At 38.0% G+C, this 61,570-nt stretch overlaps 4 protein-coding genes across 5 annotated transcripts; 1 reads left to right on the plus strand and 3 right to left on the minus strand.

Moving 5' to 3' along the window:
• Nucleotides 1–21,562: 21,562 nt before the first annotated feature.
• On the minus strand, nt 21,563–22,246 carry LOC147493438 (uncharacterized). Its single transcript, XM_086567863.1, has one exon. The coding sequence runs from the start codon at nt 22,244–22,246 to the stop codon at nt 21,563–21,565; it is 684 nt and encodes a 227-aa protein (XP_086423989.1).
• A 2,922-nt stretch (nt 22,247–25,168) lies between these two features.
• Nucleotides 25,169–34,319, plus strand: LOC147493439 (tRNA synthetase class I (I, L, M and V) family protein). Of its 2 annotated transcripts, none has more exons than XR_015197738.1 (13): nt 25,169–25,963; nt 26,133–27,926; nt 28,058–28,161; nt 28,280–28,343; nt 28,805–28,893; nt 28,985–29,126; nt 30,187–30,445; nt 30,524–30,591; nt 31,409–31,531; nt 32,174–32,239; nt 33,656–33,767; nt 33,853–33,944; nt 34,031–34,319. XR_015197738.1 is itself a non-coding variant. In XM_086564542.1 (13 exons), exons 1-13 carry the CDS (start codon nt 25,220–25,222, stop codon nt 34,133–34,135), a joined length of 3,567 nt encoding a protein of 1,188 aa, XP_086420668.1. In that variant the 5' UTR covers nt 25,172–25,219; the 3' UTR covers nt 34,136–34,319. The 2 variants fall into 2 exon arrangements, 1 of the variants encoding a protein (XP_086420668.1); XM_086564542.1 differs by having other exon boundaries at nt 25,172–25,963; nt 30,382–30,445.
• A 13,325-nt stretch (nt 34,320–47,644) lies between these two features.
• LOC147493440 (Leucine-rich repeat protein kinase family protein) lies at nt 47,645–52,177 on the minus strand. The gene is made up of 2 exons (XM_086563736.1): nt 50,181–52,177; nt 47,645–48,625 (listed from the first exon to the last, which is right to left on the minus strand). The coding sequence occupies exons 1-2, from the start codon at nt 51,682–51,684 to the stop codon at nt 47,985–47,987; spliced, it is 2,145 nt and encodes a 714-aa protein (XP_086419862.1). The 5' UTR covers nt 51,685–52,177; the 3' UTR covers nt 47,645–47,984.
• Nucleotides 52,178–52,959: 782 nt separating this feature from the next.
• Nucleotides 52,960–59,936, minus strand: LOC147493441 (proteasome subunit beta type-5). The gene is made up of 7 exons (XM_086563737.1): nt 59,688–59,936; nt 59,463–59,592; nt 54,772–54,878; nt 53,783–53,917; nt 53,598–53,701; nt 53,411–53,511; nt 52,960–53,313 (listed from the first exon to the last, which is right to left on the minus strand). The coding sequence occupies exons 1-7, from the start codon at nt 59,796–59,798 to the stop codon at nt 53,186–53,188; spliced, it is 816 nt and encodes a 271-aa protein (XP_086419863.1). The 5' UTR covers nt 59,799–59,936; the 3' UTR covers nt 52,960–53,185.
• Between the last annotated feature and the right edge of the window lie 1,634 nt (nt 59,937–61,570).

Consider the following 61,570-nt stretch of genomic DNA (forward strand, 5'->3'; position numbering starts at 1 on the left):
GGTATCTAGTTCGATATCTGGTGTAGGGAGTACTGATGGGGTAACTATAGGCGTAGTTACTTTGTTATCAACCACTCTTCCGAATCCGGAGAGTGGTGATGGCATTTAGGCCACCTACGATTGTAGTTTCCGTACTAGAATTACCGTTTACCTCAAAGGCTGTGTTTGCTGTTTTAGGGTTTGGTATCGCTTGACTTGGAAACACACCTTTTGGTTGGGCTTTCTCTTGGGCTAACTGTTGTATGCCCTGATTTATGGATTGTAAAATCTGTTGGTTTGATTGAGTCATTGTCTGGAAAAGTTGTTGGGTAACTTGTATAAAGGCGTCGATACGATCCGGTTGTGTAGGTGTAGTAGTCACGGGTGGTGCGACTGGAACTATCTCTCGTTGATTATTTATGGGTGGGTTGTGATAGTTAGTATTATTAACCGGAACGATACCTCTATTGGTATTATAATTATTATAATTATTCTGACCTTGTGCTTGACCTTGCTTAGGTTGCGCTTGGTTGTTATAATTATTATAATTCCCTTGACTTTGTCCTTGTCCTTGCCTAAGTGGAGCTTGGTTATAATTGTTTGCTTGCCTAACGTTTTGATTATTACCACTGGAGGTGTTACTTGTTGATTATTTCTCAATTTGAAGTTGGGATGTTGTCTCAAGGCGTTAGGAATAGGATAGTTATTAATAGAGTAAACATTATCTTGCTCGGTGGTTGTTGTTCATAAGCTAGAGGACAATAATTGTCGAGGGTGCTCGGACTCAAACAGAAATTACATGGGTTGGAGTTTACATTCATGACGGGGATAGACTTTTGTTGAACAGAAATAGCCTCTACTTTTTTAGTTAGAGATTCGATTAGATTTTTAAGTTCTGGATCGGTTTTATTCTCAAACATACCGGTGGCCTTGACTGTTGAAGAAGAACTATCGAGGCGGGGATATCATCACTACCCCCAATTATTATTCCGTTTAGTTTGGTCTTCTAAAAATTTGTAAGCCTCAGAGGCTCCTTTACTTAGGAAACTACCCCATTTATTATGTCAAGGACTTCTTTATGGTGATGTTGAAGTCCTTTGAAAAAGGCACGAACTAAGCGTGTCTTTTGCTAGGTTATGGTGTGGACACTCTATAAGGAGATCGGTGAAAGCGATTCCATGCCTCGAGAAAATGATTCATCATGAGGGTTACGCCGGAAGAAATGAATCTTGGAAAGCATCTCATCCGTCTTTAGGGGTGGGTAAAAATGTTCCATAAACAGCTGAACAAGTTTAGCCCACGAGTCCACAGAATTAGGCGCTTGGGCAGTTAACCAAGACGCCGCCTTATCGGCTAATGTGAAAGGAAATACCCTTAGTTTAATCTGTTCCGTACCAACCGTAGGGTGGTGGAATGTTGTAAGGACTTGTTCAATCCTACGCCTGTAATGTGCTGATAGGGTTTTTCATGGTCTAACCCATGAAAAGCGGTAAGCAATTAAATATATTTGGGGGGATTCGAAAATCCCCGTTGGTCTGCTAGAACGATGCAAGACTTAGGGCTATCGCTCAAAGCTTTGTAGAAGTCGGAGAGAGGAGTCTCTCTTTCTTCACCCATTATGTCAGGTATGGTGTGTGTGATATTAGCTAGAGGTGTCGTGGGTGGTGTACTAGATAGACTTGTTTGTTGCCGTGTAATTACGTTTGTTGTTTTTGTTCGACCAGACCTTAATCTCATGCAAGACTAAGTTAAGCAACTAAACATGCAACACTCCAAACAATTACGATATACTAGTAGAAAACCTCTAACTGGAAAAATGCGAGGTATGGAAGAAAGGAATACCGATAAGCGTCCTTGCCCCGCTTATGAATAGCGTCTTGTATGCAGCGTGTTGTGTATATAAGAGATTAGAACACTGAAAAGCTTGACAACTCGAAGTTGAATCAAACCGTGGAAATCCACGAAATTTCGGTGAAGGCGTGGTATTTCGGATTGCAGTCTAGGCAAAGTCGACCTCCGAGTAAGATAGCTGGTGGCGCTCTCTTTTCAAGCGTGGCTTCGGTTATGTCGAGAATTCGGAAGATAGCGGGTCGCGCTCTCTTTGGAGTCTTGCTGGCCTTCGGTGTATTTTTCTGCGGAATTTTTCCAAAACTGAAGCGGCAACCACGGTATGAATCAAACAAGGGTGGGTGGGTTTAATGGGACTTAAAAATAACTACTTCTACAAAGAAAACAATGCTAAAGTGCAACTAAGATGGCGCGGGCATTTGATAAATGTAAAATGAATAGTCTACCTACGAAATGAGCGATGAATTCCTGGCGTAAGTAAACTAAAACTAAACTTTTACTAGTCTATTATCAAATCTTCCACTCTCAATGCGAATTGCACTAAATGGATGCGAAGTTCGTTCCACTCCTAGTTCCCTAGCATGGATTGTTTTCTAAGTCTAACTAGTCGCTCTTAAGTCAATGAGCTTTTCTGAAATATTATACTACGATACTTAATTAAGATGATTACTAGAAATTAACTACAAATGCTATGGAAATACTATTGTTTGACTCTAGATAAAGGAATTAGAGGGGAATCGAATCCACCTCGAATCCAACTTAATGACCTAGTACAGATTGTGGTATCTCGATTCTTACGTTTTCCGCGGCAAGAATTCCGAGTCTAATCCCTAGTGTTCATGGCATTTCTACCAAGTACTAACTAGCATGTGAGGTCGCCCACCCATTCTCATGGCGAAACACGACCTTCTAGAGTGGAATAGATGCTACAACGTTTCTATACTAAACAACTAAGTTTTCATCAAGGCTTTCATCAACCCTCTAATGGAGGTTTAGCCTTGAATCATCAATCTAACATTTCCCATTGAATCTAAACTAAACATAATGTAAGAAATTTAGATTTACTTAATTTGAACAATAATGAATCTAACTTAATGGTTTGGAATGAAATAGGAACAAGAATTGAAATTAGATCTAGAATGGAAATGACAAATTGAAATTGACAAACTATCTATTTTATTTATCTAATCAATCAAGAACAATGATTAGGAGATTTAATCTAAAACAAAATTTAAATGGAACTAAAACTTAATTTCATTAATAAAACTAGATCTATAATTCTATATTTTAATTTAGGTCTAACTAGCTACCATTAACAAAGAGCTAAGCTTTTGTTTTATACATCAGATCCAAAATTCGTGCATGGGCTTGGAGCCATGGTTTGGGCGGAAGAATCAGGCCCAAAACCCAAGTCTTTCGATCCCAAAAGGCCTCTTCAGCTGCAGTTGGCTTCCACAGACTTTTCGTCCACTTCTGCTCCTCTGATTGGGTCAAGGCTTGGACCATTGGAAAGCTCTTCCCGAGCCGGTCGTTTTGACATAAGGTAGGCCTCAATCCGATGTCCGAGTCCAAAGATATGGCATTAGGAAGTTCTATCGATTGTTGCTCCTTTATCTCGCTAAAGTGGCACATTTCTGCACATAATGGACTTTGAAGCCTGAAATGCATAGAAACACGTAATCAGTATTAACTCTTACTTATTATTCACATAATTGGTCTAACAGTATGATTATTAAGGGGTTAAAATTACAGTTTTGGGCTCTTATCACATTGCTACAAATGTAGTTGTGGTGGGTGTAAATAGTGTGTGTGTGGTGATTGGTGAATTTCTAGATAGGCGATTATTTCTGCGTCCATGATAAACTAATATGACAGATTTAAACATACCAGATCTTAATCTCATGCAAGTTTTAAGTCTAATATACAATTCCTAACGAGCCTACAAAAATAGCCTGATTATTACTAGAATTAGAATCCTCTGACAGTTAATTCGAGAATGTATAGAGGTGTTACCTGGAGCGTCCTTGCTACGCGTATAAATAACGTCTTCAGCAGCCTTGAAACACGTCTAATGTTACTTGAACAATTATACGAGTATTGGTCCTGGTACACGGTATGGATTGTGAAGTCCTGTAAAAAGATTAACCTTATTAGTCCAAAAGTTTTAAGAATTATGTTAAGGCTTTTTACTATGGCCTTTGTGTTGGGCCTTGATGTTAGGCCTATGAAACGGGGTTTGGTAGTGGATGGCTTACTAACTAATATTAATTAATTATTTTTTTTTGTATTTTTGTATCAAACCAATGGCCAAGCCATTTAAGAATTGAGGGAGGTTGTCCGTGCGTGCACATTCCTTAATTATATAATCCTAATTCTTTGAGTTTTTTAGACACCATTTAGAATGAAAAAAATATTTTTTTAAAAAAATTTTGGAGTCGATAAAATAGGAGTACTGTATTGTACTCGTGAGATAATATTGCAAATAATATTAAAAAATTATTTTAAGCTAATTAACCTAGGGCGCGTGCGCGCTTAGAATTAAGGCAAATTGGGCGCGGGTCACGCTTAAGAGTAGAATGCAGGTCGCGCTCAGTGAAGGCAAAAATGAGGCGCGCGCGCGCTCACAAGTGAATAACTAGGGTTGAATTTTTTTGGTTTAAGTCACGGGAGGGCAGGGAGTTGGTTGAACAACTCGTATGCTCTTGAACAGTAGCAGAAAAATTCGAAGAAATTGCGAACAATGTTTTCAGTGTTGTGTTTGTCAATAGTAGTAAAAGTAGTGTTTTCTAATTTAGATATGCGTAATGTAAACGAACTAGATGGCAGCGGTGCCATTAATAATAATTATTGTTGTTGATGCTATCAAAATAGTAGATAAAGGTGCGTGCACAGTACTTATCAAAATATAAAACTTTCTAAATCATGTGATAGAGGGAAGAGTAGTCGTGTTCGTACAACTCTAGTCGTACATTACTTGAATGCAAGTTTAGATTAGAATAATACTTTACTAGTGAGAGTAAAAATAGTAGATTTAAGGGTAAAAAACTATAGATGATATGATGAGAGAAGATATTAGAAAGGGTTTAATCTGCCACGCGATTCGATTTACTATTAGTTAGTATCGAATCGTTTGTTTTAATCCCTAGTGAACACCAAGTTGTCTCGGATCCAGGTTTCACTAGCTTGAGAGTTTAGCTCCACTACAAATCTCTTTGGTGGTGGTTCTAAACTCTAGTTCTTTGTTATGAGATTTATCTCTAGACACTCACAGCGAAGAATTTGACGTTATTTATGCAAAACAATAATAACTAATGGTTACTCATCCTCACGTGGCTTCATAAACCTCATCTAATGGAGGTTTAGCCACAATTCATTAGAATCATTGTCACACCCCGAATTTCGACAGAATTCAGAAAAACATTATTTGTTCCCGACTCTTCGATCTCCGAGGTGTGACGCACTCTCCACTTCCAAAAACCCATAAACAGTTTAAATATGCGGATAATTAAAAACCAATAAAATTTTTAACTTAAAAAAAAGTCCTCTTCATTACAAAAATTAACAAATGAAAATGCAAATAACCTTATCTCAACTTAAAATCTATATCACCTTAAAGGAAAACAAAGCCTATCTTAAAATGCGACGAAGCTAACGCAAACCTCAAGCAGCAACCAATCTTCTTCAACACTAAACCTATCAAGACTTATCAACTATGTTCATTTAATGAACACACCCGATAAGCAAACATGCAAATCGGGTTAGCATTATAAAAATACTGGTGTGAGTAGCTTTAAAATACAACATATATTTATACATATATATACATAATCCATAAAGCAGTTAGTTCCTCCACCGAGGCGCCTTAACTTTCAACAACTAATACGACATCCTTAAGTCCAATAATGAAGGCAGGTAGTTCCTCCACTGAGGCGCCTTAACTTCCCACTAACCACACAACAAACTATACTCATAACAAATAAGGCATGTAGTTCCTCCATCGAGGCGCCTTAGGTTCGAACTAACCAAATAATCAACCAAGCATATTATATACGTACCGCATTTCATGCTCAATTACAGAGTGGGTCGTCTCTGCACAAGTAAGTAGTTTGACCCACCCTTCTGCAAAACCATATACAATCATCCATCTAAAGATGTATTATTAACCAACATATTACCATAATTATATTAATTAAGGCTTTCTTTGCGTGTCCCTAAAATCACGTCGTATCTATGTCTTACCTAGTTTCCCTAGCTACCACAATCGCTTTCCAATGCTGAACATGTACATCCACATGCCTCCCCTTACATAATGAACCACTCCGTGCGTAACTACCCTGAGCGGGATGCCGCACACTAGGTAACCCTCACACGAAAGCCATTATGTAAGTACTGCCACTATTCGGCATAAAATATCGCGCATCTCGTTCAAATTTTGCGAACAGAATAATCAAGCCACTATTCGGCTACGATTGCCCAACACATGGGTCAATCAACATCTTATATATACACTTTACACAAGGGCCAATCATATCACATACGCCCACACAGGGCAAATCACATGAGTTGTGGTAGTCAGGTTCTAGGATTTTCGTTACGTAATTTATTCAGGTGTCATATATTTATATCTCAGAATAATTCTTATTCTATCTTATGCCAGTATACTTAATTGAACTGAAGCTCAACGTTTCTCGTTATAATACAATTCACATTATCACGTGCCAATACTATTCATTGCACGATATCCAAGTATCTCTATATCAAATCTCGAAACTTATTATTTCACGTGCCAATCATATATTGCACTACGCCAAATATATTTAGAATTATCTCAATACATCTCATAACAACTTTTATTCTTTCACGTGCCAATATATTATTGCACTACGCCACAATCCCGTGGGAAATATCCACAAATACTCTACTAGCATCTCACAGATAAAATAATGGAGTGTCTATATATTTATTTCTCCAAAACTATTGCCTTTAATATATATATATCCCAACATATTATATAATGTCACAATATCAACGTCAAATCTTATTTAGATAATGACAACCAAATTTATACAAGCTTCCACAGCATTTTAGCATTTGAATTGTCCATACAATTTACAACATAAAACGTAGCACAATTAAACAGTCCACAGTCCACAATCAAATCCCCAAAAATCTAAAGTCCATGAATCTAAGTCCGTATATAATGGAATACTCATAAAAACATATATATCTAAGTCTTATTATCATAATTCCCCTCTGGTTACGTGCCAATATATTATAGGTTTTACACACTACTCACGTCAAATCTTAATTAGATAAAGACAAACAAAATTATACCATGTTCGACAATATTTTATTACTACATTTGTCCATATTCTTAAATACGTGAAAATCTAGAAAAAGTCAATATTCCACAGTCAACGGTCAAAGGACAAAGGTCAACGGTCAAAGTCAACACATCATGGTCGAAGTCAAACTGTCATTGTCAAAGTCAAACTGTCATTTCTATGTTCAACAGGTTCATGGCTAAGGTCAAAGGTGCATGGTTCATGGGCTCAGGGCTAAGGTCATGATTCGGACCCAACTAGCCAAGCCTATGACTTAACCAAAGATTTAAATAATGTTAGCCTGATCCAACATCAAAGCCAAACCAGAGACCGACCCAACAATAGATTTAGCCCAACTAGAAATGTCTAAAGGGAACAAATCCACTTAACACCAAAATGACCCAGCCCACAAAATAAAAGAAAACCGGCCCATGTATACCAACAACTAGAACTGGCCCCATCCAAAAATAGAACTGGCCCAACTTAAAAGATTAGGATCAGCCCAAACTCAAAAGATTAATATCGGACCAAAACAGAAAATAGAAATGAATCTGGCCCAACAAAACAACCAAGGCCCAAAAACTGAAACCGGCCCAAGTAGCTAATTGGTTCGGCCCAAGGCCCAACCACAGCTATAGTCGTCTTCTCCATCAGCTCTCTTCCTCCACCGCCACCAAATTTCGACCACCACAATCTCTACTCCTCCTCCCATTTCAACCTAACGGTTTTAATCCTTGTTAAAAACCCTACCACATTAACAACAGCAAAAGCTCCATTCACTAAATCGATAACCCATCATCAAAACTAGATCTGGTTCAATCCGCCATTAACAACTTCTCAAAGCTTCAATTCTTACCTCTTTTACAGCCCTCACACACCCTACCTTACCCCACTACAACCACTCATCCATCCACCAACACAAACAACCATCAAACAGTTCAAACTATTTTACTGGAATGTTTGGGCGAGCCGCCATTAATGGTTTCTCCGAGCTTTGACAGCCCTTTCCAGCACCCATTCGACAGCCTCATACACCCTACACTACCCCACTTCAACCCATTATCAATCAACCAACTAACAATCAAAACATAACACAATTTTATAGTTTCCACCAAACTAGATCAAAACAATAACTGGCGATTTCTTGGTTGTAGCTTTGGCGACCATTGGCGACCTCTTAGAGCTCAACATCACCCGATCTCCGGCCGCCATCACCCCTACCACCAAACCCAAAATCAACCCACACACAACCACGGTATACTATTTTCAAACCATGTACACAACCCTTTGTTTGTTTGGGCTCTTTGCGCCGCCATAAGCGGGCCCAAATCAAACCGGACGGTTCCATCTCGGTTTTACGAGTTTCAACGATCGGACAGTTAACTATCAAATTTTAGAGTTTTAAGTTTTAACAACGCGACAGATTTCAACAGAAAAGAAATCGACAGTAACAGGGATTTTATAAAATAAAAATCCATAAAATATCTACTCACATGTATTAAAACCCGATGAATCCCTCATCGTCCGAACCGTCGCACTCCAACGCTCGAGCAAACCAGCCGCCTCTATTTTTATTATATTTTATTCTCTAAAAACTCTATTTTCTAGAACAATGTGATTATATACTTAAGTTTGAAACCCAAACCCAACACAGACTCGGGCCCATAAACCAGGCCCACATATCCCAAATCCAATCCAATCAAATATTAAATAAATAATTAAATTAATTAATAAATAAATAAATAAATACTTATTTTAAATACGGGCGTTACAATCATACTAACTAATGATTGAATAAAAGACATAATTGAAAAGACAATAATTGAAATTAATACTAAAGTTTTTTATTGATGGAAATTAATGGTGGCTACAAACTAAAATTATTCTAACCCTAAACTAAACTAAAACTAATTATAACTAAGGGATTGAGAGAAAAGAAGGAGTTCAGGAGGAGAGGAGTGTTTAGCCTTAACCCTCTTTATATAGGAGAGGGTTAGTGTTATATTTTCGTGCATGGGCCAAAAAGGGGGACTTTGGGCCTCTAAAGTAAGCCCAAAGTCCATTAGGTTAAATCTAAAGAGGCTACAACTGCTGAAAATTATTTCTGTGCCCTTTTCACCCATTTTTATAGCTCTAATTGGGGCAAGCCTAGGTCCATTGGAAAGCTGGTTCCGAGCTGGTCGTTTTGACATAAAGTAGGCCCAATTCTGAGGCCCGAGTCCAAAGATACGGCCTGTTGAAGTTCTATTGACTTTTCTGTTCTTTTTGTATCCTGATTAACTTCGACTTCCCAACTTTGACTGGGTTTGAAAAAGGTTTTTCTTTATGATTCTTGGGCTTTAAATGTAGAACTTTCTTGGCAATCATTTTGACTCATTTTCCATGCAAAAGTGGTGCTTTTAGTCATCTAATCAACTTCAAGTCTTGAAATGCACAAAAACACGTAAATAGTACTAACCCTTATTTATTATAAACATAATAGCCTAAGTAGAATACTATGGTTTAAAATAAACTTTTGGGTGGTTATCAATATGAAATAGCTAGCTTGTGGATTACTCCATACTTTGCCATAAGATTCCTAAATATACAGTTACAAAAGTGAGAACTGTTATCATTGATGATGGCTCTCGGTGCTCCAAACCTTGGTATAATAAATTTCTTCAAAAAGTCCACAATGACTTTATGATCGGTAGTCTTTGTAGGAACTGCTTCAATCCATTTCAAAACATAGTCTACAACCAGTAGAATATAGGTGTAACCAAAATAAGGTGGAAATGGTCCCATAAAATCTATACCCCATACATCAAAGATTTCTGAGATAAGGATCGGTTGTTGAGGCCATTAGAACCTTTTCGAGGTCTAACCCAAAAATTGGCATCTCGGACATGCTTTGCAATGAACATTTGCATCTTTAAAAATAGTAAGCCAATAGAATCCAGCTTGTTACCTTGTCTGCAGTACGTTGGGGACCAAAATGTCCTCCACAAGGCTGATCATGACAGAATGATAGAATGGATTCCTATTCTGATTCTGGGATGCATCTTCGAATGATCTGATCCGAACACTTCTTGAATAAGTATGGATCATCCCAAAAATAATATCTAGCCTTTGAAAAGAATACATCTTTTTCTTGCTTGTTCCAACGCAATGGTACCTTGTCGGTCACAAAATAGTTTGCGATGTGGTCGTACCATGACACTTCTGATATACTTAATGTCACACTCCGAATTTCGACAAAATCGGAAAAATAATATTTGTTCTCGACTCTTCGATTTTCGAGGTGTGATGCACTCTCAACTTCCAAAAACCCATTATCCGTTTGATTATTCCAATCATTTGAAAACAATAAAAATTGAAAATAAATCAAAGTTCGCTTCTTTAAGAAAATTCATAAATATGATTAAGTTACAAATTTCCTTTCAACAACTCTTTAATTATAATTACAACTGAAAATACAAAAACATTGTCTCAACTGAAAATCTATTGCACTTTAAGGGAAAACAAAATATATTATGTAATGAGACGCTAACGCAAACCACAAGCAGCAATCAACCTTCTTCAACACTAATCCTGTCAAGACTTATCGACTATGTTCATTTTATGAACACACCCGATAAGCAAACATGCAAATCGGGTCAGCATTATAAACAATGCTGGTATGAGTAGCCCTAAAATACAAATCATACTTATACATATATATACAAAATCATTAAGGCTGTTAGTTCCTCCACCAAGGCACCTTAACATCCAACGAATAATACAATATTCTTAAGTACAATAATTAAGGTAGGTAGCTCATCCACTGAGGCATCTTAGCTTCCAATTCAATAATAATAAGGCATTTAGTTCCTCCACCGAGGCGCCTTGGCTTCAAACCGTACTAGATCAACTGCATCTAATAATAAAATAACAAAACTAACACTTTCTCTATACTTACACTGGTGTAGGCCTAATCACAGAGTGGGTCACACCTACATAAATAATCAATTCAACTCACCCTTCTGCAAAACCATTGTGAATGCAAAATAAATTACAATAAAACAACACATCATATACATAATTCTAATCATCTAATTGAACCAACAAGAATAATCTCAATGACCAATTTCATAACCACAATAAATAATTTATTATAGATTTAACGTACACTTTGATATATCATCATAATTATTGTTTAGAATTTATTCAATTGTCTCTAGAATCACGTTGTCTTTATGTTTTACCTAGTTTCCCTGACTACCACAATCGCTCCCCAATGCCGAACATATACATCCACATGCCTCCCCTCACGTAATGAACCACTCCGTGCGTAATTACCCTAAGCGGGATATCGCATACCAGGTAACCCTCACACGAACACCATTAGGTGAGTACTGCCACTATTCGGCATAAAATATCGCGCATCTCGTTCTAAATTTTGTGAACGAGATAATTAAGCCACTATTCGGCTACGATTGCCCTACAGATGGGTTAATCAACATCTTATACACCCTATACAAGGGCCAATCATATTACATACGCTCTATACAAGGGCTAATCATATGAGTTGTGGTAGCTAGGTTCTAGAATTTTTGTTAAGTAATTTATTCAAATATCTTACCATTATATATTGTAATTATTTTACATTCTATTATGTGCCAATAAAATATATTGCACTAAAACACAACGTTTGAAAATATCACCATCCATCTCATAGCCATTTTATTCTTTCACGTGCCAAATAAAATTATTGTACTAAACCACAATCCCTTTCGAAATATCCATAAAGACTATAATACCTCATCTAGGATCTCACAAATATAATAATGGAGCGTTTACATTTATTTATGAAAAATATCGCATTTAATAGATATCATAACATATCATATCATTTAACATAACAACAATTATAACATACAACATTATGTCACCATTGCTCTAAACATACTGCATAATATTTTTATAGCATTTCAGGGATGTCATGTCACACTGGAATCATACGTACACTTTGATTTACATTACAAAGATTTCTAATTAATCCATCCGAACCCCATTTAGCCATCAAACACGTCTAAACAGTAAATAAATTTCCCAATTACAACATTTCCAATTTGTTACGTATATCACATGCTAATAAAATCTATAAATAATTATACTCATACAAAACCAATATTTAATACATATACTGTCATCATCCATTTTTTTTTAATTTATTCTGGTATTAATATACGCTCTATACATACAATATTCATCAAACAATTATGCATGCAACTCTTATTTTAATACATGTAATAGAACTCTTTAGATAAATAAAATAATTACTCCTCCAATCAATACACATTTATTTAAAATATTAATACGATACAAATTGCATGATTATTATATTTTTTCTTGTACAACTAAAACCTACACTAATAAGTTACGTATTTTGTTCTATGCATAAGAAATTGGTTAGGACAGTTTGACCTTTGTCCATTCTAAAAAATTTAGAGAATTCATATAATCAAAGTTTTGAATCAATTATACTATTATGAAAATTAGACAGAAAATCCATTTCAATACAAAAATTCCTAAACACTAATTTGTTTAGTATGTACCCTAAACTATGTGATGGAACAGACCTAACAACTTAAATTTTGCTATTCAATTTTCTGACATACTTTCTTGTAAAATTCACATCAAATAGAATATAAACTGGAATCAGTCAAGGCCAATTGGAAATGAAAGATGACTTAGAGAACTAAAATTGTTTAGTTATGTTGAAAAACTAGTTACATCATCTAATTAGTCGAATTCAAGTCACAAGTCAATACTTGTGTAGAATTCTGCAAACATATCATCGTTCCAAACGACAATTAAAATTTCAAAACAAATAACAAATGTTCATAATTAAATATGGAACTTTTATAAAATGATAATGAAGCATTTATGAAGCAAACAAGATAAAAATCACAGAAAAAACGATATATATATATAAAATATATATCGATATATATATATTCTTTAGTTGTTGCCATCGAAAGAACAATCATAGAAAAGAATCAACGCCATGTAAAATCCATATCACCAAGCAATAGAAATACTTCATTTATTCATTCATTCTTCTTCTTTTCTCTTCTTATTTTTAATCTTCTTTTTTTTTTTTTTTCTCTCTTTTGTTTTCTTCTTCTTTCTTTTAGATCTAAAACAAACTCAAGACATTTCTATATTTACAAATTCTCTACACATTCTTTTTAAATAAAAACTATTCTCTCTCCACAAATTATAGACATTTTCTTTCTCATCAAAGTCTTTCCATATTTTCTCCCATAAATTACGAATTTTTTTCTCTCCATGTTTCCTTATTAATAAAATCTCTACACATTATTTTAAAATTTAAAAACTTTCCTATTAAACCATTTTCAAACTAAACAGACTATTTTCCCTATTTTTTTTTTTCAAAAGTCAAACATACATATTCACTTAAATTTAATAGTCAACTTAAGACATACTCAATAATATATTAAATTTTGTGAAATAATTAATTTTGGATATTAATAAAAATAGAGATGTTACACTTAACAACTATTCATCACGAAAAGTTTCACAGATTTGTAAGTTGTCTTTCACATTCTTCACTAACAATCTTGAAAGATGATCATCAACGACATTCTTTGTTCCTTTTTTTTGTATCACGTATTTCCAAATCAAATTCTTGTAAAAGTAATATCCATCGGATCAGTCTTGGCTTGGCATCCTACTTAGCAAGTATATGGTGCAAGGCAGCATGGTCAGTATAGATATTACTTTTGAACTTATCAGATATTGGCAGGATTTGTCAAGAGAATATACAACGGCCAAAAGCTCCTTCTCTGTGGTGGAATAAATAATATGAGCTCCATTTAAAGTCTTGCTGGCGTATATTAGTAGATTGCGTATGACACTTTCTTATCTTTTTGTCCTAGAACAACTCTTATAGCATAGTCAGATGCATCACACATGATTTCAAACGGTTGGTTTCAATCTGGTGCACGAATGATCGGCGCTGAAATGAGTGCTTCTTTTAACTTCATAAAAGCTAGCTTCAACACATGATTCATCAAAATAAAAAACAACATCTTTTCCTAACAGATATGACAGTGGTCTTGCTATTATGTTGAAATCTTTGATAAATCGACGGTAGAATCCCGCGTGACCTAGGAAGACACGAATATCTTTGACAATTCTTGATTTGGGTAGATCCTTTATAATATCAATCTTCGCTCGATCTACTAAAATACTGATAAGACCCCAAAACTGTAGTTTAAACCCCTTAATAGTATTCCATTTAGGCCAATTATGTTGATAATAATAAGAGTTTAGTATTGTTTAATTGCTTTTGTGTATTTAAGGTATTAGAGTTAAATATGTGCATAAAGACATCACTTTTGCAAGAGAAATTAGTCAAATTGATTGCTAGAGAAATTCTATAGTTAAAGCCCAAGTTTCAAGGAGAAAAAGTTTTTTAACGTCTAGTCAAATCTGGAAAGTCAAAGTCAACTCGAGTAGAAAAAGAACAAAAAAGTCAATAGAACTTCAACATGCCATATCTTTGGACTCAGACCTCAGAATTGGGCCCATTATATGTCAAAACGACCGGCTCGGAAAGAGCTTTCTAATAGTCCAAGCCTTGACCTAATTAGAGTAGCAAAAGTAGCCAAAAATAGTATTTCAATAAATTCTAATAGTGAGAACCCTTTTGGACTTAAGTATTTAGGTTTTGGGCTTGATTTAGTGGCCCAAAACACAACTCCCAAGCTCATGCATGAAATTGTAACCTAAATATTTGCTTTATAAAGAGGTTTAAGGCAAAGCAATAGTTTTTTCTCTCTCTCTCTCTCCCCATTAGTTTAATATAATTTAGTTTTATGTTCTTAACCTAAATCTCCATTAAAACACTTCAAGTTCTTAGTTTAATAAAATTTCTTATTATTACTATGTCTTATTCTCATTCTTATTTATATGATAGTCGAATGAATTATAGTTAAACCTCCATTAGAGGGGTTTTGATTGAAGCTTTGATGAAGACTTGATATATTAGTGTATAGTAGGTGTTAAAAGAGCTTCAAGCCTAGGTTTCTCTACTTAGATATAAGTAGAATTAACCTAGACTAAATGATAGTTAATCCGCCATGAGAATGAGTTTAAACTTACTCTCATGCTAATTATTATATGACTAGAGATACCATAAGTAATTATGGATCAATAAAAGCCTAACTTTTACATTTGAACCTTGTGTGAAAACATAAAAATTAGGATTGAAACAACTCTATGCTAGCATATTAGGAATTCATTAAGGTGTATTCAAACTCTCTCTAATTTCTCCTTCATATTCATAAGTTTATATTTAATTGTTTAGTTTAAGTTAGTATAAATTCACATCTATAAATATTACTCTTATTATTGTTTCCTTGTTTGCCATTAGTTGAATTCGTTTAGGTCTAGAGAATTAAGAGTAGAACGATTCTATACTCGATATATTGCATGAATATATATATATATATATATATTGGTATATGAGAGTAGGAAATAGTAATTGATAGTGTAAGAATAAGTTAGAGAAATCTACTATTTTTATGTTTATCAAATAGCACCGCTGCCATCTTAATTGATTTTAGACGTGAATTCCGCTATTGAATTCAAGCAAAACAACCCATTATTCCCTTCCCACCTTGCTATTTTCATTACTGTTTTTCGTGTTTTCCTCAAATTTCTGCTAGATTCGATACTGAGTTTTCAATTTTTTGTGTTAGAGGATCCATAAGAGTTGTACATTTAACTCCTGACATCTCTCTAACTCTACTGGAGAAAATTTGTTTCACTGTAGATTTTTTACAGAGAGTGCACGCCCTACTTTTATAGTTATAGAATAGGCCCCTCTTCTGTTTTTAGCACCGCAGGGCACACCCCATATTTACTCCTATCACGAGGGCTCACACCCCATATTTACTCCTATCACGAGGTCTCACACCCCCTTACCCATTACATAATACTTCATCTTTTTATAGTAGATCCACGGAGGCCCATATAGTACTACTCAGTATTCGTGTGAGCCCAATCACTTTCTAAAAAAAGAGTACAAAAATTCTAAAACCCACTGTAGCAAGCCTGATCTATCATAGGACTTCCGGCCCGATCCACGGGAACAATCTAAAACCTATTGTAGCAAGCCTGACTTTCAAATCAATAGTCAAGGGGCGCACACCCCCTATTTGGCCTAGATTACAGGGCACACACCCTCTACCTGTTACTGTTTTTTTTTTTTTTAGGTCACTTACAGTTCACTTCAGGGATGGAACAGTGCTGCACGGTGCTCCAGGCTTCTACAAGACATTGCACTTGGGTTTTTAAGGCGCTAGTAAGCATAGCAAGGAGGCATACATGTTCTCCTACTTTGTTCCACTCCTTGTTTCTTCTGTTAGAGGAGTTAAATTATATTATAATCAGGCTTGTTTGACTACTGTGATTATTTCTTTAATCTTAGACTTAGCTTTGCATGAGATTAAGGTCTGGTAAGAAGAAACCATCTAACATATTATATCATAAACGTCAACGCACACGCCTATCTAAAATATCACACACTACACCTGCATCAATGGCTGAAGAAGCGGAGACTCCTCTCTTTGATTTTTACAAAGCCCTGATCGATGAACCTAAGTCGTGCATCATTCTTGCAGACCCAGTGGGGGATTTTCATATTCCCCCAAATATATTTAACTTGTTACCGGTTTTCCATGGTTTAGATCATGAGAAGCCTTATCAACACATGCGTAGGATAGAACAGGTTTTCACTACGTTCCATCATCCTAGCGTAAGTCCAGATCAAGTTAAACTTAGGGTGTTTCCATTCTCCCTAGCCGACAAGGCAGCTTCTTGGTTAACTGCCAAAATGCCAAACTCCGTATACTCATGGGCTAAACTTGTTCAATTGTTCATGGAACAGTTTTACCCACAACTGAAGACAGATGAAATGCTTCAAAAGATTCATTTCTTCCGCCAGAACCCTCATGAATCCTTTTCAGAGGCCTGAAATCGTTTCACTATTCTTCTCATTGAATGCCCGTCACAATCTTGCCAAGGACATGCTTGTCAGCGCTTTCTTCAAGGGGCTTTCACACCATCATAAAGAGGTTCTTGATATAATGAATGGGGGTAGTTTCCTTAGTAAAGAAGCCTCGGAGGCTTATAAATTCTTAGAAGATCAATCTAAGAGAAACAACAATTGGGGAGGCAACGACTCTTCCCACTCCACTCCTTTTTCAACAATTAAGGTTGTTAGTATATTTGAGGTTAAACATGATCCCGAGCTTAGAACTCTTTTCGATGCCCTCACTAAAAAGGTAGATGCCCTTTTTGTTCAACAGAAACCCACTCTAGTCATGAACATAAACTCTACTCGTTATAATGTTTGTTTTAGTCTTGAGCATTCCGATTTCTATTGTCCTTTTGTCTATGAACAACTACCACCACAACCAGAAAATGTCTGCGCTTATAATAACAATCCTAACACATAATGGAGTAAAAACACTAATTATAATCCACAACAACAAGTTACACCTCCAGGTTTTAATAATCAAATGTTAGGCCCACTACAAACTTCAGCTAGTTTATTTTGCATCAAAGACAAGGAAACTTATGTGACTAGAATAGCGGTTTAGTGCTCATGACCCAGCACTATCAAAATTAAAACATGACCACTCAACAAGCCTTAGTTCCAATCACTCCTCCTATGACCACTCCACCAGTCAAACCATCTATAGACGAAGTAGTAGTGACCTTGCTGGAAAAACAAAATCAAATGATGCAATAAACATTTCAAATGATGCAGTCTTTGTGCCAAAAGGTTATTGACATGTCTCCTATCCAAAATAATAACCAAACAGGCATGCTTCTAGGTCAAGTAGTGCTTAATCCTAAGTCAACAAATACCGCCTTCGAAGTGAACAATATTCAGTGTAATGGTAATATAAACCAAGGGGACCTACATGCAGTCACTACCCTTCGTTCGGATAGAGTATTTGATAACAAAGTGACTATGCCTGAAGTTCGCCCGCAATTGAAAGCTGAGAATGAAACCCTACCACATACTATCATAGAAACTGAAGACCCTACAACTGTAGAAGTTCCAGTTAAACCACAGCCAAAATAGACAGCCTTACAAAACATCGTAATAGAAGTTGAAGATCCTAACCTATAGAGATTCCAATATGGAAACCTAAAGGGAAAGTGGCTAAAGATAAAGACAAGGTTAATACTACTATTGACCCATATGCTAAATATATATAGAGATAAACCATAATATCTCCAGCGACTTGTTGTGCCTATATTTTAGAATGGTGGAGTAGGGTTTGGTGAAGATGAATTGCGTGGTTTTTGTGTATTCTTTCATATTCTCCGGTCATCTATTATTTCCATTGGTTTTTTAGTTGATTTCACACTATTTGCATAAAGGAAATCCTTCATGCAGAGTTTTTTTTTTTTAAAATTTTAAGCTGGGGTTAGGCAGACCCCTACCTGCATTAATCAATTAAATCTTACATATATAGTACCCGCTGCATCCTCCTCGACAATCCTATGTAAATCTTTCTCTAGAGGAGGACCAACATGCAAAATATCCCTTACATGGGAACTAGAGAGTCCTGCAAGGTGGTCTGCGACTCGATTGGTCTCCGATATACATGTGTAAAAATACGACTTATAAAGTTGGACGACGGTTCTAGGATATGTGTTAGCACATCGAGGCAGTTCCGCGGAGGCTTAGCCGGTTTTGTTATCATTTGGATTGCTACGAGAGAGTCCGACGATACATCTACATTCTCAAAACCCATCTCTATGCATCCGCCCCAAACAACCTCTATAGCTTTTCGGCTCACGGAGCGGGGACTGATCTCTCACCACCACTACCGAATCTGTTGCGGAACTTCCCCTTGCAATTCGATTGCTCCACCATGCCCTACCTTCTCATCCACGGACCCATCCGTATTCAGCTTTGACGCGATCTTGTTTCGGCGGTGTCCATTGACAATCTTTGTTGTGTCGCTCTTTGGAACTTGACACGGATGCCGATAGCTTTGAGCCAATCTTACGGCTTCATTTGTGTCCTCCATTTCCAAAGTACTTGTACCTGCGTGTAGGTTTTCATATTCCTTAGAATTCTTCTCAAAACCACGATCTTTGGCCTTTTCCTCGATTTTGAAACCTTCACAAGATTTTGGCTCCTTCCAAATTTCATCAACCGCCCAAGAAATGAAGCTCTTATATATTTCAGCCACCAAACTCGAGCCCCTACACAATCTCGGGATAGGCGACCACTCTCTATTGGAATTCCTACTATCCGTAACTATACCCAAAATCTCTTTGATTCCATTGATGATCTCGGCGGAGAAAATGCATTCAAAGTAGAGGTGATTAGAGTACTCCCTACTTTGATGGCACAAGCAACAAGAAGAGTGAGAGAGTATCTTCTTTTGTACTAACCTGTCTTGGGTAGATAGGCTGTTAGAAAACAATTGCCAACAAGTGAAAGAATGCCAAGGGATTACCAGTCGGCCCCATACCAGTCTACGCCACTTTACTTTTCTCTTTGCCTGCTTAACGCTTGATATGCACTGTTTGATGTGAACACTATGATGAGGAAGCCACACCACTCGGTCTCCAGCAAGATGGCGATTAACTGGTGTGTTCAGGATATCCTCTCTGAGTATGTGAGATCGCAACTTCGCATTAATCGTGTTATTCCACTCTCCATTTGTCACGAAGTTCCTTCTTTGTTGCATTGAGAGGAAGTCGAAGTTCTGCTAGCGTGAGGATTGTTCAAGAAAGGGCTACTATCACACCAAATGTCATGCGAGGGCGTGTGTCTTCACCATTTTGCGATCGAAAGTATCTAATTAGCTCTCTTGCTTCTTTTCCACACTTCAAGATATTTCTCCATGACCATGAACAATCAATTTGGAATCGGCATGGTCCACAAGTATTTACTTCTCAACCAGTGATTCTCCCAAATCCATTTGACCGGACATTAATCGCTTTGTCTTTACTTGCTATCTTAAACAAGAGTACACCGAAAGCTTGGCGACCTTTATTCCATATTTTCACATTCATTATGCCTAAGCCACCTTCCTCCTTTTTTTTTGCATATAGTACTCAAGCTTGCTTGATGTGCGATCTCTTTGCTTCTGTCCCACTCTAGAGAAAAGTGGCGCATATCTTCTCCACCTGTTCTAGGACCATTAACGGTAAAATGAACGTACGAGCCTAATAGATGTTTAGAGAACTCAAGACCGATAGAATCAGTTGTAGTCGCCCTGCATGGGATAAAAGTTTTGCTTTCCAATCCCTGATTCTACCAATTATCTTCTCAATCAAAGGTTGGCAGTCTTTGATACCGGTCGATCGTAAAACGATTGGGAGCCCAAGATATCTCAATCTTTGGTGGTTTCACTAATTCCAGCCCGAAAGTCGAGCGAAGCTGTTGCTTCTTGTTGCTCCATGGCACCCGTCATGATTGTGGTCTTTTGAGAATTAATTTTCAGGCCAGACGCTTCACTAAAGATCTGTAAACACTCCCTGAGAGCTTTAATAGAGCCTACTTCCCCTTTACAGAAAATAAGAACATCGTCCGCGAATGCCAAATGCGTCAACAATGATCTCTTGCATTTCGAATGGTAGTGCATGAGATTTGAAGCAATGCTCTCCCTGATTACAATACCCAGAATTTCCATGACAATCACAAATAGGTATGGCGACATGGGGTCACCTGTCTCGATCCTCTCCCTCCAAAAAAACCTTCCGCGACCCATTCACCAAGATAGAATAGAATGGCGCTGAAACACATTTGTATCCATCGACGATATTCAAGGGAAGCCAAATCTCTCCGATTAGATAAAGAATTGATTGCCAACCCGACCGTATCAGGGCTTTCGATATCTAGTTTAATAGAACATCCGGGCGCACCATGTTTTCTATTGTACCCTCTTAACACTTCATGCGCCATGAGGATGTTATCTTGTATAGATCTCCCGGGATAAAAGCGGTGATTCTCATGAACAAGGTCGAAATCACCAATTGCATTCTAGAAGTGATTACTTTGGATATACACTTGTATATCGTGTTGCACAGTGCAATGGGGCGAAAATCTTCCACTATTGTAGGGTTGCTCACCTTTGGAATGAGGCACAAGAAAGTAGCATTTATACCCCACGGCATCTTAAAGTTTCTGAATACATTCTGGACTGCACTTATGACATCGTCTCCCACTGTTTCCCAGCACTGTTTGAAGAAAAATGGATTAAACCCATCAGGTCCCGGCACTTTGTTGTTCTCCATATCAAAAATTGCCTTTCTTATCTCCGTCCCCGTCACCTCGGCATCTAGAACATCACACAGATTCGCTGCTATAGTGTTCCGAACTCTCACTCCATGAAGAACTCTCTTCCCCTGGCGGTCTTCGCTGCGATTAACATCCTGGTGAAGTAGGCAACAATAATCTCTGCCACTTCTGCCTGTCCATGGACTGTCTCCCCATTTTCGTTGACAATAGTCCATATACCTTTCTTAGCTATCTTTTCCTTCAATGAATTGAAGAAATAACTTGTGCATCTATCGCCATCAATCATCCACTTTTCCTCAGCTTTCTGGTCCATATCAATCGCTTCTGCTCTAGCGAGATTGATATATTTCTTCATGGCCTCCCTTTCTGCCTCTCCTAGCACGACATCATCAGACTTGTGTTGGAGCAAAACTTGAGCATCTTGTAGTTTCTGTCTTGCTACAATTACTCGCTCATGGAGATTGGAGAAGTTTCTCCGAGCCCATGGTCGAATCCTTACCTTTAGCAGCTTGAGTTTCTGCATCAACTTGTACATCGGGTTATTAACAATTTCTGTTTCCCAGACTTCCTCTAGCATACTCTTGAACTCTGGCTGAGTAACCCAAAAGTTGCGAAACCTGAAAGGGGTGGGTTTTTTAGAGAAGTCATTCCAAGTTAGGAGCATAGGTGAGTGATCTGAGACCCCTTGCGGCAAAAATTCAGCTAACGCTTGTGGGTAGTGAGTTAGCCACAAATTATTAACCAGGCATCTATCAATCCTCGACATGATTCTGGCTGTTCCAATAGACTAATTCCACCACGTATAAAAGAATCCCGTAGATTTGATGTCCGACAGCCCCGCATTCTGAAGACATATCTTAAAATCAGCCGCTTCATTCGGATGCATTGGTTCTCCCCCTAATCTTTCATCTACAGTCAGAATGTTATTGAAATCTCCTGTTACGCACCATGGTTGATGTATCGATTTTTGTATGTCTATCACCTCATTCCACAACTCTCTCCTTTCTTGTAGTGCGTTACTCGCGATATACCCAAAATGAGTAAGAATTCTTCAGCCTTCGGAAGATAGGTAACTCTACAATGTATGAGCGTTCGGCTGTTAAAAGAGCCACTTTGACAACATTCGGATCCCAGCAAACCCAAATTCTGCCGACCGACTCACCATAATTATTAGTATGCTCCCGTGAAGGGACAAATATTTCTAATGATATCATACTTCGGATACTTAACTTTCGTTTCCAGTAGTCCAAAGATACACAGCTTCTTATCTACCCTCACCTTATTGATTTCCTTTGCTTTTAAAAGATCATTAGCTCCCCTCACATTCCAAATACAAATAGGACCTATCATTTAGAATTTTGGGTGTTTGTTTTTTGACCCCTTAGGTCGCCCCCTGCTCTTCTTTCCTTGTTTTTCCTTTCCACTTGATTCCTTGGTATTCTTTCCTTTGTTCTTTGTCTCAATACCACTCCTTGGAGTAACTGGAGATTGTAATTCAGCCAGTGGAATATTGTTCTTATCCTTAAAGTAAATGGTTTCATCCTCTGATGGCTCCGCATCCTCTAAGTCCCCATTTCTAGTGGCTTCCAGGAGGTTGTTATATTCATTCTGTTCTAAATCATAGTGCATCAGGAGATTCGAGTTTGTCTGGATATCCTCACTCTGTCTATCCTCCACATACGGAACTAGTGCCGTAAACATATTACTCTGACTCATTTCAGTATCACTATCGCTCTCATAACCTTGTGCATTCCCTGTGACAGCTTCTGGTTCTTCTGGGGTTGTGATCACTAGTGCCATCTCTGAGCCCTCAATTCTATCCGAATCATGTTTGTTGCATTGACTACCACCTCGAGCCCTCTACCGGTTTGGGTTGTCTCGTCCAGTAGCCACTAGTCCTTCTCAGATTCTCGGTCACCACCGATGACTCATTAGTGCTCCTTAGAACCCCTTCACTTCCAATTGCTATTACATTCAAGCATAACTCATCCATTGAGACTTCATTAGGATTACCCTCTTGTGTTGTCCACGCCACCAAAGATAGTGCGTTTCCGCTCTCCATTTTATGACTCTGAAGATCACTTTGCCCCCTGTTAATTTCCCCTATCTCATTTATAGTGTTTCCAATGTCCTCCACCTCCACATTAGGGATCACCCCACCTTCCACCCGAGGATCTATCCTTTGATTATTGCCCTCCCGAAGCATCCATCCGTTTTTGTGTCCAAATCTCTTACAATTATCGCAGAGTTTTGGGATCCACCCATATTCTACTTGCTATCTTTCTTACATCCTCTCCTCCCATATTGATATCAAATGTCTCGGGTAACTCGAAGTCAATTTCTACCAAAACACAAACCCTAGCATACAAGAGTCTTTTCCTAGTTGTTTGTAGCTTCATCCATTCTCCGGGGGGTCTCCTATTCGACGACTAAGAATCCCAACCTTTTCCCAAATCCATAACTCCTTCTCAAGACATTGTACGTGATTTGCCCAAATTGGTATTGCTTTCATCGTATTCTTTCTCTTCTCAATATCCCGTGTCCTTTGGGTAACAATGAAGCATTTCCGCAATATAGATAGGAGAATTTTCCAATACTTTCCTCTTATCTTTCTCATTGGAAAACTTAAAGTAAAACAATTCAAAGATCCATGAACCATCTCGTAATCACCCTTTGTTTTCCATTCTTTTTCAAGGCTTCCCTTACAACCGGATATGGCAGTCTTTGTTCCGGAAAAAACCCACCACATAATCTCTCCACACATTCAATCCTTTCCATCGCAGATCAAAAGGTACTTGGGTAACACCTCTATCATATCAAGATCAAATCTTTGGAGAGTCAGATCGGGGACTGACCTTATCTCCTTGAAAAGAGAACTCCATCTCAGATCTGAATTGGTTTGGGGTTTCTTTGAGTGTTTTTCGCGCTCTGTTGTTCACCATCGAAGGATTATTACCTTGCTCTCTAGAGGAATGAATCGCACCATTTGTTACTTGTAGCATCGGAAAAGTCTGTAAATTGTCCAACTGAGTACCCATCTTGGTCTTAACTAACAACTGCTAGCTTAGATTCGACTTCTTCCTCTGAACTCACACTGTGTGCAGTGGAGGATTTTACCAGAAAAAGAAGGAAACTAGAAAAGGGACGGATAAGAGAGGGAAACTTGAAATTTTCTTTCTAAAAGAGGAAGGAAAGGTGTGTACACGATCACGAAACCACTTAAGTTATATTACTACCAAGACCCCAACAAATGGTCCCCATTAAAGACACTTTCAAAGACACCTTCATGCAGAGTTGAGATGAAGAATTTGGTTGCCTACGAAATCATTATGAAAACTTGCAGTAATTGAATTAGTACACAATGACAATTTGTAACTCTTACCCTAATAAGTAAGCTCAATTATAGTGTCAAAAGTTGAATCTCACAGAGATGCTCACCAATTTATGATAACTAGATTTTTTGTTAAGTAGCATATTCTATGGCAGGACGCAGTAAATACGTTTTTATTGGACTAGCATGATGCTTAAACGAAACAGTTCCTTGAATCAGAATAGAGTCGGTTATCGGAAAATAAAAATAAAAAATCAGAATAGAGTCCAAAAGGTCGTGAGCATTAAGTTGTTTTAGCCCATCGGGCTTAAGTCTAAGAAAGCCCGGCCCATTAGATAAACAAAAAGTTGAAAAAACAGACAGCAGCTCATTCACTCCAAAACCCAAACCCTAAAAAAAAACTCAACGATGGAAGAAGTGTGCGAAGGAAAAGACTACTCATTCCCAAGACAAGAAGAACAAATCTTAAAACTATGGGAACAAATCTCCGCCTTCGAAACGCAATTAAAAAAGTCTGAATCCAAGCCCGAATTCATATTCTACGATGGCCCACCTTTCGCAACTGGTTTACCACACTATGGCCATTTACTAGCTGGTACAATTAAAGACATAGTTACACGTTACCAAACAATGATTGGTCATCACGTGACACGTAGATTTGGTTGGGATTGTCATGGTTTACCTGTTGAACATGAGATTGATTTGAAATTAGGAATTAAAAGTAAAGATGACGTTTTGAAAATGGGCATTGGGAATTATAATGAAGAGTGTAGGAGTATCGTGACTAGGTATGTTGGGGAATGGGAAAAGACGGTTAGGAGAATGGGAAGGTGGATTGATTTTGATAATGGGTATAAAACTATGGATTTGAAGTATATGGAGAGTTGTTGGTGGGTTTTTGCTCAGTTGTTTAAGAAGGGTTTGGTTTACAAAGGTTTTAAGGTGATGCCATACAGCACTGGCTGCAAAACACCGCTTTCTAATTTTGAAGCTAGTGAAAACTACAAGGATGTACCTGACCCTGAAATCATGGTTTCCTTCCCAATAATTGATGATCCTGATAATGCGTCCCTTGTGGCGTGGACAACCACACCGTGGACTCTTCCTAGTAATCTCTGTCTCTGCGTCAATGCGAATTTTGTTTATGTGAAGGTCAGTTTTTAATGAGTTTGATGTATTAGTATATTGAGATTCTACTGTATGTGTTAGCTAATGGAATGAGCATCCCTGCAACCTAATCCATCTTCCAATCATCATGGCAATGTTGCAGGACCTCCCTTTATTTATTTATTTTTCTATAATAACTAGTGAGTGTGATCAGGTACGGGACAAGTCCTCTGGGTCAGTCTATGTCGTCGCAGAATGTCGGTTGTCTCAGCTACCTACCAACATCAAGAAGCCAAAGGCTGATGCACCAAATGGACCTGCTCAAGATTCAAAAAAATCAAAGGCCAAGACCAAGACCTCCTCCAATGAGAAAGTTGAAGATAAGGCAGATACTGGATCATACGAGTTGCTGCAAAAAGTTACTGGTGCTTCCCTAGTTGGAACTAAGTATGTACCGCTATTTGATTATTTCACAGAGTTCTCGGATGTAGCATTCAGAGTTGTTGCAGACAACTATGTTACAGATGATAGTGGTACTGGCGTTGTTCACTGTGCTCCTGCATTTGGTGAAGAGGATTACCGAGTTTGCCTTGAAAATCACATAATTAATAAGGGAGAAAATCTAATCGTAGCAGTTAATGATGATGGATGCTTTACAGAGAAAATATCTGACTTTGGTGGGTGTTATGTAAAGGCTGCAGATAAGGATATCATAACTGCTGTTAAGGCTAAAGGCAGGCTTGTAAAATCTCAAACATTTATGCATTCTTACCCCTTTTGTTGGAGGTCTGATACTCCACTTATTTATAGGGCTGTGCCAAGCTGGTTTATTGCGGTTGAAAAGTTGAAAGAACAATTGTTAGAAAATAACAAACAGACATATTGGGTTCCTGATTTTGTCAAGGAAAAGCGTTTTCACAATTGGCTTGAAAATGCTAGAGACTGGGCTGTCAGTAGAAGTAGGTTCTGGGGCACACCTCTTCCTGTTTGGATTAGTGAGGATGGTGAAGAGACAATAGTCATGGATTCAATTGAAAAACTCGAAAAGCTATCTGGTGCTAAGGTGAATGATTTGCACCGTCACAAGATTGATCACATTACTATTCCATCCAGTCGTGGTCCCGAGTTTGGAGTTCTTCAACGAGTCAATGATGTTTTTGACTGTTGGTTCGAGAGTGGATCAATGCCTTATGCGTATATCCACTATCCATTTGAGAATGTTGAACTGTTTGAGAATAATTTTCCTGGTCATTTTGTTGCGGAGGGTCTAGACCAAACCCGTGGATGGTTCTACACTCTTATGGTTTTGTCTACGGCATTATTTGGCAAACCCGCATTTAGGAATCTCATATGCAATGGTCTTGTATTGGCCGCGGATGGCAAAAAGATGAGCAAAAGACTTAGAAACTATCCTCCACCTACAGAAATCTTGGATAGTTATGGAGCTGATGCATTGAGGTTATATGTTATCAATTCTCCTGTTGTGCGTGCTGAACCTTTAAAATTCAAAGAGGATGGAGTGTACAGTGTGGTGAAAAATGTATTTCTTCCTTGGTATAATGCATACAGGTTTCTGGTTCAGAATGCCAAGAGACTTGAGGTTGAGGGGTATGCACCGTTTGTTCCCATTGATTGGGTCTCTCTTCAGATGTCATTAAACGTGCTTGACCAGTGGATCAACTCAGCGACCGAAAGTCTCGTTCACTTTGTCCGCCAAGAAATGGATGCATATCGGCTATACACGGTGGTGCCATATCTGTTGAAATTTATTGAGAGCCTGACGAATATATATGTACGGCTAAACCGTAGGAGGCTAAAAGGCCGTACTGGAGAAGAGGATTGCAGAACAGCACTCTCAACTCTTTACCATGTGCTTCTTACTACATGTGAGGTTATGGCTCCATTTACACCATTCTTCACTGAAGTTCTTTATCAAAATATGCGCAAGGTTTGCAATGGGTCCGAGGAAAGCATTCACTACTGCAGTTTTCCTCAAGCAGGAGGGAAGGTACTATATTGGGGCTTGTGTTTGGTTCTCACTGTTGTAGTTCTTACAGCTATAGCTTAGATGTCAGTTTTTGTACTTATTTTTTTAAAGTTTATCCCCGCTTACTGTGCATGTGGCTACCATTGTCCTAGAGAGACGAACGCATTGAACAAAGTGTATCAAGGATGATGAGAGTCATTGATCTTGCACGTAATATTCGAGAGCGCCATAACAAACCTCTGAAGACGCCACTTAGGTGTGTTTGCAGCTTTGCTCTTGTGGTTCTGTTTCTTTGTAGCTTCAATATTTTTACATTTTTTTCTTCTCTGCTCTTGTTTTTCCTTCGATGATTGTCCTTCTCTGAATCGATGTAGAAAGATGGTTATCGTCCATCCCGACAGTGGCTTTCTTGAAGATATTGATGGAAAGTTACGAGAGGTTAGTAACCCTATTCCAAAATATGTAAGGTATTTCCTTAAGATATTCTGTTCATGAGCGTGAGTGCATTCAACCTTGGATTCTACCTTACTAAATTAGTGGCAGTTTATTTATATATTTTATTAAATTTGGTGCATACTCAAATAAACGAAAGAAAACAGCAGATACTCGGATGGATTTTTGATCGGAAGATATGCTGTTTTAACAGTTCTGATTTTTTTGGTTCATAATATTCGTTTTGAAATTGCAAGCATCCCATAGTACTGTGTCTGTGTCTATGTATTAGCACTTCTATCGAGGTTTTCTTTGTCTGTCTAGTAAATTTCATCCTAAATAATTTTTTATGGTTAAGTCGCATGTCACATGCATACATAATTTATCAATGCATCCTGTGTGTTTATTCCCATTTGTGCTTGGAGCATTTTGTTTATGTAACATACAAATCTTTTCTTATGATGTAGTATGTGCTTGAAGAGCTCACTATTAAAGAACTTGTTACATGCAATGATCCACTGGAATATGCTTCCTTGCGTGCAGAACCTGATTTTAGGTATGTCATTGACAGAGAAGTAATATTTTTTTAAAGGGCTTCACAATCATTTCCTACGTAGTTGTTACTTACTGGATTATTTGTTCTGTAGTGCACTAGGTAAAAGACTGGGAAAAGCTATGGGTATTGTTGCTAAGGAAGTCAAGGCCATGTCTCAGACAGATATTTTGACATTCCAGAGAGTTGGGGAAGTGACACTTTCTGGACATTGTTTGAAGCTTAGTGATATTAAGGTAGTTTCTCATGCCAAATTGTTTTTTACTTCTACATCTTGGTATATAAATTTGAGATGTATATAAGTATATATGTATATGAAAAACGACAATTTGATCATGATAAGAATTTTAATATTATCTTAACTTTCTTTCCAAGATATTTTTTGTAATTTGTGCATAAAGATTAAGGACACTCATACTGACATTTGATGACCTGATTCCCACTTAATGTTTTTAAGCATTAATGAACGTGGCATGTCATATGACATACAAAATGCTTGCGGCACTAGCCTCAAGGTGTAAGCCCCGTAAGTGTGCATATTTGTAGATGCGTCAAGTTTGAGGAGAAAGTCAGGAACATGCTAAAAGGAAATATATAGGTTTGGCTTTATAAACTCATTTGTGATGTTTCAAATATTTCAAGTGAAGCCTGAACAGTTTAATGTTAAAAGTTTTTATATCCAAGAACATGAGTGTAGTAGACGATCTTATTAGACAAGTACACCACCAGTTCAGAAATAGGTGACCGTAGAAATTGGTAAGAGATAGAAGAATATTAGAAAGATGTTATGAGAAGTAAGAGAATAGGGAGCTAAAACGATGTATTGTACTTCAGTTAGGAACTTTGTAAACTGTGTATTTTCGTTAGAAAGATGTTATTATGAGAACGTAGTATCATGTAACTAGTATTGATTGGCTTTCCCCACAAAATATTGTCCCGTGAGGTACATCCCTCGAGCCTCAGCGCTTTTAAAAAACAATTAAACCCAAATATACCTGTGTTGTGTGTGTAAGGGTACAAGTGTCTGATTTAGACACCGGTACAGTGATTCAGACCCAGCAAGGCCTAAAAAATTACATTCGTGGGTACAGCTAGTATTCAATTTATTTTTAGTTTTATTTTATTAGAAAAACTATATGACAAGATGGTTATAGAAAAGATAAGTAAAAATTTGTAGTTATAAGATTTCAATTCTAATGTTTTCTTTGGGTCATATATTATAAAGGTACATTATCATCCACCTCTTTGTATAGAAGTGTCGGTATTGTATCTAAGATGTTTGTCTGTGTCGGACAGGCCGACACGGAACGGCACAAAATATGAAGTACCATCGTAACAGAGAAATAAGCGTAAGGAAGACTCCATAGAGTCCCAAATCTATGAAGAGAAACCACCAAATTGGTGCAAAATGAACCATAGGAACCCATCCATTGACCTGATATGTGGGAGACAAGCTTCTTAGGTTAATTGAGGTGCATATAAATCTTGCAGATTGTTCGGGAGTTCAAGCGTCCTGATGACATTGCAGAGAAGCAATATGATGCAGCTGGAGATGGTACATAATTTTATCCTGAATTTTTTCAGAAAAGCTTTTGAGATGGAAATTTATAATCTGCTATTATGTCCATTTTAGGGGATGTTTTGGTGGTATTGGATTTGCATCTAGATGTATCATTACTTGAAGAAGGAGTGGCGCGAGAGGTAACTAATTATTCAGCTTTGTTCTCTGCATTGATTTTTCAGATTTAATGTTGAATAGCTTAGATTGCAACCTGTATGTCATCAACTCATCATTAGGCCCATCAACCATATCACCTTTTCCCTGCAATATACCCCCATGGATTAAGCCAATTGGATACACATCATCCCTCAGCATGAATTTGAAGATTGCATCTGCAGATTATTTTTAAGACTACTGTCCTGCATGTGCCCCTTGTTTTTTCAAGGTTGAAAGAGACGTTGAATTTTTTTCTTGAGTTACCATAATTTGCAGTCACTGTCTTTGTTACTGGTGTAGCTAAGAAAGCAATGTTGATGAGACTTGAGGTCGCATAAGTCTTCTTCTCTCCCCTCCCCACCACTCTTTTTCTTAGTTATAGGTCTTAGGTGAAAATGCATTAGTTTCTTTGTTTTATAAGATTTGTATGAAGTTTCAGTCTTTAGACAGAGCGTATGGACAACTGGCCAAGGACTTCGAGATAAACGTCTTTCACTTTGACATTTTTCTTATATATTACGTAGTTACATTGACAAGGATAGGTGTGCCTGTATCTGACACGGACACGCGAAGTGTTTGACACGGCGAAATATCAAATATTGACATACAATATGTGTCCGATATGTGTCTGACACGGACACGTGGATACGTATCCAACACGGATTAGTTTTAAAATATGGCGTATCCATGTAACATGGGTATATTATATACTAATTGACCGTTTATTAAGATCCTGGTTTTGGTATAAAATTTGTGATAATGTATTTCATATCCAAGGATTGAATTTGTATTTCTGTGCAGATTGTTAATAAAATCCAGAAATTAAGAAAGAAAGCTGGTCTGGAGCCTACAGATGTGGTGGAGGTGTATATTGAATTTGTGGGTGGTGATAAGTCTAGCTTGGACCGAGTTCTAAAGTCTCAGGTTAGTCTAGGATTGGTAATACGCAGCAATAATAGATTGAGGAACTTGGCACCTGATAGTAGTATTGTAGGATAATCATGATAACTAAGAACCGTCATAACTATATATTTTCCTGATATTTCTCGCTTGTTAATTTTACATTCTCAAATATCTTAAGCAGTTAAGTTCTCTTGAATGCCATTTAAGAAAATATACCTGAATGAGGTTTGTGTGATAGGTGGCATCTGATGTAATTGGCTCAATACAACTCAGTTTGCTACCTCACCCTCTGACCCTCTAGATATTTGTATATGTAGGCCCAGTCGTCCTCTTTTATGTGGTAAAACAGGCAGCTTCCTATTTTTATGTGAAAAGCCCAACTTCCTGAAGTTGTCATTCATAAAGAAAAAGTGCCTGTAGACGGATATGGGGATTACAGAGATGATGGCACATTATGTAATTGGCAGTATAATAGTGGTTGTCTATCATTTGTAAAAAGACTTGAATGAAAGTTTTTTGATGCCTTAAGAACATGCTAATGAAACTACTTACTTATTTTTATCATAATTTTTTTATTTGTTTTGGAAAAGTTTGTGACATCATTAATGTCCTAATAACGAAATATATTGGTAGAAAATAAGAATCTTCTTCTTGTATGTGTAGGAAACATATATCACAGAGGCTCTTGGATCTCCTTTGCTCCCTTCTACCATGGCTCCATTACGAAGTGTAAGTTTTGTTGCTTAGTATGGTTCTTACTATTTTTTGACCGGATATTTCCATCATTTTTGTCAATGAAAGATGATGACTCACGAAAACTATTCAGTTTACGTGTATATCTTGCTCAATTCGTCTTTGGGATTCCCCTAAGGTACGGTAAAGATCATCTGTGAAAGGTCGTCTGATCCTAAAATGCATTTTTTTAGTGAAAACATGAAAATCCTAAAATGCACCAATTTCATTTATTGGAAAAGATGAACATCAATTCTGTTACTTGGGAATGTCTAGATATGTGATGTGAATAGGGTAAAGGCGCGCTCTGAATTCTGATGATTACATGCTTCCAGAAAACATAACATCTTACTTGCCTTAATACATTATTGAATCAACGTTCTTGACATTATGTTGTTTAGAAGTAAGAGAACATTGAACCTAGAAGCTGTGCCCTCTTAATAAATTTGTGTTAAACACTGATCTGGATGAGAGAATAGAAGCAGTGCGTGTGAGAGAGATAAGTGAAAGTGGTCTGTTTTGGTTATGGTGAGAATGGAATGTGAAGAGAGACATGCATCTTATCACTCGGTTGTTGGCATTTTAAATCCTTTTTTCCAGAGGCAACCAAAGTGGTTAGATGAAAACGTAGTTTGACATTTTCAGCCAATAATTGGGCCTCCAAAATGAGTTTTAGCATTTGTTTTGTAATTTTGTTTTTCTCGGGGAACGGGAGAGATCTCATGGTGAGATTTTCTCCAAAATAAAGTGACTAATCAGACCATTTGAATATCTGTTAACCTTCAAGAAAAGTGTCTTTCAAAATTTAAAACTGTGGACAGAGTTAGGTTTGAACACATATTTCAGAAGGGCTAGACACAAATGAACTGAGTTTTGCAGAGAGAATCTCCATGGGGGGAGCGTATCAACCAAGCATCAACCCCTAATTCGATGTTTTGGCAGGGATGTCATTAATATTACAATAAGTGCTTGCATCGCTGAAGGGGGCTGAGCTATGTCTCAACGCTAGCTATGTGTCAACTTCCCACTTGATTATGCCAATCTTTAACCCCTACTAATGGGACCCTGCGGCCCTGCCTTACATGGACCTTTCCACAGATTTTTGTAGCAATCTAAAGAAGAGTCTGAAACATTGTTGTCCCTTTGAAGATTCCAAACTTCTGAGATTGGTATTCAATACGAGTAGCATCATGTAGTGGCTATAATTACCTACCAATTTGAACTTTTGCATGTTGACCTTTTTTCATACTCCTCACACCAGTAGGGTTAGACTCTTCATAGAAATGACTGCTGAGGGACTTAAGGTAGTTGAGGCCCGAGTGTTCCCTCAACTCCCCATGTGTGATAGCAGCCAGATCTATACACCTTTTTTTTTTTTTTTGTGCAGTAACATATCTAATTTTCTATCTGCAGGTTATTCTCTGTGAAGGAAGTTTCCATGGTATATCTGGTCTGGATTTTACAATCCATTTGGCAAGGCCGGCACTAAAATTTAGCTTGGATGCTATTCTTGGGTTATATTCAGGTTAATATTAGTACTCATATAGAAACTGCCAAATTTCATATAGTTCTTTTCCTCGCCTGATTAGAGTTTTCTTGGCGTTTGTCAGGAGTTAAGAAGTATGCTGAAGGTTTACAAACCTTTTTACTATCAAGGGATCATTCCAAACTGAAGTCAGAAATTCAGGATGGAAATGGGGAGGTCTGTTCCACTCTCTTACATCAAATTATATCCTTTCTTCAAAGAAATCATTCTCAAGTAACTTCTTTTCTGTATTTTTTTGGCAGTTGAAGGTTGATTGTATTGCAGATCAACCTGCTGTTACTGTGGTTGTAGGTCAACACTTTTTCTTAACAGTTGGGGATTACTATATGACAACTAGAGCACAGTAAATTCATTCTTCAGTATTTTGTTTTCACAAAATTAGCAAAATTGCAGAGATGTATAATCATAAGTTCGTTTTATAGAAAGCTTATTGGTTTATTTTTGCGAATGTAAGATATTCCACCTTGTATAGGTGTTTTATTACTGAGGTAAAATGTGAAAAAAAAGAAAAAAAATCCCCCTTCCTCAGAATTTGATTGGTAGCGTTAGTTTTATGTTGCTTTATTCTCTCCCTTTGATCCTTTGATGCTCACTACCTTGAGTAAATTTGATGTTAGTTGTTGAATGGTAATGGTTTTTTCGATAAATTGATGTACACGGACCGGACTAGTAGTGCTGCTATCATGCTATGTACACCTTCTGTTTATGTATCCCAATTTATGCTATAATGCATGTTATATATATATAACACGTAATTCAAATTTTCATAAAAAAAAAACACATTAAACGAAAAACTCAATTTTGTTCCTGAAGCTTTGAGCGCATGTTACAGCTTCGTAACGAACAATTTAACTGCCTATATTGACATAGGTCTTTGCTTGCATGGTTTTTTATTTTTTGGTACCGTTGTCTTTGTGTTTTCGTTGTGATTTTATTGCGGTGATAACTGATCATTGTAACATTCACGTATGGGTTTATCAGTTTATGGAGTCAACTCAAAAATCAATTTGATTGCGCAAGTTTCCAGGTGACCGTCCGAAAAAATAGACAACGGATGCCACATTGCCAACTTGGCTTACATAAATGATGTGTGCATTCAAATGGGAATACCGTCTGATATCAGAAAGTAAAATTGTCGTGTGACCTAGTTGGGGAATGTTGAGCTTTGCCCTCTGGTGACGAACTCAGTATGCTGAATCTACCAATGAATGGATAACCCGATCCGGAGATCAGAATGGAAGATCCAAATAACAAGAGAGATTGTTGTGTCTGCATACCGGCAATCCTTCTTTAGATTGTTATTTTTGCAACATAAACTTTTAGAAAACACAAAGTGGATTACAGGGAGGTCATGATGCTCTCTCGGAGTGCAATCAATTCCTTGTCCAGTTCTCCCAAGAGATACTGTATTTGCGTATAATGATCAGAACTAGAAATTATGCTTTGAAGTTACACGGGCATATATGATCCCAAACCTCGGATAGTAGGATAGAAGCTACAATTATTTCAAATTTCTGCAGCACAGTTATACCCGGTCCAAAGAGTTATGCCTTGTCAGTTGAGGTGTTTGACATACGCAATCACGCACATACCCGATGCAATTCCGTTCAATAGGCTCCCTTAGGCATGAGCCTAGGCTGCCTTAACTGCAAAACCTGAGCTTAGAGCCTACGCCAAGGGCCTAGGTGTAAATTGATAGTTGATTGCAATACTCCAAAGAATAATTGCAATGTTTTCTCGATGTTCTTTATAAATCTTCTCGATGTTCTTTATAAATCAACCAGAGTAGTCTTCTAAGAGCAAGTCCAATGGAGAGCAGCTATAATAGGCTGCTAAAAGGTGCCACATAGGCCTTTTAGCAGGCCCAGCCATATTTAGCAGCCCAAAAGCAAAAAACCATTTCAATCACAATTTTTAGCAGCGGTTAAGTTTGGGCCGTCTGTATGTTAAATTGTAACAGACGGCAAAAATTATGCCGTATGTATAGAGCAGTTACTAAAAACGCGAATTTCTTTCTCTTCCCTATTTCTCTCTTCTCTCTCGTCTCTTCCCTCTCAATCTCGTGACCTCCTCTTTCTCACTTCAATTTCTGTTAGATTATTTTGATATACATTCACCAGGTATGAATTATTACAACTTTGAAATTTGATTTTATTGAGTTTATTTTTGATTGACTGTGAGTTACTTTGATTGTGAGGTTATTTTGATTAGTTTAATGTTGAATTGTTTGTTGAATTAGAATGTTGGAATTGTGAGGTTAAAGAGATTAGTTTAATGTTTGTTGAATTATTTGTTAAATTAGAATGTTGGAATTGATGTTAGAATGTTAGTTTGAAATTGTGCATTTTGTTTAAATTGAAGTTACTATCAATCCTATCCATTCTTTGAACTTTGAAAAACCTTTTTTATTAATACAATTACCCTTAGCAAAAAAAATCACCACTTACTATAGATTAGAATGTTGTAATTGTTTGTTGAATTAGAATGTTGGAATTGATTAGAATGTTAGAATGTTTAAATTGCTTGCATAGAATTGAGGATATGAACACCACGTACTATAGATTTGTAAATTGAGCTTTGAGATAGTGATTTACTATCAATCCTATCCATTCTTTGTACTTCGAAAAACTTTTTTTTATTAATACAATTACCCTTAGCAAAAAAATAAAAATAAATTGAAGTTATAAAGAAAATATTATTGATTGAATTGCAGGTGCCACGCAAAATGAGTAACAAGGGTAAACGATTTTTCGGTCAAAAATCAGTTAGTGGATTGACAAATGAGTCAATGTCAACACTAAACGCTGATGATCGAGGATGAAAACGAAGTCTATAATTTGCAAAATCCTCCAGTAATTCAATTTTCGGACCTAGTCGATCCACTAACACATGCTACATTGGCTAGAAACCCAGAAACTCACATCTCTCATCGTGTAAATATAGTAAGCATTTTATCGTTAAATTTGATTCCTTTAACATCATAATTTGTATTTTCTTTAATTTTAATGAAGTGTTTTGAATAAATGTTTAGGGAGGGGAGATGAAATTGCGGTGTTGTTGGACATCCGTGAACAATTGGTGGAAGATAATGCTTGACAAAAGAGATTGCTTGAAAGCATACGAAATGAAATTTTACAATCTCCATTTGGGTCATTGTTTCGATGTGGTTATCAAAACGCTGACTGTGGTTTGATATACGCCTTGATCGAGCGGTGGTGGGACACAACTCACACTTTCCACTTTCTACAAAGCGAGATAGGCATCACTCCAATGGATGTTACAATGCTCACGGGAATGAGCGTAAGAAGGGGAAAGGCCGTTACGTTTGGAGAAGGTCGGTTCGTGACTTTTGATTATGCACAACAAAGTTGGCTGAATATAAGGCCGGAGCATTGGGCTAAAGGGGGTATCAAACCCTCCTTTTTTGTGAATGAGTTCATGGAGAAGACGAAAGAGAGTGACGAAGGTTGGTGCCCGACGGGTACATATCGGAATAGATATTTGCGAGCATTCAATTTTTACTTAATCACGTAGTGTTTTTTCCCCACGGGTGATAGTTCACTGAGATTAGGTTGGATAGAGTGTTTGGTTTGGTTAGAATACATGCATTAGTATGATTGGGGTTGTGCTATGTTTGGAGCTTTGATTTACGCGTTGGATCAAGCATGCCGAGTCACAACTAATGTTGCGGATGGTCAATGTGGTGGCTTCACCCCTCTTTTACAAGTAAGTTTTAAATTTTTAGTATTATAACTTTATATTAAATTACGTACAAGTTTGATTTTGATATTTGTTTTTATGATAGTATTAGTGGTATGAGTACGTACCTACCATGACTCCTTTTCTGAGACCGAACATGGACCATGATATCGTCCCACGGATTAGAGCATGGATAAATGACTTTAAAGATCGCCGAAGTGGTCAAGGACGCCACAACATTCACTTAGATCGTAACCAACTCGAGACTAGGTCGACATTGGCGATACAGTGGACACCATGGTTTCATACTCGATATATGCAATTAAATGTTGATAATGTGGAGGGAGATACCATGGATGATGTTTGGTTACGTGAGGCAATTCACCGTGTACATCGTCATTCGTATAATCTTACAATGTGCCGAATCGTCTTTGAGTTGTGTGGTACCTGGGTGATAGGTGTTGTCACCAAATCGTTGGGACACCTTTCATCCCACACCCTCCTCCGGAGAATATATGCCCATTGGGAAGAGCTAGTCAGTGGAGGTCCTATCTTAGAATGAATGAAGACTTGTGGCCACAAGCTTCTCTATATTTAGATGTGAATGGTGACTACGATAGTTACTGGGATCGCGTCTCAAGGGATCATATATTGTCTGCTAACATGTATAGAGCTGTTAACATAGACTTTGTGGGACATAAGACTATTAGAAGTGATTTGCGTATCCCACACGGCCACACCTTGCTGAGCCTTACTCTTCATATCAAGGTCCTTATGAGTATTTTGTTCCAGCTCCTTCCGATCCGGATAACCCATGGAGCTATGACATAGTTACATCTCAGGGAATGCATGTCGCCATACCTATACCTCATGTTGATCAAAGTTATCTTCTGAACCTTGTCCCGGATTTTGACACTCTAGATGAGGTTAGTATTTGGTTTATATTTTGAAACTTGAATTATATTTGGTTTATAGTGATGATTAAAGTTATTGATTTTTTTGTAGGCTACATTTAGAGCGCAATATGTCGAGTCGCAGCTAATGATGCATGAGATGCCCTATTCGGTTATGACTACAACCGACGAATACTATCATTATTGGGTGGCCGAGTGAGAAGAGAAGCAAAAATCACATGATAGAGTCGCAGAGTTAGAAGCACATATTCTAGAAATGACATTGCGAGAATCACGGCGAGGGAGTAAATCAAAGAACAGGCAACCTGGCGAGGGTTCGAGTCGAAATTAGTTTTTATTATTATTATTTTTTTATTTTTATGTTTGTATTGATTAATGTTTGTATGGATTATGTTTAATGAATGAATTAAATTATGTTTGTTTAATGAATAAATTTTAGTTAGTTGAATGGATGTGTGGATTGTTGAGTTATGGAATGAATGGTAATTGATCGGATTGTGGCGTGAGTGGAATGGAATGAATATGAATTTTAGGGAATTTGTATATAAATAGAAGAACAAGATTTCTCAGTTTTTGCGTCTGCCAGGTACAAACGGCATAGTTTCTGTCGTCCATCCATTTAATTAAAACGGGAGACAGATGACATAGTTTCTGCCGTCTGTACATAAATAACCAATAGACGGCATAAACTATGTCGTCCATCTCCCAAAACTTATTATGGTAGCTGCTAACGAAGGTTTTAACTTTGGCTGGGTTTTTGACTCATTCCAAATTTAAAACCCTTTTAGCAACCCCATTGGAATGACATTTTTGTGGTTGGGGTGCTATATGGCTCTTTAGCAGCCCATATAGCCCCCCATTGGACTTGCTCTAATCAACCATGCCTACTACTATTCGCTTCATCGCTTGTTTGTTTCCTAGCTTAGAGCTAAAAGCAACTCAACTTCAGATGAAGGCTACTACATACCTAAAATGCTACAGTAATCCACTACATGAGCCTTAGGATCACCTATAACTTAGTCGACTCTCTCAAATTAAGACAATTTTTCATAAATTTACAGTGCCTACTATTACTAGTTAGAAATCAAGTGTTACAGTAAGTGCACTTCGAGTGAGACTACATTTTCTAACAAAACCTTCATTGGCTTAGTGGCTTAGTATATAGAATCATGGGTAGAGACAAAGCGTTAAGCTTTAGTCTTCTTTTCATTGTCACTGGAGGATCTAGAAGTTTGTTCAAAAGCTAGCTTGGGAGATGGACATTAGTCCCAGTGAAGAATCTTGAGAGGCCATATGGAGGGAAGGAATTAATATCAGAATTTGAACAACATTGGCTCAATATGCATTGTAGAGAAAAATAGTTTTTTTTTTCTCTCTCTTTGGCGAATAGGTTGTCAGGTGCGAATGCACTCAAAGTATGCTGCCTTTAAAAGCTACCAAGACTCCAATCAAGATTTCAAATATAAATTCAATTGTTTCGGAAACAGTACAAAACAAAAGTTTTTTCTAAGGAAAAACCTAACCTAACCAAAACTAAGAAAGGGAGAGATTGTAAGAGATAAATTCTTAGTGAGTTGAGTGTTCATTCTTTGTGAGTGAATTGAGAGCTCTTGTAATCTATTACTCTGGACATCTAGTAAAGCTTGGAACTCGCCGGTGGATGTAGGCACATTGCCGAATCACGTTATATCCGTGTCTTGTGGGTTGTTTTCTTTTGCATTAGTCTCTTTTCTTTATATGCTAGTTAATTGATATTGAGAAGTGTTGGGCTAGTACTTGGAGGGTGTTGAAGTCTTGTTTAAAGAGAAAGATCAATCCTTGTGTAGGGTTGATCTATTTGGAGTGAATAACATTGATTCTGCATTTAGTAATTCACAACAATTGGTATCATAGCAAGGTTTACGACCTAGGATTTTCAGTTTTGGTAAAGAACCATAATGCTCAAAATTTATGTAGACAAGGTGTTCGATAAAATTCCTGAGTGAAATATTTTTTGGGTTCTTGTGTGTGACTTGAAAAATGGCTCCCAAGATGTCAAATGCTAGGTTTGAAGTAGAGAAATTTAATGGGAAAAATAACTTTGGGATTTGGCAAGTCCAAGTAAAGGACATCCTCATCCAACAAGGCTTTAAAGAAGATTAAATCTAAGGCGGCGAATATGAGTGATGATGATTGGGAAGAGTTCGATCTACAGGCTTGTTCATCAATCCGGTTGTGTCTTGCTAATGAGGTCATATATAATGTGATGGGAGAAAATACCGCTGCCGGTATTTGGCTAAAGCTAGAATCTATGTATATGACCAAGAGCATGACGAACAAGATGTACCTTAAGAAACATCTTTATCGGTACATGATGGTGGATGGTTCAATGATGCAAGAGCACGTTAGTGAGTTCCGTTGACGTCTAGCCGATTATTTGAATGTTGGTATGAAGATGGATGATGAGGATCAAACGGCATGTTTAATATTCTCTTTGCCCGAAAGCTATGAGTATCTAATGACTACTTTTATGAACAGAGAAGATGTTGATCTTGACGAAGTTCAAAGTGTGCTTCTTTCTTATGAGTTGATGAAGAAGACATGAGTTGAGAATAACATTGCTGCAGGACAAGGGCAAGTGGCAAGAGGAAGGTCGTATGAAAAGGCCTCTACAAGCAATGAGAGGTCTAGGTCCAAGTCAAAGAAGCCGCTGAAACATTTGAAGTGCTATAATTGCGAAAAAAATGGACATTACACAAGTAATTGTCTTCACCTGAAGATAGATAACAAGAACAATAGTAAGAAGAAAGGTAAGGCTAAAGTTGAGGCAAGTTTTGCTTCAGGCTCTGAAGGGGACGATATGAGTCTCTGTGTGTCCACACAAGACTATATGGCAGAAAGATGGATTCTTGATACTGGGTGTTCCTACCATATGTGCGCGAATAGAAAGTGGTTTACTTCTTATGAGAGCATTGATGGTGGTTCCATTTTGATGGGTAATGACGTTGATTGTAAGACGGTAGGAATTGGAACTATATGGGTCAAGATACATGATGGTGTAGTGAGGACTTTAACCGATGCGAGGCATGTTCCTGAGCTAAATAAGAACCTTATTTCTCTTTGTACCTTGGATTCCAAAGGCCACAAGTTTGTGGGGGAAGGTGGAGTCCTAAAGATTGTTAGTGGCTCTTTAGTTGTTATGAAGGGTCAAAGACATGGAACCTTGTATACTTTGATGGGTAGTAAGGTCATAGGTGATGTAGCAGTGGGTGCATGTAGTGATGATTTTGAGTGCACTACGATGTGGCATATCGTTTAGGGCATATGAGTGAAAAGGGTTTGTCTGAGTTGTGCAAGCGAAGGTACGTTCTTGAAGGACTTGAAGAAGCCAAGTATGGGGTTCTGTGAACATTGTGTCTATGAGAAGCAGTGCAGAGTCAAGTTCAATTCAAGCAAGCACACGACAACAAGCATCCTTGATTATGTGCATACAGATATTTAGGGACCCTCCAGAGTGGCTTCAAAAAAAGGAGGTAACCGTTATTATGTCTCATTCATTGATGATCATACTCGCTATGTGTCGCTGTATATGATGAAAATGAAAGATGAAGTGTTTGAGATATTTAAGAAGTAGAAGGCAAGGGTTGAGAATCGCACAGATAGGAAGGTGAAGACTTTAAAGTCTGACAATGGTACTGAGTATACCTATGTGTAGGAACCGTTATGGTTTCATGTCATTGACTACAAACCGTGAAAACCTATGCGTAGTGGAATAACGGGCGTTCACGATTTGGTTAGGAATCATACCTTTGATCAGCTGTGATATCTCTGAGAATACAAATCAGCAACCTCTTGATCTTCTGTTGTATTCCTATCCTTGGAATGAACGTTGTGTGGGCAACGATCTACCAACCCCTTCTTTCTCTCTTGGCCGAATTTGGGACTAATTGTTCTTGAGCAATCACTCAGTATTTGGCCAGGAAAGAAGGGTTTCTTTATATAGGCTACAACAGGGACCATGAGGAGAAATTAGGGTTAGGTCTCCTGACAGGCTTGGGCTTCCCATGTTCGCTCAGAACACATGGCCCAAGTCCGTCAACAAATGACTTATTCCACTAAAGGCCATTGTTGCACTATCGCCCTAATCCCAAATTACGTGTATTACGTTTATGGGCTCCATATTATATGCTTGTTGATCTTCCCGTGTTAAGATATCGAATGCCCGGTGATTAAGTCAAGTTACTGACAACTACATTAATCAACTTCTTATATCCTTGAGTAGTACCACTCAACCTCATTGTCATGTCGGATTAAATCCACCTGCAGGGTTTACATGACAATCCTTATGAGCTCCTCAAGGGGACATCATAAACCCGACTTCTTGCGGGTCACAGATTCCTTCTATAATCAACAGCACACCTTACATACAATGTCATTATCCAATCCATCAAGTTTGTTGATTCACAAATGAATCTCACTCATTGGTGATTTAAAGCAATGCACAATGCACGTAAGTACCCGTTATTATATCCGGATTAAGAGGACAAGCATCTATAATAACAGAGGTGTTTGTTCTCTTATATAGTTAGTATAAAGAGAAACAACCTCACTTGGTCCTGTTCAGTACACACAAAGCGTACTAGTGTAATCCTGTAGTCAAGATAGACTAATACCAGATTATACTACAACCGTACCAATGGTTTGTCCAAATCCATCTAGGTTGTGAACGTTTACTTATACTTTATAAGGTACTGATGATATGATCTTCTGTGTGTCACCACACACCATATCATCTACAACATAAAGTATTAAACGCATACATATAACTAATAACATATATAATATGCATAATATATGCCCATATGATTCTCATTCAAAATATGAAGAATTAGAGTTAATACAAAAGTAATGCTTTTAGTATATAACCCTATCACTATGGGCCTTTCCAAGAGTTTTGTGTGCAACAAGGTATTGCTAGACATTGGACAGTCAGGGGCACGCCTCAACAGAATGGGATGGTAGAGGATGAATAGAACCTTGCTTGAAAGTGCGAGATGTTTGTTGTCTAATACCAGTCTAGGCAAAGAGTATTGGGCAGATGCAGTGTCCATGGTGTGTTACCTGTACAATAGGTCACATGTTCCAGCTATAGATTACAAAACGCCTTATGAGGTGTGGTCAGGTAACCCAACTGATTATAGTATTTTGCGAGTATTTGGATCGATTGCTTACTACCATGTGAGGGAAATCAAGCTAGATCCTAGAGCTCAGAAGGCAATATTCTTGGGCTTCACAAATGGGGTAAAGAGATACAGATTGTGGTGACTAGAAGACCATAAGTTCCTGGTCAGCAGAGATGTTACCTTTGATGAGACTTCCGTGTTATCTTTCAGTAAGCCAGAAAAAGTTGGGCAAAATGGTGAGTCTATAGAAGTTCAAGCTACTGAGCTTGAGTTGTCTGATGCAGCAGATGACTGGTTGGTTCATGATAAGGTACCAGATCATGGAACCACGCAACAACAGGAAGAAGAGCATGAGCATTCGCAACTTGTAATGGCTTACCCTAGGCCAAAGAGACAAGTTAAGGAAGTGCACAAGTATGGGCACGATAAGCCGGTGAAACACTATGGTCAGGTGGATTTAGTGGCATATGCACTGAATATTGAAGATGATGAGCCAGATAGTTTCTAGGAAGTTGTTAGGGATGCTCATTACAAATATTGGTTGGTTGTTATGCAGGAAGAGATGGAATCTCTTGATAAAAATCACACATGGGACATTGTTTTATTGCCAAAGGGCAAAAGGACTATCGACAATAAATGAGTGTTTAGAAAGAAATAGGTCCTTCCTGAGTCTGATAGTACTGGGTACAAGGCAAGAGTGGTAGCAAAGACTTTCTCACAGAAGGAAGGAGTCGACTACAATGAGGTATTTTCCCCGGTGGTCAAACATACTTTTATTCGTATGTTATTGAGTTTAGTTGCTCATTTCAACTTGGAGTTAGAGCAACTTGATGTGAAAACTGCTTTCTTGCATGGAGACTTGGAGGAAGAGATCTATATGAGACAGCCTGAAGGTTTTGTTGTTGCTAAGAAAGAAGATCATGTGTGCAAGTTGAATCGATCATTGTATGGTTTAAAGCAATCGCCAAGGCAATGGTACAAGCGCTTTGACACGTTTATGATACAACATGAGTATACCCGAAGTAAGTATGACTGTTATATTTACTTTTGTAGGCTTCGTGGTAATGACTTCATCTATCTCCTGCTTTATGTGTATGACATGTTTATTTCTTCCAAAAGCATGGTGGAGATAGACAAGTTGAAATCTTAACTTAGCTCTGAGTTAGAGATGAAAGACTTAGGTGGAGCCAAGAAGATATTGGGCATGGAGATTGACAGAGATAGGAAGAAATGACGGATAGTTGTATCTCAGAAGAAATACCTTCAGAAAGTAATTTCTCGTTTTGGTATGGAGAATGCAAAGTCGGTTTCTACTCCTTTGGCTGGGCATTTTAGGCTTTCAGCTAAATTTTCTCCTAGTTCGGTGGAGAAACAAAAACATATGGCTCATGTTCCTTATGCTAGTGCAGTGGGCAGTTTGATGTATGTTATGGTGTGTACACGCCCAGACATTTCACAGGCAGTTAGTATTGTAAGCAGGTATATGACAATCCTGGGAAGCAGCATTGGGAGGTAGTGAAATGGGTATTGAGGTACTTGAAGGGTACCTTGGCTGTGGAATTAGTTTATGGTAGAGGTACTTGTTATGTCAGTGGTTATGTGGATTCAGATTATACTGGTGATCTAGATAGACGACGATCGACTACTGGTTATGTGTTTATGATGCATGGTGCACCGGTTAGTTGGAGGTCTATGTTACAGGCTACAGTTGCTCCATCTACTATAGAGGCAAAGTATATGGCAGTGGCAGAGGCAGTGAAAGAGGCACTATGGGTTCGAAGTCTTCTGGATGATATGGGTATTGAGCAAAACAGTATTGCTTTGTATTGTGATAGTCAGAGTACTATTCATTTGGCGAAGAACCAGGTTCATCATGCTTGGACCAAGCATATTGATGTCCGTTATCACTTTGTATGGGATGTCATTGAGGATGGTGATGTAGCACTTGAGAAAGTTGACACCCATTACAATCCTGTTGATATGCTGATGAAGGTTGTTGCCGGAGTTAAGTTCCAACACTATTTGGACTTGCTCCAAATCCTACATATTTGAAAGAGCCTTTTGTGGACATGGCCTTTCGGGGCAGTTGACGGCGAGTTCCGGGACTAGTGTTTCTTGCTGAATGTGTTCGGTTTGGTTTTATGTATTAAAACCTCAACGAGGTGGAGAATGTAGAGAAAAATGAGTTTTTTTTTTTTTATTTTATTTTATTTTATTTTTTTTTTTTCTCTTTGGCGGACAGGTTGTCAGACGCCAAGACGCTTCGAAGTATGCGGCCTAAAGGCTACCGGGCGCTCAATCAGTATTTCAACAGAAATTCGATCGTTTCGGAAACAGTACAAAACAAAAGTTTTTTTTCTAAAGAAGAACCTAACCTAACCAAAACCAAGAAAGAGAGAGATTGTAAGAGATAAATTCTTAGTAAGTTGAGTGTTCATTTTTTGTGAGTGAATTGAGAGCTCTTATAATTTGTTACTCTGGACATCTAGTAAAGCTTGGAACTCGCCGGTGGACGTAGGCATATTGCCGAACCACGTTATATATTGCCGAACCACGTTATATATGTGTATTGTGGTTTGTTTTCTTTTGCATTAGTTTGTTTTCTCGCCGGTTTTTTTTCTTTATATGCTAGTTAATTGATATTGAGAAGTGTTGGAATAGTATTGGAGGGTATTAACTTCTTGTCTAGAGAGAAAGATCAATCCTTGTGTAGGTTGATCTATTTGGAGTGAATAACATTGATTCCGTATGCAATTCTTTTCTGAGGGTCGCCCAAAGAACAATCTATTTCACCGAAGTTAAGGCTTGTATTAAAGACTGAAAATTATTGTTTTGTTGGTGTGCAAGGACTAAGGAACTCATTGTTGCTTTTTCTTTTTTCTTTTTAATTTACCCAATGACCCAATTAGGATCCTCCCTAGATGGGAAATCAGGGTGTAAACAACTGTATTTCTGGTGCCAAACAGGATTATGGTTGAGGTCATGAAAAATAGATCGTTGGACACTAGATATTTCACTCTTATCGTAGGAAAGAAATCTAAGGGCAGAGGCTACTAGACTGACGCATTCGCCCTTTTATATAGCCACAAGTATGCAAACCGTGCTACACATCGGTTTTCTTAAGTCTCACCCGCCCCTCTAGATCGATAGTTAGTATGGTTTTTTTGGATTATAATTGTAAATCGTAATTGTAATTATATAGGAAAGACTCATCTATTTATTTTTTTAAAACAAAATAGAAGATAATTATGTTATTTAAGTGATATTAGGGAGGTTATTTTAAATTATCAATAATAAAATAGGACTTGTTTTAATTTCAATGTGAAAAATGGGGGTAATTATTTAATTTCAGTGACATTAGATAGGTGTTTCTAAATTATTAATACAAAAAAGACCTTATTCAAATTATATTAATAAAAGTGGGGCTTATTCAAAATTTAGTGAGGGATAAATTTAATGAGGGAGGTGTTTCTAAATTAAGTAAATAAAGAGATCTAAATTAGCCTACTCGATAGTGGGGAGGGGTTCCTTAAAACCCGGCTATCATATAGTGTAGAGATTGAATTGCCACTGCATAAAGGATTGTGTTTTACATGAACAATGTCGACTGTCCCTCCAAACCCGAGAACATTCTATTCAGACGAGATTTTTCGTCAAAAACGTTACGGATTTTGGGCCAGGGAGCTCTCTCATGTTGTGATTATGGTTAGAGCTGAGGAACCAGTCAACCAGAGACTAGTTGGATTCGGAATGGGTCATGATGAATCGCCACATTACTGTCAAGGCAGATGTTTCGACATGTCCTTGGAGGCAGTCAAATTCTTCTATCTTGGATGGGCACTTGAGCAGAAGGAAAAGAAAATATATACGCTCTGTGTGCTTGTGTCCTATCATTTACTTCAACTTACTAGCCATAGTAAAGTTGTTTTCTTTAGGAAATGGAAAACAAAATGCTCATAAAATTTGCAGACAAACGACTACTCAGTGTCACAGCGTCTTGGATGAAGAGCAGATGGGGAGGGGCATGCAGGAAACTTTTGGTGCATTAAGAATGAGACCCTCGCTCAATGGCCGGGAAGTGGGGAAGAAATAAAAGAATGTATCTTCTCATAAAATAGGAGTCGTATGTCGTACTATGAAAAGACTCATATTCCTAAACAAATTTGACTGAATAAAAAACTGCTACAAATTCGCTCTATCCGAAATGCTGTATGCCCTCACGCTTTGAATTCTCTGATTGTGAACATTGCCGATATGGATGTGCTTCCACATACAAAGAGTGTAGAGCATTGGTAGTCCATTTATTTTTGAGTTGTGACTGAAAATGCAATACGCTTCAGCAGAAAGAACCTTGTCAAACGCCCCCAAAAAAATTAGAATCGACTGCAGCATCATAGAGATGAGACAGAGGGAAAGCAAGCCTATGTTCCAACCCTATCGAGGTTCTCAAAAACATTCTTCATCCTGGGCCGCACTTCTGGGTCTATCTCTGTACATGCTAGAGCCAAATGAAATACTGCAAGCACTTCTTTCTTCGCGTGGACCTCTTGAAACAACATCGGGTCTACCATATCAGATAATGGCTTCTCCTCTTCAAATCCTGTCCTCACCCACCGTGCTAAATCAGGCATTTCGGTCGATGTTGATGTAGTTGGGGGTGAGAATTCTGGAGATTTTCCTGTCAACAATTCGAGCAATACAACTCCAAAGGAGTATACATCCCACTTCTGTGTAGGCTTACTTCCTGTTATGCGGGCCTCAGGAGCCTTGTAGTTGTTGGTACGTTCAGGTTGGACAGACTTGATATAGGGCAGTGCTGCACCAATGAAGCCACCTGAGGAACTTGGATCATTACCTGTGATGCTAATAAGTCTGTTAAGGCCAAAGTCTGATATGTAGGGTTGGAAATCATTGTCCAGGAGGATGTTGGAGGGTTTGACGTCTCCATGGACAAACTTCCGTGGACTGCATTCATGGAGGTATGCCAGGCCATGGGCTGTTCCCTTGGCGATTCTTAAGCGAGCAGACCAGGACAAACTTGACGTTGGTTGGCCAGTCCGACCTGCAGAGATTTCATAATTACATCAAGTAAAAATACTTGAAACGATGAAAGAATTGAATTAAGCAAGATACGTTTTTTTTCCAAATTAATTAGTTGGTGGCTTAAGGGTCTGCTGTTACCGCATCAGATCCCTATAGCATCTGATCTTGTTTGTATTCAGTTATTTTCTTTTGTAGTAATGACATTGTTATCATAGAGACTGTAGCTTGGAAATCAGATAACTTGAAAACTCTAGTCTATCATTTTTATGCAGATCTGGCATTTCGACTATTGGGCACTATCATTTTGATGCGGGAGAATTGAACGAATATAATATACACGATTAATTAATTTTTTCCTGTTAAACTAATAGCAAGCCAAGGATTTTTTTTATTTAGATCTTAACATGGCTAGGTAGGTGCAGTTGTCACCATTATTAATTACCCAAGTCCTTAGTATAACGGACCGTTGGACAGTTGATTTTTTCTTTCTTGTTTTGCACCCTCAAATTGACACTAAAAAACCTCCTTCTCTTCAGAGTGCAGTTTACATCAGCAGGATTTGGAATCCTCCTCAAGCCAGTTGGTATGGAATCTTTCTGTCTCATTGCAAATATTTTAGGCCAGTGGGATCCGAAATAGGCATTTGTGCCAATAGAAGGGGAATAATGAGAATCCAAGAGTAAGGGTCGAACACTCGAACACAATTCTACACTACACAACTAAGGTATTGATGCTGCTGCCAGCAAAAAGGAATGAACAATCAATCTACTTTACTACAAAATTTTCCTTTTCTGCAGAAAAGTGACGTTAAAGAAATGAAAGTCACTTGACTTGATGCTTTGAAGTTGCGAGATCCAACCACACCCATCTACCTCCCTAAGCTTTCAAAATATTTTAAAAAACACACATCAGCTAACCTTTTGTTTGCTTTTGTCTTGAGCAAAGCAAAAGTTTGGTTAATTTATGTCCTATACATTAGTAGGCAAAGATCGCTTTATTCAGTCTTATGCCTTTGCACACTTTCCTCCAAAGTCATTTTGGATCATCAACCAGACATACTAAAGTTTGACATCGAGAAAGCAATTTCCTCTTTCTCATGTGTATAAGAAAGTATCTCAAGTAGTTGCCCCCTTATAAAACAAGAAAATATTATATCCACTGCATTTTCTTAGGGTGATGGTGAAGGTGGGTGGGGGATTGAGCAAAATATCTGAAGGTCTCACCCATAATGCATGGCTCCAGGTTGGCAGATTAATAGATCATCATATCCCATAATTAATGCTCTCACCAATCTAGGTAATGGACTGAAGATTGTTGACATTCATGATTTATAGGAAGAGGTAGTGGGTATGGTAGATGCTATGCTACTACCACAGTACCACTTAGACTACATTCATTACCTATTTACCTACCTTCCTCGTATTACCAGTAACTAAGATCAATAGCAAGACAAATAACGGAATACTTGGGTCATGCCAGGTGAAACCAAAATAATTATGGTCAGAGAGCAAATAAAAGTGCTGTAAGCAGTTACTGCAGAATGCACAAGTAAAACAAAGAGAGAAGTAACTGACCTCTAAGAGCAGAAGCCAAGTTGCCATTAGAGATGAAATCGGATATGAGAAGTTTTTCATCTGGAGCCCAGTAATAAGCTCTCAGTTTCACTACATTCGGATGCTTAACCCTTCCAATGGCCTGTATCTCCGCGGTAAATTCCTTGTACCTCTGTTCACCCCCTTCTCCTAATCTCCTCACTGCTACTGGAATTCCATTCCCTAATACCACCTTATAAACTATCCCTAGTCCACTCTTCCCTAATACGTACGCCGACGCTCTTAATAACTCGTCCAATTCAAAACTAAACCCTTTGTCGATCGCAACCAAATTTCCTCCTCCATTACCTCCTCCTTTTTCAGATTCATTTTCAGATTCATTACCTGGAAATCCATTCGTGCAAAAGCAGAACGAACACCTCTTCACGCCATTGCCACCTAACTTAGTTTTTCCGGTACAGCTACAAGATTCATTACCTTTCTTTTTCCAGTATATGTAAACTATAACAATTCCGATAAATGCAACTCCAACTGCATCCGCAACTGAAATCAATATGATCAAACCCGGTTTCAACCCTTTTTTTGAGCCACCGTTCTTGGTTTCTCGACCTGCACCTGTACTTCCTCCTCCTGTACTACTACTCTGAGGTGAATTTTGACAACTCTTTTGTATAGGAAAACCGCAGAGTGATGGATTGTTGAGGAATGCAGTTGGTCCTTGATTAGCAAACGCGCCCGTCTGTGGGATTTCGCCAGTTAGATTATTGTTTCGAAGATCAAAACTCACTGTCACTGGCAAATTCCCAAGTGATTTCGGGATCTCACCGGATAGATGATTAAACGAAAGATTCAAAGTGCCCGATAATGATTTCAATTCTCCGAGATCGTTTGGAATTGATCCACTTAGTTGGTTAGACGACAGATCTAACTGGACTAAATTATCTAGTGTTGACCAAATTCCACTAGGAATTTCACTAGAGAATTTGTTTCCAGCTAGATTTAACCGTTGTAACTGCTTACATTTCTCAAGATCACTCGAAAGTGAACCGGAGAGTGAGTTCTTGGAAAGATCAAGATTCTGAAGACGGGGAAGGTGGCAGATCGAAGGAGGAAGTGAACCCGAAAGATTGTTATTGTAAAGAAAGATGCTATGAAGTGATGAAGCATTGAAAAGTTGAACTGGAATCGACCCGTAAAAATTGTTTCCATGTAGATTTAATCTACGGAGAAAGATGAGTGTACCGAGCTCGGAAGGAATGTAGCCTCGGAGATTCTTCCCTGAGACGGCTACACCGACTACTCGAGGATCGGTAAATCCTGTTAAGTTCATGCAAGATACACCTGACCAAGTGCATGGATTTGGGTCGTCCTCATTCCAGTTAGAGAATGCAGCTGAAGCTTCAGGTGATGTGTCGACAGCGGACTTTAGAGCGAGAAGCGAGAGGCCGTCGGAGGAGAGAGCAGAAGTTGAGGTTGGGTTTTGGAGTTGCAGAAAAATGAGAAAGTAAAGAAGGAATATATTCATTTGGAGAAAAATGGATTGGTCTGTTTTTGTTTGTTTTTGGTATGGAAGGAAGAAGAAAGAAAGGTTTGATGGTATTTATGAGAAAGAGATAAATGGGAGGGTGGTGAAAATATAGAGTATAGAGAGCAAAGTTTGATTAGAGGACCCTACCCTCCCGCCAAAAAGACTTGAACATAAAGGGAGTAGAAGAAAAGCAAGAGCAAAGGACTTGGGCCCTCAAATGATGCAGATGTAAAACATTGTCTTGAGGAAAGTAATTTATCTTCTAGAGTGATAATTGTCCCGTTGGATATTGCACATTGGCAACGACAGCCACGAAACTCTTAAATGTTAATGGGACAGTTGGGTGGCGACTGAAGAGTGAGATATGATGGAGAATTAGAATTCACATACACACCAACTCCACCCTGTCTCTAGATAAACTCCATCTTTCTTACTCTCTGTCTACTTAGTTGTTTCTGGTTCAATGAGCAAAAAAGGAAGGAAAAACTTTATGTGCGACATTTGTTGTTGGAGGTTTACCAGTCTCTTGTTCATTATGTATTCCCAAATTAATCATGGAACATTATGCTTTGAAGCTACAACTAGTGGAAAGACAACCTTAGTAGTGCACTAGTGCTTGTTGTTGGCCTATAAACTTGTATTACAAGTGTGCTGCATCTTTTAGGAAATGATTCCTATTACTATTGTAATCAAAGTTATCAAACTGATTTATCCGTTGAAAATCATCACTAGGCCACCATGTGTCCTTTCAAAGTTTTAATATTTCCATTGAAATCTTAAATTATCAGTCATCTTTGGATTAAGGTTTTTAGCGTGCTCATTCTAATTTGAAATTGAGCTGCATGTTAACAAAATTGCCACGCCCCCATCCCAGAATGGTCCCTTGCCATTGATGATGAAAAAATAATAAATAAAAAAACGGTAATAACGTACTTAGAAGTTAGAATGTACATCGTACTTCCAGAGGAATTTTAACCGTAGACCAACAAATCGCAGTGAACGTGCATAGGATAAGTTATCCAACCAAACTGTAATTTTCTGAAAAAGGTCAATTATACTCCCCATAAATGGTATATTGTTTTCCAACTGAATTGGCAATTTTGATTTTTAAGACTCCTACCCACCAAGACAATTAGAAAATATATCCTAGTGTTGTGCCCACTAAAGCATTCAATGAGGAATGGGGGGTCATACAGCACTCTGCCATCGCGTACTCTTACCCTGAATCTGCAGAGAAGAATCAGTGTACCATGCATCTGAGAAGATCGCCTAAATACAGAATTATGTTAACTATCATCCAGCCAAACTTCTCAAACTTGTAAAATACATCATGGAGAAATGTTTTTATAGCAGGAAAGCTACACTGAATGCTGACAAAATGCAACCCCGTCTTACAGTTTTCATGGACTTAAATCAGATTTCATCATTGTTCCTCTTCAGAAATTCAAGAAATACACCACACCTGGGATACATATTTGACTAGGGAGTCCAAAATAGCTCAAGCCCCAGCGACGTCAGCCATCTCCTGTTCCACTATGGCTGGGACAATTGGATAGTACTTGTAGTGTAGTTCACCAACATCGTCTCCAGATAGTTTCTTCCATCCATTTGGTCCAACATAATAAACTGAGAAAAGATACATAATGTTCTGCATAAATACAATAAACTGAATAGCAACAACATTGAAACTACTGAGAGAGAGAGAGAGAAAGGGTAACAGTACCGCTAGCAACTCCACCACTAGCACCATCACGGAATGTTGCATGGTAAATTGATCTGCGAGCCAGTTCAGCGGCTTCCTCAATGGACATATCATACCGGTACCTAGTATATGCAAAAAAGACAAACAGTAAAATCTCAACTCTTGGCCCACAAAATGGAAAGGGTTGTAAATAAATTGTGGTACCTACCCATTATCCAATACACCATAAGCATATGGTGACCCCGATCCGACAGAGAATCTTGTTCCTTTTAATCTCCCTCCTTCACTATCTACATAGTACAGCCCAGGACCCTACAGATAACAAAGAAATCAAAGATATATAGTTTATATCCAAATTAAGAAGAGAAAATGTTATATGATAGATATTGTTACCGTTTCATCCCATCCAGCAATCATAGTACCAACTGATAGACCCATTCCACGATAGGAATAGAGAATGTTGGCCAGTAGCTTCGATGCACCTGTAACTGAAATTCTTCGTTTGTTGGCTAGCTCATGCAAGCGGCACTGAGAACAACAAAAGAAAAGAAGAAAAAAATTAGCCAACAGTTTGATGGCGAAGAGATTCAGAATTATAACTCTATAGTTCACCATTAAACAACAAAGACCACCTATGTGAAGAAAGTTGACTTTGTTGGGTAGTTAAAGTTATAGAGTTGATTAGTTGAACCATAAGAAACATGATAGGCATAAGAGGCTCTTAATACAATGGGAAAGTAAGACAATCTGATCAACACAACATGCAACTCAAATTTGCAAAAAATAGGATGCTTAAAAGCGACTAATCCAGAAAAGGTAATCATTTGCTTCAGTAGAGATAGATGTGGGTCATTATTGATCCTCATTGAGGAGCAACAGTGCAACACACAGTGAACTCACATCAGGACCCACTAGCAGGTAAAATAACTGCCCCATCTATGTACCCTTGGAGCATCTTTAGTGAGCAGTCTAACTAATACCCTTATATCAACAGTGACTTTTACAGGCAGTCTGTATTTTGTCCTCACCAGGTTTTACTCAAATTCCCTTGGATACTTACAAAGGTCAAGAATAATGTCAAAAAACATCACAAACAATGAAGTATTGGACATGACATGGTAGTGAGATAAGGAGATGCTAAATAAATTACTTAATTACCAAGTCATATTCATAGTTCATTATCAAGTATTTCAGCCAAACACTCTTGGACTGAATATATTCAGATGTTTATTAGGGCATGGAGTTTTAAGGATATAGGATAAGGGAATAAGGCACAATTGCAAACGGATCGTAATGAACTGTAACACCATTGGCAATAGTCTTACTATAAAACCACAACAGACCCCAGCAAAGAAGGGAAGTTGAAGAAAAAGTAATCTCACCTTAATGCCTAGATTCCTATGCCAAAACTGGCAATCAGCAGCTCCTCCAGCCATTGTACCAAGCATGTACGGATTTATTTCAATGATTTTCTTAACAGACTGGGATGCTGCAAATAGGGGAAAGTATGGTTATTGAAACTTGGCATGGTATGAAATATACAATGTAAATATTTTCTTAGATATATCAAACCTCGAGTAGATACAATTATAGGAAGAAATCTTTTACAATTCATCTTTCAATATATATTATCTGATTGGTGTATAAGGATGTTAAAACAATGACACGACAGGCTAAGCCAAGAATTAGGATAGAGTAGTTGTCTCTTTTGTTCTCTTCTATGGTTTTTAGTTTTTCCCGTGAAACACGTTAAAAATAGTATGCGGTAGAAGCAGTTACAAATATCACATCTTTGATCGAGTAATAAGATTGTAAGATCTTCAAACTGGAAAATGGGTCTCCAGTTACAAATATGTCTCTTTACATTGTATAGCTTCACCACCGTAGAGGCTTTGCACTCAAAGATTCTGTTCCTGTCTAACACACACACCAGCAAATAGCAAGACACTCCACATTGTTCCCAAGTTTGCAATGCCTATTAGCGATGGTAATTCCCAAAAATAAAATGTGAGGGGTTTTCTATGAGGTGCTTAAGGAAATTCACGCTTGATATCTGGGGACAAGTTACATGTCTAAGAAACTTGACAACCTTGGCCATCAAGGAGGTGACTGAATCCTTACATTTTAGATGGATTTGGCGGATCGGCAGAATGAAGTTGGCCGATAGAAAGCTGTAATCAAGGATGAATTTTTTTTTTTTTGCTCGGTAAAAGTGATATTCCATTAATAAAAGAAAAATAGGCTGAGAAGGCCTACATTACAAGAGAACAACCGAAAAATAAATATTTACAAGCGATGAAACAAAACATAAGAAGAAAAAATCAAAAAACCCTTGACATGCACCGTCACCCCATGTCTAAAAACATAATACGACCCCATCTAGTAACAAAATACTCAAAGAAGCATCCTCTAAACTCTTTGAAGACTTAAACCACCGAAATAACAAAGCTTTTATCGAGAGCATTGTCTTCTTACGCGAAATAGAGATGCCATTAAAGTGATGACGGTTTTGCTCTAGCCAAATGCCCCACATGATCGCAAAAGGTAATAAGCTCCACATGCGATTTCCAGAAGAAGAGAAATGACCATGATTCCAACCTTTAAGCAAATACAATACCCGGCCCGGGCATACCCAAGTCATTCCAGACTCTAAAAGCAAAGCAAACCATATTTTCTAAGAAAAAGAACACCAAAGAAGTACATGATTCACAGACTCACCATCTTTTCTACACAACTGACAATAATTGACCAAACATATTTTCCGACGCCAAAGGTTATCAATAGTAAGGATTAGGGCTGTCAATGGGCCGGGACAAGCCCGAAGCCCGATTGAATCCGAACCGATAAGATAAAGACTTAGACTTTAAATTTAGCCCGATAAGATTATTGGGCCAGGTTTGGACATACCTATGTCCGATCCGATAATGGCCCGGCCCGAAATCTATAATAGTTTTATGTGTTTTATATTTAATATTATTAATATATCTATTATATTTACTGAAAGTTGACATAGAAAATTAGAAGCCATATTGGTTAGTATTATGTTTGCCACACAAGAGATGTGGGTTCGATTCTTGCTACTTACAAATTTGATTAAATTTTAAACAAAAATAACAATTTCTATGTATTGCTAACGGATATAGGCTTGGCCTGAATCTGAACTTGCCCAATAGGACCTAGGCCGGGCTTGGACTCAAAATATCAAATATGATTTCGGCCGGGCTTGGACCTAGGGGTGTCCTGTTTAGGTCCGGCCCGTTGACAGCCCTAGTAAGGATGCGTTCCAAGGAAGCACACCATGCAAAAAAAGCAATCTTGGAGGGAATTTTGGATTTCCAAATTATAGTCCTGTGGAATTCGGGGAATGGGGCTAGGACTATTAGCATTAGACAACCAAGAAATGATAGAAAAATAAAAAGACTTAACCGAGAAGATACCTTTATTGCTGGGACACCACACTCTTTTATCACCATTTTGTGCATTCGGGATAGTCACATCAAGCCTTGCCATCAGTGAAGCTAGGTCTCCAATTTCCCAATCATTCAAAGCCCTGTTCAGTCCAAGATTCCAAGATATGCCTCCCTCGGATCTAACCATACAATAAAAAATGGGTTTCCCTTTTGGATAGACCAAACAACAAAGGAAAAGCAGAGACTAAAGCCCCACCACCTGTCCAATGGTCCTCCCAAAAAAGAATCTCATCTCCTGTTGCAAAACTGTATCGAATACCTCTTCAGAACAAAATGAGCACCTTAAGAATTGCCCTCCACACTCTACACCCATAAGGTATGGAAACCAGACCACTCTCCCACTCAAAATGTCTCTCCCCAAATCGAGACACAACCACCTTCCTCCAAAGACTATTTCTCTCTTCCTTAAAACGCCATAACCACTTACCCAAAAACGTTTGGTTGAATGCTACCATACTACGCAAACCCAAACCACCAACGTTTTTAGCCAAATAAAGAATCTCCTACCTCACCAAATCATACCTATGTTGCTCCTCGGAGTCATCCTATAAAAAATTCCTAATGATACTCTCAATCTTATTAGCAACTCTCTTGAGAATGACAAAAAGAAACATAAAGTATACCGGAAGAGAGGACAAAGTACTCTTAATCAAGACCAAACGACCCCCTTTCGAGAGATACCTACACCTCCACCCTGCCAGCTTATGTTGGAATCTCTCAATAACAGGATCCCAAATATATTTAGAACGCATGTCGGCCCCAAGAAAAAGACCCAAATACGTACAAGGAAAGGAAACGAATCCGCTTGACAATCTAACACCGACGCAAGACGGCTCAAAAAGGGAACACTCCCCACACCATACATCTTACTCTTGGCAAGATTCACAAGAAGCCCAGAAACTGCCTCAAAATAACAAAGAATGGCCCCTCAACCACCTAACCTGACCCACCTCCGCTCCAAGATGAATTGAGACACCTGAGCAAATATACTAACTGGGTCACTCAAGGATGAATTGAGACACCTGGGCAGATATACTAACCGGGTCACTCAAACTTATGGCTTCTCACTTTGAGAGTTTTAAAAGGCCTAGCGAATTGCAAAGAGCTGCTTGATTACTGATATAAAGCTTCAAGGCGAGTGATGGCTCAAGAACTTAAATTTTAAGATGATAAATGGGGCTTAAATATAGAATCCAGTATCCCTGTCACAATATCCCATGTTCGGATAGAGCTGTATCTATACCCATGTTCAAAGCAATATTACCATTAACAATCCTCATGTAAGAGAAAACTTGCTGATTTTGTAATACAAATAAGTCATATAATCTAGGGAAAATCTGAAACAAGGGCATATCAACAACTGAAACTCTCGCCATTCCCTAAGGCATCTAATGTTCTTATGGAAATCTCCCCAAACTTTTAAAAGATCTTCCAAACCCTGCCATCGTAAGAAATGGCTCTCACCAAGACACAATAACCTTTCTCCAAAGGTTATCCTTCTCTTCCCGAATCTACGCACTTACCTAGCAACACCACCTAGCCTCCACTCTATGAGCAATATTATGAGGCATATGAAAGACAGACATAGTAAACAAAAAGGCTAGAATGCGTGCTCTTGATCTGAATAACCCTATTGCCATAGGAAAGAAAACCCCTTCCCACCCATCTAGTTTATTGCTAAATCCCTCAATCACATTATCCCATATGGTTCTAGATCTATACTCCGCCCCCAAGGGAAGATCCACGTACCTAGAAGGCAAAGTGCCCACCACACAATCAACAGAAGAAGAATGACCATTCCAGTAAATTGTCCCTCTGACTAAAACCATAGATCGTACTCTTACCATGTTTACCTAAAGACCAGACACTGCTTCAAAACAACACAGGAACACCCACAGAAATCTAAGCCATCGCAATTGTCATCAAAATTGGCGCCTATGGCTGCTTGAGCGCCTCAAAAGCACTAGAGCTTTTGAAAGCATAGGTCAGATGAAAGATATTCAAATGACAATGGCTGTGAAACTAAGCCAGAAGAACAGAGTTCAGGACCTCCTTAGTGGTTAACTGCTTCACTACAAGGGCATATAGTAAATCTAAAGAAACCCCGAGAGGGAAAAAGGAGGGAATATTTAATCAGAAAGCCAAAAGGAACATCTACACTTCCTGAAAGTGTATATCTTTCAGCTTCTACCTGCATACTGTGTAAATCTTAGTGTTGGCGAGGACTTCCCTAATCATTCCAATTTTCCCTGCGGTTAGTCAACATAATTATTTTACAAACATGTTCCTTTACAGGAGCTATTAACAAAGCAGGACGAGGTACCACACAAGTTTTGTCCAGGTGATTGAAACATTATTTTCTAATGTCACCAGGGGGAAACATTAGAAGAACGCAACTAAGCAATGACCTCATAACTGCATTATAAATCACAAATCATGCTTGCCACAAATCATGCATGCACTCTATACTTACGCATAGTTAATTATATGATAAGAATGACCATGTACCACGAAACAATACAATAACACTATTTACAAGAATATTACAAAACAAATCGTAATTATTCACAAAATCACAAAAAAAATTAAAAACAAATACATACATATATATCCACCCATGCTAGCCCGAGAATCAGCAGCAACCATAACACCTTCCTTGAATATAAAAGCAAGTGTAGTTGTCCCTTTCGCAGGCTTCACCATCTGTATAGCTTCTTTCTGAAATCCATCAAACTAGAAACCCACAAACAAAACAAAACAAAAAAGTCAAAGTCTCATTCTTTCTAAACCACTCACAATTTTATAGATTAAACAAAACCAAAACTTACATTTTTACTTATTGGTAGTTCAAAAGAAGTGGCAGTCTCAAACCCTTCTCCAAACAAAAGTGATGACGTAGATGATGATGAAGATTCCAGACCACTTGTATCGAGTTTCATCTTTTAGGTAGTGTCTCAAAACCCTAATTCAGATCTTGTGATTAATTTATAAAAAGTGAGTCTTCTTCCCAAGCAAGAAAACTATTGATACTGATTATGGGCCTATCAAGGCCCACGCTCTTTAAGGCCTGGACTGGGATGGGCTGGGCTAGGCCGGGCCTAACTTCGATATACAAAAGTGGGTGGTGGATGAAAATAAACATCATCGAAATATATGTGACAACAAACACTTGTCAAAGACTAGGCCTACTGAAGCCAACCGTTTTATTTTCCTCTTGTTCTTCTTCTTATTTTGGAATCTGATCTTTTACATCACCATTTTTTAAGGTGTGTTCCTCTTTCTCTTTTCCATTAAATTCATTTGTAACTCAATTTGTTATTAAATGAACAGGTGTGGTAGTAACATTATTATCAAAATAAGGAATGGAAGCAGGGATGTCAATTCAATCTAAGGTATGTTTTTCAATTAACATGCAGGAATATTGTTGCCGTATGTGATTAACAATGTGTGTATTAATTAGGTCTCTTCAATGGGGAATACAAGGAACAGTACTAGAAGGCATCAACCTTTGCACACTTGGGGACTTGCAATTCTAATCATAGCTCACAAGGCGTATACCAGAGCTGAAAATATTAATGGCCCAACAGGGATTCTAATAAACAAAGTGGCCACATTTTTGGCACCTATTGTCTACGCCATGCAATGTCAATGTTTGTCAGTTCTTTCTTTAATAGATCATCATATCTTGATGTTAGAAAGGAGATCTGAGGATTTATTTCCACCGTCGGCCTATTTGTTTGACAAGATCGAAATGCTTGTGCAAGTCTCAGAGACTGTTCCAGATAAATTTGATGATGTAGCGGACAAGTTATTGATGGTGATGCATCGAGTGCCGTTTTTTGATTGGGCATTGAGCTGTTTAATCACCATATTGAATTTTTTGATTGTCACATTAACCGACTGGGGAATTCATGTTGTGACGGAGAAGGAGATTATGATTGACACCAATAGTCATGACCATGCAAACGAATTGGCATCAATCGAAGAACGTCACAACGACACCAATGCACCAATTCATGTAAATGATGATGACAGTACTGAAGACAGAGCTTGCACAACTGACTCAATGGTAGGAAGTTGTGAAGATGTAACAAAAACCAAGAGTTCTTTCAGGGATATTCTATTCATGGAGAAGAATGAAGATGTGTGCAAGGAGGCCCATGACAAGGAAAGGAAAATGGTCCAACCAACTTATAAGGAAATACTAGAAATGGGAACAAAGAAAGAAACACAGAAGAAAGAGGATGGTGAAGTGGGTCACCAGTCCATTCTGTGCAAAGATTTGAAGACAAATGAAAGAGGGTATGAGGACCCAATTCTCGAACTGTTTGCCACAGCGTGGCATAAGAATTGAAGTAAATAAATGTAATGTAAAAAGGTGTTGTATTTTGTATTAATTTTACACTTATAGCTTGAATTTAAATATGATTTCAGTTTGTTTTTTCCTACTTATGAGTGCTTATGGCTGTTTGTTTTTCATCTACTTAATTATAAGTGGTACACCATTTCTTTGGTATATTTTGCTATTTGAAATAAACAAATCTCAGGTTCGCTAATAAGCAATTAACTTCCGTCCACGAACCAAGACAGTTTAGCTTTGATGTCAATCCATATAGCATAGCACCCTCCTAATTTTCACACTAGGGGAGCAGTTGCCATTAATTTTCAAGTTTGGCCCATGACTTTTGCCTGGTGGCGCACTTGCTCTCAC

Source organism: Coptis chinensis, chromosome 6, assembly GCF_015680905.1.
Source record: "Coptis chinensis isolate HL-2020 chromosome 6, ASM1568090v1, whole genome shotgun sequence".
In the NCBI taxonomy this organism is placed as follows: domain Eukaryota; kingdom Viridiplantae; phylum Streptophyta; class Magnoliopsida; order Ranunculales; family Ranunculaceae; genus Coptis; species Coptis chinensis.

Coding starts and splice junctions, on each gene's coding strand:
- LOC147493438 (XM_086567863.1), bottom strand. CDS start 22,246: ATGTCGAGGATTGATAGATGCCTGGTTAATAATTTGTGGCTAACTCAC.
- LOC147493439 (XM_086564542.1), top strand. CDS start 25,220: ATGGAAGAAGTGTGCGAAGGAAAAGACTACTCATTCCCAAGACAAGAA. Junction 28,162..28,279: donor CCTCTGAAGACGCCACTTAG/GTGTGTTTGCAG, acceptor GAATCGATGTAG/AAAGATGGTTATCGTCCATC. Junction 33,768..33,852: donor TATTCTTGGGTTATATTCAG/GTTAATATTAGT, acceptor GGCGTTTGTCAG/GAGTTAAGAAGTATGCTGAA.
- LOC147493440 (XM_086563736.1), bottom strand. CDS start 51,684: ATGAATATATTCCTTCTTTACTTTCTCATTTTTCTGCAACTCCAAAAC. Junction 48,626..50,180: donor CTTGGCTTCTGCTCTTAGAG/GTCAGTTACTTC, acceptor AAATCTCTGCAG/GTCGGACTGGCCAACCAACG.
- LOC147493441 (XM_086563737.1), bottom strand. CDS start 59,798: ATGAAACTCGATACAAGTGGTCTGGAATCTTCATCATCATCTACGTCA. Junction 54,879..59,462: donor TAGCATGGGTGGATATATAT/GTATGTATTTGT, acceptor CCCTATTTGCAG/CATCCCAGTCTGTTAAGAAA. Junction 53,314..53,410: donor TAGTGGTGGAGTTGCTAGCG/GTACTGTTACCC, acceptor ATCTTTTCTCAG/TTTATTATGTTGGACCAAAT.